The following is a 72,089-nucleotide window of genomic DNA, read 5'->3' as shown; positions in this document are numbered from 1 at the left end:
AAACTTACAACTTCAAAGCGTTCTAGCGTCCCCAAGTATCCAAAGATCTATGAGGACATAGAATTTCTGCATGCTAGTAATAAGAAGTTAGAAATACTAAAGAACATATTCTCATTCTTAAATGTTGAGTGAGAAATAACCGCACCATAATGAGAGAACGCGTGTTTGAGAAGCGATCAATAAGTATTTCGCCTCGACTTCTGCCTCACCAAAAAGGGTTTTATGAAATTGCACTCAAAGGACGTACTTTTATGATTCTCATATGTGTGCAGGTAGGAATGAAGAGAGAAATCCTGCAACACGTTGAATGGTGGGAAGGACAACTTCCGAAATATTTTAAAAACCCACATCTTTTAACATTTTGAAAAACCATTTTTCTGACGATCTCTAAGAAAGGAAATCAACCACTATTATCGAGGATGAGATTACTTACTCACCTTCACATCTGATTGCAATGATGATAACACCACTCTCACATCATCCAATAGAAACGTCTTCCGCTCCTCTTTTTTATCTTCTTGGTCTTCGTCTTCGGCTTCAACTATTGATGATAAACTATTGAACTTTGTAATTCCTTGACAATTTGTAACTCTCTTTCTCATAATCCTTGTCGCTTGAAACTTCTTAATATATTTTTCCTTCCCCACGGCTTATTAAATAAATAAAAACCAAAAATAATAAAAAATTCTCTTGTCATCATTTTTTTTCCTTTTTTTTCCTTTTTTTTTTTTCGTTTTACCTTCTTTTTTTTTTTACTTTTTTTTAGAGATAAGTGAAATAAAATACAAAACAAAGTGAAAATAAAAACAAACCATAGCCGTGGGAAAAATACTTTACCGCTTGATTCTTCACAACTTGTATCGTCTCGAAATCATAAACTTCAATAATTCTCACCTTTTGCTTTTCTTTGCTCTTGTAAATAAGTCTTCAACTTGGATATAAAATTACACTCCTTATATGTTGCTTTACTTGGATATGAAATTTACTCTTTTCTTGTTCCGTTGCTTGTAAACCTTGAATGTTTTCAACTTTCCTTGTAGATTTTGATGTTGCTCCCTTGTTGATGATGATGGTGTTTCTATGGATCCTTTGTTGTTGAGAGAGAGAATGGTGCTAACTACAAATCGAACTACAAGAAGGAGGCTTTCATCTATAGACGTCACCCTCATGATTGAAAAAATTAGCACTCAAGAGATCAAAGAGTAGTGCTTCTATTGGTGGGAGGTTGGGTAGCTCACCATTGTACCCGGAATTAATGTACGGTGACACACACTCAAAAGAAAGCTCTTTAGTTATTTATAAAGAAATCTGGTCGGTGCCTCGCATGATATAAATAGGGTAGTCTCCAGTAATGATTGATCGGAAACTCTAATAATGCATTTCTCCCTGCTCCTAATTTGCATCACTGGCATGATTAAATCCATTATTTAACACTCTAACAAGCAAGAAATCCGAACATAGTTCCCTAACACTTCCAAGTTCAATTATGTCGGTCAGAATTCTCTATGTAAACATACCTAGAAGTATGCTAGTGACTCTAAAATCTCTACAAGTTGGAGGTTTTATGCAAATTTTTTTTTTAATATGCTTAACCACTCCCCCACACTTAAACCTTACATTGTCCTTAATGTAATTGAATCGTCCAAGTAAAGTCAAGGTGGGAAATCCTAGTATGATATGTAACAAGAAAAAAAAATAAACAAAACAAAAAGAAAATAAAAATTAAAAAGGATAAGAAATACAAAACCTATGGGTTGCCCCCCATTAAGCGCTTGTTTTAAAGTCGACGGCCCGACTTAGCTCTTGCTTCACATTACTCCTCCAGGGGGAGCACATCTCGAAGTCCAATCACGTCCGCATGCTCCGTTGGAAAGTTTACATAATATGGCTTCAACCTATGGATGTTGACTTTTAAAGGTTGTCCTGTTTTGTCGCTAACAATTTCAACTGCACCATAATCATAAACATTAGTAACAACAAATGGTCCCACCCAACGGGACTTAAGCTTACCCGGAAATGAACATAGACGAGTATTAAATAAAAGAACCTTTTTCCCCACAACAAAACTTTTCCGAGAAATCATCTTGTCATGAAAAAGCTTGGTCTTTTCCTTGTAAATCCGGGCACTCTCGTAAGCATCATTACATATCTCCTCTAGCTCATGTAGTTGTAACTTTATTTGCTTACCCGCTTCATCATACTCCATGTTGCATTTCTTTATCGCCCAATAAGCCTTATGTTCAAGTTCAACCGGAAGATGACAAGCTTTACCATAAACCAACCGATATGGAGACATTCCCATTGGTGTCTTGTACGCTGTTCTATACGCCCAAAGTGCATCATTGAGCTTAAAGCTCCAATCTTTCCTTGTTTTATTCATCGTTTTATCAAGAATGGATTTGATTTCGCGGTTTGAAATTTCCGCTTGTCCACTAGTTTGTGGATGGTAAGGCGTACTAATCTTGTGTGTATGTTGTACTTCTTGTGGAGAGCGTGGAAAGCCTTCTTGAAATGTGAGCCTCCATCGCTTATCACCATTCTTGGTGTACCATGCCCAGTGAATATGTTTTCTCTTACAAAATCACAAACAACTTGAGAATCATTAGTTTTGGTGGCTCTAGCTTATACCCATTTCGAAACATAATCTACGACAAGAAGTATGTAAAAGTTTCCATTCGAATTGACAAAAGGGCCCATAAAATCAATACCCCACACATCAAAAATCTCAACGGCGAGAATTGGTGTGAGTGGCATTTGATTTTGAGCACCTAGATTGCCCGTTCGTTGACATATATCACACGATTTACAAAAAACATGTGGATCTTCAAACAAGGTGGGCCAATAAAAGCCACTCTCGAGAACTTTGAGAGCGGTACGTTTAGAACCAAAATGGCCACCACAAGAAAGAGTGTGACAAAAAGAGAGAATAGATTGAAATTCAGAATTAGGCACGCACCTTCGTATCATTTGATCCACGCCATATTTCCATAAGTATGGTTCATCCCACACATATTGCTTAGCTATCTTCTTAAGTTTCATCTTTTGGAAGTTAGACATTGTATTAGGTACCTTCCTTGTCACCAACTAATTCACTATATCCGCGTACCAAGGTGTAGAATTTTCCAAGGAGAAAAGTTGTTCGTCCGGAAAGCGGTCTTGTAATGGAAGTTCTTCTTGAGACATAACAAGTCTACTGAGATGATCCGCAACCGTATTCTCCACACCTTTCTTGTCTCGAATTTCTATGACGAACTCTTGTAGCAATAGGATCCATCGGATTATCCTTGGCTTAGCTTTTTTCTTCTTTATTAAGTATTTAAGTGCGGCATGATCGGAATATACAATAACCTTTGTGCCCACCAAGTATGATCGAAACTTTTCCAATGCAAAAACTATAGCCAATAAATCCTTCTCCGTGGTAGAATAGTTGATTTGTCCATCATTAAGGGTCCTTGATGCATAATAGATAACATGGGACAATTTTTCCATTCTTTGACCCAAAACGGATCCAATCGCATAATCACTAGCATCACACATTATTTCAAATGGAAGATTCCAATCCGGTGATTTGATAATTGGCGCACTTGTCAACATTTCCTTCAATTTGTCAAAGGCATCCTTGCATTCCTTGTTGAAGTCAAAAGGTACCTCCTTTTGTAATAACTTGCACATCAGCATGGAGATTTTGGAGAAATCCTTGATAAACCGCCTATAAAAACCTGCATGGCCAAGAAATGAACGGATTTCCCTCACCGAGGTGGGATATTGTAAGTTCCTTATTAAATCTATCTTTGACTGACCAAGTACTATGTCGTGGTTTACCATAAAGCGACATTTCTCCCAATTAAGGACAAGGTTTGTGTCTATGCATCGTTTAAGAACTAGTTCAAGGTTTTCTAAACAACTATCAAAAGAATTGCCATAAACAATAAAGTCATCCATAAATACGTCGATGATGCGCTCCACATAATCCGAGAATATACTTACCATGCATCTTTGGAAAGTAGCCGGTGCATTGCAAAGACCAAACGGCATCCGTCTATATGCAAACGTTCCAAACGTACAAGTGAAGGTGGTTTTCTCTTGGTCCTCCGGTGCAATAACCATTTGATTGTAACCCGAATAACCGTCCAAGAAACAATAATGTGTATGTCCCGCTAACCGCTCCAACATTTGATCAATGAAAGGTAAAGGAAAGTGATCCTTTCGGGTCACGGAATTAAGCTTTCGATAGTCAATGCACACCCTCCAACCGGTTTGAACTCTTGTAAGAACAAGTTCATCGTCTTGATTTCTAACAATCGTAACGTCGGACTTCTTTAGCACCACTTGTACCGGACTAACCCACTTGCTATCGGAAATTGGATAGATCACCCCCGCACTTAGAAATTTGAGTATTTCTTTCTTCACAACCTCCATCATGGTAGGATTAAGCCTACGTTGAGCATCATGTACCAGCTTCACGTTCTCTTCCATTAGAATTCTATGCATGCACACGGATGAACTAATGCCTTTGATGTCCGCAATTGTCCACCCAATAGCAGTTTTGTGCTCTTTCAAAATTCTAAGCAAACGGTCTTCTTGTACCGGTGTGAGGTTCATTGCAATAATCACCGGAAGCTCATCTTCATCTCCCAATAAAGCATACTTCAAATGGTCCAAAAGTGGCTTCAATTCTAGCTTAGGCGCCTTCACAATAGATTGTACAAGTAATTCATCATCCACGGGTAAAGAAATATATGAAACATTACCCTTTTTAGCTTCTTGCAATGCCGTCAAGGCACCACACATCTCCACCAATTCCTTAGAGATTTCAACATCCAAGTTAGACAAGCCGTGGACGTCCAATTCAATGCTCTTTTGCAACACCACATCAAGTTCGTCCTTTTGACTCAATTCCGCCATTTGTTGCGCTAACGAACTAAACACATCAATGGAGTAAGCGGAATGCACATCACTTGGGTAGCGCATGGCTTCAAATATGTTTAAGTGTATTATCTCCTTATCGAATTCCATAGTAAATGCAACCTTATCAACGTCAATCTTCGTCTTTGCGGTCTTCATAAATGGCCTCCCAAGAAGTAAAGAAGTAGATGACCGATTCTCACTGTTGTCCATATCCACCACAAAGAAATCAACCTGAAAAATAAGCTCATTTACTTGCACTATCACGTCTTCTACAAGTCCCTTAGGATATATATTAGACTTGTTTGCTAATTGGATAATCACTCTTGTCTCCTAGACAGTACTCCTGCTAGTATAGAGCAACAACGTCTTCAGGATGCAACAACGTTTTCCCTGGCTATATAGGAGAGATATGACGTTCCAACAAGATCATATCTCTCAATTATCAGATAATTAATGCTCCTAGACAACATGCCTGCTAGTATAGAGCCATCAGTTAATTATCTATAATCGTTAACTGAATATTCAACAATATTCTACGATTCTTCGTAATATGTCATCACTTAAATTTGTGGTTCTTCCCAGCAGAATTCCACGGGTTAGTGATAAATATTCAACGAATGGGCATCTGAGCAGCTCTCGAGTAAGCCCCGACTAAAATGGTGCAAGTGTACTCAACAATAATGCACAAACGAGCACCTGAATGCGCAAACGAGCATTCCAAAACACGAAGGAATGATGAAACTATGCAAAATAGGAAGAAAATAATAAATAATAAAATATTAATCGAGGCGCTGGGGGACTGGGACCAATTTTATATTTTATCATATTTTTGTTATTTTCTCCGATCTCATGAAAATCCCTTCATTTGAGCAAATCTCCTTCGTCTCAAGGAAACTCCCCAGTCTCATGGTGTTTCCTTTTACCAAAGAAATAATAAAATTTAGGAAAGGTGTTGTGGGACCAAACCCACTAGCCGGGCGGCGATGCCTTAGCAATGGCCGGTCCCACACCTCATGACTCCTTATTATTTTATTATTTCCCTCATCCCATGAAAATTCTCTGATTTCATGATATTTCCCTAAATTCATGAAAATTATGTAAAATTAGGGAGAAAACGCACGGGACCCGGGCTCATTGGCCAGCCGGCCATGCCCTAGCCGTGGCCGGTCCCACATGCCCTTGTTTCATTATTTTAATATTATTAGTTTCCCTCATCTCATGGAAACTCCTCCACTTCAAGGAAACTCCCTAGTTTCAGCAAACTCCTTGAATTCATGAAATCTCCCTCAAGTTATAAAAATAATATAAAATTAGAGAAACCCGTGGGACCGGGCCCTAGCGTGTCGGTCCCACACGTCCCTTATTTTATTATTATTTTTTTTTATGTTTTCCTCATCTCATGGAAACTCCTTGATCTCAACAAATTCCTTGGTTTCAAGAACTCTTGGATTTTATGATATTTCTCTAAAATCATGAAAATATTATAAATTAGGAAAAGTGCTTTGGGACCGGGCTCTTTGTCCGACCGGCCATGCCTTAGCCATATACGGTCCCACACTTCATGATTCCTTCATTATTTTATTATTTGCTCCTTCATCTCATGAAATTTTCCTAGTTTCAGCAAAAATCCCTGATTTGTTCATATTTTCTCAAAATGTTGCTCAAATGCGTATCAGAAAATATTGAAACTCTCGGGACTGAGACACAAACATTATGGTGACACAGGCATGTCTCCTTGACCGACCAAGGGAGGCCCTGAGGCTTGCAAAGAGCCGGTCCCACGTGTTTTAACAATTTTGACCTAATTTGCTCAATTGCTCATATTGGATCCAAACTCTTCTCAAACAACTTGGAGTTTGCTCGAACGACCACCAGATGGTCCCACGACCACCAAGGGCCGATTTTATGCCCTCTTGGTCGGTTCCTCATCTCTCCATAATCAGGTTCTACTACCTGATGCTCACACGAGCACTATTTTAATAAATGATTAAACCAGCATTTAATCATCTTTTCACCAACGGGTCTTCCAGAGACTTGGGTATTTTGCTCACTTGAGCATCTGGGCTCTACATGTTCGGTTCATCATCCCATGTAACCGGTCCCTTCTTCATTTCATGAATGATTTTCAATAAATCATCAATTCAACAGTTGATCATAATTAGGGTTTTGAATCCAAGGTTCATAATTTCAGATTCAAACGCTAATATTTTTATGTTGATCCCATGATCAACACCCTAATTAATTATACTCGGCTCAACTGCCAGTATTATAAATTAATATTTATCTTGGTCCTGGTACCAATGATTCCTCAAACGAGCAACATTTGCTCACACCAAAGAATATTGGTTCAACTGTCAATATTCAATAATTCATTAAATGAGCAACATTTTCTCATACGAGCAACATTTGCTCAAACGAGCGACATTCGCTCAAATGAACAATATCTGTTCGGTTAAAAATATTGGTTCAACTATCACTATTCAATAATTCATCAGATGAGCAATATTTGCTCAGACTAAGGAATATTGGTTCAACTATCAATATTCAACGATTCAGTAGCACAGTTTGCTCAGGTTATCAACATTTATTCGACAATGATATTTTTTGTCTCAGCAGACATGTTCAATTCATGAGTCTCAGAATATTTGCAAATTATGTTCAACTCAGCAATACAAGGACTCATCGTTCCATAAATTTAGCAGCTGACTAACTAAATACACGTCTGTCTTGCAGACTCCACGTTCACGAGATGTCAATCATGTCACATGGGGGGATATTAACTAGGGTTTCGGTCTGGCGGTCTACGGCACGTGTGTTCATACACACGATGAGAATGTGATCAAGTCGTGCAATCAGTTGAAGGAGTTAGCAAAGTAGTGGGTGGAAAGTTAACCAAGTATCCGCACGATGAGCAACTGGTTTCAACATGATTCTCCAATTCCCCACTCTTTGACTCCCGCAACTGTCACACTTCATGGGATCATGGTGTTTTCAATTCACCAATATAAAATTCTCTGAATCCTGATTGAAAAAGACAAGAATTTCTCGAAAAGTTCACACAGACAATATTTCGTCTACACGAACTCATCGTCTGAGCAATCACTCTCAATTGAGTAAAATTTAATCATTCAGAACTTTCTTACGCAGAATATACAATACACCTATAATCTTGATCACCATTGATCTCACATATTTCTCAGCTTCCCTCCTACAGATCATCCCATCCTCTCTTGTGACCGAATTGACTCTGGAACGACCATTGGCTTGGTTTAGGACGGAGTCCTACATATTGATCTCTCGAACTTAAAGCATTCCCTTCTTGCAGTGCATCTGTGTGAGGTTGAGCATTTGCTCGGTTCAAGGAGTCTCCACACAGTCATCTCCTCAATTCCGTAAAAACCAGCAAATCGTTTTTCCCCATCTACAACAATATAACCCCTCTAATATTCCACTGCCGCACACCCCTGAAGATATGACTATTAAGTACAAGTTCAAAAGAACTCTCCCCCATTTGATGTCATTCCCGAAAGAACAACAAGAGCGACCTTAATTTCAAAAGAAAAGAAGGATTTTGAAACAAAAATGACACTAACAAGACAAAAACAACTCTACAGAAACTGAACTGGAGTAAACCTACTGGAGTTTTAAACTAAATTTCCTAAAATATAGAGATAAGCATAGGGGCAAGAGTTATAGAAACGTTTTAATGAACCAAAACAACACCAATAGACTACCGCAAGTGTTGAAACGTAGCAGTGTCTAATGGTTTGGTAAGAATATCAGCCAATTGTTGTACGGAAGGCACAAATTCCATACTTATGATACCATTTTCATAGAGATCACGAATAAAATGGTACCTTATGTCAATGTGCTTTGTTCTTGAGTGCTCAACGGGATTCTCAGTGATTCGAATCGCACTAGAGTTATCACAAAAGATCTTCATTATTCCAGTATCAACTCCATAATCATCTAGCATCTGTTTCATCCATAGGAGTTGAGTACATCATGATCCAGCAGCAATATATTCTGCCTCACATGTAGACAGGGATTGAGAATTTTGCTTCTTGCTATGCCAAGCTACAAGATTTAGTCCTACATAGAATAAATCCCTTGATGTACTTTTTCTGTCTTCTACACATCCTGCCCAATCAGCATCTGAATAAGTAGATAGATCAGTGTTAGTATCAAAACTGTAAGATAAACCATACCCGACGGTGTAATTAATATATTGAATGATCCTTTTTGCAGCTGCAAGATGAGATTCCTTTGGATTTTCCTGAAACCTGGCACAACAACCAACACTGAAAGAAATATCAGGTCTAATGGTTGTAAGATACAAAAGGCTACCAATAATAGATCGATACAACTTTTGATCCACTTTTGCTCCTTTCTCATCTCTATATAGTTTACCAGTAATGGGCATAGGTGTCAATTTTGGGGAAGACTTTTCCAGACTGAACCTTGTCACGAGGTCTCGAGCATACTTCTCTTGGGGTAAGTAAATTCCATCCTTATGTTTTTGAATTTGTAATCCTAAGAAGAATTTTAATTCACCAACATTGCTCATTTCAAATTCCTTAGCAAGAGAGACTTGGAAGTCTTTTGCAAATTTTTCAGAAGTTGATCCATAGATGGTATCATATACATAGATGTGAGCAATAATCACATCTTTCCCACTATATTTGGTAAACAAAGTTTTATCAGCTCCGCCTCTTGAAAAACCTTTTCTAATGAGAGAAGTGGTAAGTTTTTCAAACCAGGCTCTAGGTGCTTGTTTCAATCCATACAATGCCTTTTTGAGTTTTAGCACATGATATGGGAAATCAAAGTTTTCAAACCCCTTAGGTTGAGCGACATAGACTTCCTCCTTTAAAATTCCGTTTAGAAATGCAGATTTTATATCCATTTGAAACAACTTAACCTTAAGAAAACAAGCATGAGCTAACAAAATACTAATGGACTCAAGGTGTGCCACAAGAGCAAAGGTCTCGTCAAAATCAATCCCTTCAATCTGTGAATATCCTTGAGAGACAAGTCTAGCTTGGTTTCTGATAACCGTGCCAAATTCATCGGACTTATTCTTGAATATCCATTTGGTACCAACAATATTGATATTGGAGGGACAAGGTACAAGTTCCCACACATCTTGTCTTTGAAATTGATTTAACTCTTCATGCATTGCATTCACCAAAAAGGGATCGTTCAGAGCTTCATCAATATTCCTTGGTTCTACTTGTGAAAGATAACAACCAAAATTGCACATATTTTGAAATTGTCCTCTTGTTTTAGCTGTAGAATATCTTCCTCCAATAATACTGTTGGGATCATGATTCCTTTGAACCCAGAGATGTCGTGGAGGGACACGTTCTTGTTCGTCAAGAATGTCTTGATCAGTGCTCTTCTCCTCGTCACTAGAAATGTCAGGTTCAGTAACTGTTGGGATAAACTCAACTGATTCTGGAATTTCTTTGACTTTCTCAATTGTCTCGGTTGGAGGAAATTCAGCAGGAGGATTATCATGACGAAAGTTACTAATGTCGTCGATGATAACATTAGCAGATTCCATCATGACTTGTGTTCTGAGATTAAACACTCAAAAACCACGACTATCAGAAGCATAGCCAAGAAATATACCTTCATCACTTTTGGTGTCGAATTTCCCTTTTTGTTCTCGATCTTTCAGAATATAACACTTACTTCCAAACACCCTGAGATAGTGTAGGTTGGGTTTCCTTCCATACCACAACTCATAAGGAGTGTTAAGGTTTTTAGACCGTAAATACACACGGTTGATCAAGTAACATGCTATAAGGACAACTTATCCCCAAAATCTTAATGGTAAGTTTTTGTTTTGGAGCATTACCCTGTCCATTTCCTGAATATTCCTATTCTTTCTTTCAGCAACTCCATTATCTTGAGGAGTGATAGGTGGTGAGTATTGTTGAATGATCCCCAGTTCATCACAGAATTCAAATACCTTGGTGTCTTTGAATTCAGTTCCACGATCGCTTCTAATTTTCTCTAGTTTGTGACCTTGTTCGTTCTGGATCCTTTTAACAATAATCTTGAATTAACCAAGAGTTTCATTCTTATGAGATAGAAATGCAACCCAAGTGAATATGGTGTAATCTTCTACCATAACTAAAGCATACTTCTTACCAGCAACAGTGGGTTGTTGAATTGGTCCGAAGAGATCCATATGAATTAAATCAAGTGGAGCTTTAGTGAGAGTATCTCGAGATGATTTGTGGTGAACTTTCGTTTGCTTACCCTTTTGACAGGCACCACATACACCTTCAATCTTTGCATTTCTTTTGGGAATGCCTCTAACAAGTTCTTTGTTAATGATCTTAGTTAGAAGACGATAATTGATGTGACCAAAACGCTCATGCCAAAGATGTGTAGATTCCACCTTAGTCAAATTGCAACGGTTTCTAAACTGAGTATCAAGTAGATAACAGTTGTTTTTACCACGAGTTCCTTGAAAAATTACTTTCCCAGTTTTGTCTACAATGTCACATCCATTTTCATTGAAGACAACTCGATGGCCTTTATCACAAATTTGACTAATAGAAGGAAGATTAGCAGTCATACCTTTTACGTATACTACATCATGGATTTCTGGAACACCGGGCAGTTTGACCGTTCCCTTCTTGATGATGTAGCAACAACTCCCATCTCCAAACGTTATAGGACCTCCTTCATAGTCAATAGATGAAAAAAACCATGTGAGATCACCTGTCATATGTCTACTACATCCACTATCAAGAAACCATTGAAAAGGAGACGTAGATCTTAAAGCAAAGGCACCCATACTATTAGTACTTCTCTGTTTAGAGTTTCCTGATAGTTTTGTATGTCCTTTTAGAGTATCAAAAAGTTGTTTAGTTTTCTTACAAAGATTTCTTGCAACATTCAGACTCTTTTGAAACGACATACAAACTTGTTGAAGGTGATTGGAAGAATCACAACAACAATACGGGCCAAAACCTTGAAATTTGTCTGAGTAGTTCCTAGTCATATCAGTTTTCACAACAACCGGTCATTGATTACTATCTGATTTACGACTATTCTTTAAAGAAGAACAACTGGAGTTTCTCAGATTCACTAAAGGACTATTACCAGATATCAAATCCTTAAGAGTTGCAATTTCTGCAACAAGACTAGAGTTGATCCGGATTTGTTCATCCAACCCTTTTTGAAGAGTAACCAGTTTATCAGACTTTTTTCTACGGTTGGTTTTTAAACCGGTTGAAGCGCCAATTGAGACTTTATGGTCCATATAGTCAGATCGCTACAAACACAGAATTTTGAGGTCTTGAACGTGTTTTCCTTTCTGGTACCAATTGAAAACGCGGGGGTCTAACAACACCACCCAATATTTTGCTTAGCAATTTGTATGGACAAACTCGAATATACTTTTAAGAGAATCAACAAAACTTAATCAATTAAAAGTATATCAACGAGGTTATATCTCTCTCTTGATTTTATTTACTCAAGCAGGAACTGCGAGTTCTAATCAAATGCAAGGAATAACTTGGATGGTACCAAAGACCAATATCCAAGGATCAATCAATATCAATCGACAACCAGAGGTCGGATTTCCAATTGATTGATTCAAATGCACAACCTGTATTATTTCAATTATAAAGATAAAACAACATAATGCGGAAAATGGAATAACACAGACACCAGAAATTTTGTTAATGAGGAAACCGCAAATGCAGAAAAACCCCAGGACCTAGTCCAGATTGAACGCACATTGTATTAAGCCGTTACAAACACAAGCCTACTTCAAGCTAACTTCGGACTGGACTGTAGTTGAAACCCAATAAATCTCTCACTTATCCAAGGTACAGTTATGCTCCTACGCCTCTGATCCCAGCAGGATAATGCGCACTTGATTCCCTTAGATGATCTCACCCACAACTAAGAGTTGTTACGATCCAAAATCGCAGGCTTTGACAATAAACAAATCTGTCTCACATAAACAAGTCTATCAAAGGATCAATTTATCTCTCACAGATAAACCCTAAAGGTTTTGTTTTATCTTTTGATAATAATCAAGGTGAATAGGAACCAATTGATAATCCAGTCTTATATTCCCGAAGAACAGCCTAGAGTTATCAATCACCTCACAACAATCTTAATCGTATGGTAGCGAAACAAGATGTTGTGGAATCACAAACGATGAGATGAAGATGTTTGTGATTACTTTTTATATCTTTCCTATCGGAGATATCAATCTCAAGCCAAGCAATCTGATTGTACTCGTACGATAGATGCAAGATCAGATCACACAACTACTATAAAAGTAGTATCGGCCTGGCTTCACAATCCCAATGAAGTATTTAAGTCGTTAACATGTTTTTAAAATAAGAAAATCAAAGGTTAAAGGAGAATCGACTCTCGTATGCAAACTAGTATCACATGTAAGGTGTGGGGATTAGTTTTGCACAATACCAGATGTCTCCTTTATATAGTCTTTTAAATCAGGGTTTGCAATCAATTTTAGCTTAGTAATAAAGCATTCAATATTCACCATTATATGAAAACCTGATTTAGATTCAAGCTAATATTTATCAACCGTTAGATCGAAAACTTAGCTTTTTACACACACTTGACAATGCACGCTTCTAGGTTTGTTAACCGTACCCAAACGTATGCACTTGTTGGTTCAATAATAGTTAACCAAGAGGTTATCCATATGAGCATTTCATATCAACCATGTTATTCTTCACCATAACTAGTTCAAATGACTTCAAATGAACTAGTTAGAGAGTTGTTCAATTGCAAGGAAATCTTATGTACTACACAAGACACAATTGAAGCAAAGATGATTTGATTCACTTGAATCGGTTCATGAACTTTTATAGCCACGGTTTGCAAACTGCATTCCTTAGTATTTTTATGTTTAAGTTCAGAAATCATCTTCAGATATATAACCTTCTTAAGTTCGCAGACTAGGTTTGCGGACTTAAGCAACCGGGCAGAGTTTACAAACTCCAGCAGAAAATCTCGGCGAAATACCTTCCGCCGGTTCGCGAACTGGGTTCGCAGACTGAGTTCGCGGACTGGTACTCACGCAACTAGTTTGTCAACTCCAGTAGAATTTCTCTGGATGAGAAGTTCGGCAGTTCGCGGACTTGGCAACAAGCCATTCTTCCGGTTTCTCTTGATCAACAAAGTTCGCAAACTTTGGTTCAAGGAATATGACTTATACATAAATGTGTTTCCACAACAATGTTTATGTACATCATTGGTTATGTAATCTAAACTCTCATTTCAATCAATGAAACATCTTAGAGGACGGTATATAGTTGTTACACCATTTCTCGTCAAAGCAATTTTCAAAGTGATTGAAACATATCATGACTTTCTTCACTAGGCAAAGATAAACTTGATCGAATCGAAAAGCTTACCAACACATATTTCGAGATATGGATAGGTGAGGTATACTCGGATCGAAATACCAAATGTGTATAATCCAAGCCTATATATATAGCATACGACTTCTTGTCTCAAAGAGTAGGAGATAGAGTAGATAGACTTTTGAGTGATAGATAAGTTCAAGTCTTTACATACCTTTTTGTCTAGAAGTTCCACCAGTTCCTTGAGTAGTTCTTCTGCTTGTATGATGAATTGCCATGAAATCCTTGAGCTAAACTACACTTTTTATCCTAGTCCGAGACTTAGATATAGTAGACTATAAATCAAGACTTATAGTTTTGATCACTAACATTGACAAGCATGCTTGAGATAGCAACGCATGCGAGGTTGACCGAGCAATGCTCTAACAGTGTTCCAAGTCATGTTTGAAGACAAAGAAGTCAACAGATCTCACCCTTGAACATCTAAACAAGCTAGACATACCTAACAACCAAGTAAATCCCCCTTTACCTTTTCTCTTCTCATTTCCAAAATCAGAAAATTTTATCCTCTCAAACCATCGACACCACCACTCTATTTATCAACTGCCAAGACCATACACCACCGATCTCTCCATCCCACTCCTATACTATTCGTACGCCACCCTTACCTCCTCTGTTCTCTCTATGTCAATCATCCAGTTTCTTCATCTTTACCTACTCTTCCGTAGCCATTTGTGTGAAAGTGAAGAAATAGGTTGAAAGTCATTGGGGGTTGGAATTAAAACCTATGGTCTAATTTCATATCTGAAACTCCCTCAAGTGCAGCATGCTATGTGACGTCGATGGAGTTGTTGAAGGAAGTGGAGTGTATCTCAGTTGTATTTGGTGAGTGCTTGACATCTCAAACCCTAAATTTCAGTTGTAACTGTTGACAGATCAAAACCTAATTTTAGGTGAATTTGATGTATAAATAGGGGTTGTCTTTGTGTATTAGGGTATCCAAGTGATAAGGATCATAAATAGAAAGTCATTTTGTAACCTATCTTCTCAAAAACTCTTCTTGGTAGAAATCAGTTGAACAAAGAAATTTACATGAATGATTTTATCCATCTTTGAATTTCATATGTCTCCTGTTTTTGCTATGTTATAAGTTTACAAGATAGGGCTTATATGAAGTCCTTAATGTACTGTTAGATTATTCATGTTGGTGTTGTTGTTATTGTTATGTGCTTAAATGATTAAGGATAGATTTAATCTTGTGCTACAATCTATAAATTTCACCTAGAATGTTAAGCATCCTAGGTAGTTAGAATACTTATAATTTGTAGCATCAACTCATGCTTAATCGTCTATTATTAATCTGTGATTAGTTTTGCTATAATAAGACAACTAATGCTAGGGATTAACACCGTAGTTGACGCTAAATTATCCATCTGAAGAGAACCTTCTATATGCGGCAGACTTGAATATCCACCGATGTATATTATAAGGGCAAGAATAGTTTCATTAGCTGAAATTCCTTGGGTATGTTATATGGCGGAATTGATAGCTCTAGTGCCCTCTTATCAAGTGCTTAACCCTTCATTTCAATTACATTTCTATTCTTTAGTTCAGTTCTCATTTCAAAGCATCTCGTCATATCGAAAAATACCCTCGTTTAAATTAGTATTAGTAAGCTTTGATTTCAGCTTCACATCAACCTATTCTCTGTAGGTTCGACCTGTATTTTCCCTATTCTACATAGTAGACGTTGTGCACTTGCAGTTTAATATTGTAGGCATCTTTTAGTCCTACCAACCATCGATGGCGGCTGTCCGTTCCGGTAAACGATAGGTGGATGTACGAACCAAGGTTTTCGTACCGTGAATGAAACGGTAATGATCCCCGAGAGCAGATGGGTATGATCCCCATAGGAAATTTTGTTCTTAACCATCAATGGAGGATGTCCGTGCCGATAAACGATATGTGGGTGTACGAACGAAGGTTTTCATACCGTGAACTCATGGTTTCTCTGTGGATATATTAATACGTGAATAGTGTTGAATCATTGATGAATGACTTGTTGACAATTATTTAGGTATTGTAAACTCATGGTTTATTGGTGACAATATTAATTTGTGAATCGTGTGTTAAAATCTAGATTGAATAATTTGTTGGAAATATAATCGGTGTAATGAATTCATGTGGGAAATCTAATTGTATGAATTGTTGAAAACATTATTGGTATTATAAACTCGAGTGTTGAAATCTAATTTGATAAGTTATCGACAAAAATATTGGTATTATGAACTCATTATTGGACAAGTGGATTGGATGATTTGGTGAAAATAATACTTGTCTGGTAATCTTGTTGGTTGAAAATATATATCATTGATTCATCGAAATTATGTCGTATTCTCATGTTTTTTTCGATATTTGATTCATTGATATTGTAATGCATGTTTTGAGATTGGGAATGCATTCTACTGAGCTGTCATCTCACTCCAATTGACATTCCTTGCAGATTTATTGAAGTTGGAAGTGGAACTAAGAAGTTAGCTTATTATTGATTGTCTTGTATTGCTTGAAATGTAATTTGAAATAATATGTTTGTTGAAAATGTTGTTACAGATGATTAGTGTATTCATATGTTTAAACTCATGTTAGAAAGGTTAATTACGTTTGTTATAATAAATAAATTAGAATAGTTACATGCATATGTCTCTTTTCGACCCGTAACGCTTCGAGTTCTGATCTCCATACGGATTTGACCCTGGTCCGGAACTCGGGTTGTTACAGATACTTCATGACTAAAAGAGAACATATCAACTTTGTTTCGAAGATTTCACATAGTCGAAACTTAGTGTATTCATCAAGGAGTTTATAAAGATACAAGAAAACTCCTACAATATTCCACAGACGCACTCCCCACAAATACTTGGCAATTAAGCACAAGTTTAATTAAGAACTCTTCCCCATAAAATGCCATTCCCAAAAGAACAACAAGAGCGACCTTACTTTTACGAGAAAAGAAGGATTTCTTTGGACATTAACAAATCACATGAAACATGAATTTTTATCCAGTAAACTCGAGTAAATTAACCACTAGAGAACCTTAATGATTAATTTAATCGGAAACGCTCAACATAAGAAAACTTACAGATCCATACAGTACTTTCACATAGAAGTGGATCAGGGAAAGATCAATACTATGGAATATTCAAAAGTTCATTCTATCTTTTATCAATATTTTCATAAAGACATAATAGACTTAACTTTTGTCATATGAGATAATCATAGTTCACGGACGTAAACACACATATCCCATAAATTTTTTGCAATATATAAAACCATAAAGATTAATACTGCAAAATCATCTTCTAAATAACTTAGAATTTAAATAAATAAATCTAAAACATCGCAAGATGAAAATCGTTGGATATAGCTATGTGTAAACAAAAAATATGCTATTGCAAACCCTAGTTATCCTTTTTAAAACACAAGAATAAATTCTCATAAGAAGTTTCCTAGACATTAAGGTTCTTGAAAATTCTTTGTCGTCAACAGACATTGGAACCTAAGGTTCATGAAGAAAGGAGTCAATTCCAACGAACCTTCTAGACTGATGTTGAACCAGAGCCTTCTTAATTTCAAGAGTTCTTAAAAAAAAAGCCTTTATTTGTTGAATCTCCATCCTTGTCTATTTCAACTCTTCAAGAACACCAGGAAACTTCTGAAGATTTGAGGGGTTAGCCCTTGGTTTTTTCATATTCTTCTTTTTTATCTTTAAAGTTGTAGAGGAATGAGATTTATCTTTTTCCTTCATCATTGATGGCTTAACAATCATATTAACATGTTTTCCATCAGAAAATATGATGCCTGGAGTCTCTATCAAAATATGGAACTGTTAAGAAACACACAAAAACTAACTCCACAAGAAATCTCATCATAAATAGAGTTTTAGAGAAGGAAAAAGGAATGTGGGGTTACCGAACCTAAATACAGAGTAAGTAGGATTCGTGTACCAACAACTCATAACCCTAAAGAAGGTAGAATTGTTGAACTTAACCCTCTTTTAATAATCAAAATATGGTAAATCTTTTCAACATCAATTATGAAAAGATCAACAGAATTCCAGGAAAACAAAAAGATAAGTAAACAAAATTTCTTTTCCTAAAAACCCGATTGTGCACAAATCTTGTCTCTTTTAAATTCGGGCGCAGGAGACAAGAAGCACCTTCAGCACAATTAAGTTGTGTTGGCGTGAATAATAATCTGTCCACCATACAATTCTTGAACGAAATTCTTAATACCCTTTTTCATATATTGTTTAGACCTTGTTCTTTTCTGTAGAGGTCTATCTTTTTCTTTAGAAATTAACTTCTTTGGAGATAAGTTGAATCTACACAGCTGAGATGAATTCTACTCCTAAACAAATTTGAGCTTGTTTGCTAATCGATTTTCTCTCCTTTCAAGTTTGTTGACATATTTTATTTTATGTTTGTACTTGAAACACTTAGAGAGTTCATGACCCTTAAAAGTACAATAAGAGCATGTCAATGTGGAGGACGGTTCAGACACTATAGCTGAGCATGCTGCTAAACAAATTGTGGTACCTGAAACATGTGAGTTAGAATTTTCAGTAGACATGGAAAAATCCATTTTATCCTCCAAAGTGGTTGAAGAAGTTTCTCCATGAAGAATATCAAGATTGGTGTACGTATTGCTACAATTATCAAAATCAATATTTTTACCAAGGAGTGCAACACTTGACTTTTCATCTTCATTTGAATCATAGTGATCAATCATTTCATCAAGACCTTTTTTCCCAGTGTATTTTCTACGATTTCGACACGCATTTGCAAAATGACCAAAAAATTTACATTAAAAGCACTGTGGCATATCTCATCATCAGTATCGACGGTGTCTCTGTTTTGAGGAGGGACACGGTCATGAGGCTTAACTGATGACTTGGGTTTATCTCTGATGAACCTTTTACTTCTCTTCAAAAGATCATCTCTAAACTGTGTTGTGATCAGTGAGACTGAGTTGTCAAGATCTTCATCTGATGAATCAGTCTCAATAGGATCAACTACAGAGTTGCCAACACTTTAATTTTTTCAAGTAATTTAGTATTTTTTTGTTCTTTGAAAGCAATATCCTTTCCAAATTTGGATGTATTCTCATGATCAAAGATCTTTAACTTCCCAACAAGAGTATTTCTGGAAAGTGTATCAAGGTTATTTCCTTTAACGATGGCATGTTTCTTAGAACCGTGTCTAGCTGGTAACGATCTGAGAGTTTTCATCACAGTGTCCTTTTCAAGAACAGTTTTCCCCAATGCAAAGGATGCATTAAAATTTCAGACACTTTGTGACTAAACTCATCAAATGAATCATCATCATCAACCATACGAAGGTTTTCCCAACCAGAATTTAGGTTTTGAAGCCTAGCTTCCTTTTCAGAGGTATTCCCTTCAAATACGGTTTCTAAGATATCCCAAGCATATTTAGACCGAGTGCACGTAGTCACATGGTGCTGAAGATATGGGGTAATAGAATGTATGATAGCATTTAAGTTGTCAGAAAAAATTTTTTGCAGCGAGAAACTCGTCAGGCTCATATATACCAATATCCTTTGCAACCGTTACACCATCTACTGTAACCATTGGAGGATTATAGCCATTAACAACATAAAACCATAATTGAAAATCACGTGCTTGAAGAGGGAACGCAAAGAAATTTTCCAACATAAGTAATTCGAGCCATCGAAGACTGGCGGTACGTTTATAGAGATAACGCTTCTGTCCATAGAGTCAGATTGCTACAAACACATACTTATGAGGTCTTAAAAGTGTTTGCCTGCTCTGATACCAATTGAAAAAGCGGGGATCTAACAACCACACCCAATATTTAGTTCTGCAATCTGTATGGACTAACTCCAATATAATTCTAAGAGAATCAACTAGACAGTCAGACTCAATCAAGGAAAAACATCCAAGAGCTATATCTATGTTTCTCAATGTAATCAGCAGATCAAACAGATATAATCCACGAGCCTGATTATTATGAGAAACAACTTGAACGGTTCCAAAGACCAATGCTCAAGTATCAATCAATTTCAATCAACAACCAAAGGTTGGATTTACCAATTGATTGAACTACGCACAACCTCTGATATTTCAATTATATAAACAAATATAATGCGGAAAATAAATAACACAGACACCAGAAGTTTTGTTAACGAGGAAAACGAAACTGCAGAAAACCCCCGGGACCTAGTCCATATTTGAACACCACACTGTATTAAGACGCTACAGACACTAGCCTAATATAAGTTAACTTCAGACTGAAATGTAGTTGAGCCCTAACCAAGTCTCACACCGATTAAGGTACAGTCACACTCCTTACACCTCAGAATCCCAGCAGGACTCTACGCACTTGATTCCCTTAGCTAATCTCACCCAGAATTAAGAGTTTCTACGACCCAAAGTTGAAGACTTGATAAAGAAATATGTCACCCACAAAAAATTCTATTCTGATAGATAAATATGTCTCCTACTGATATACCTACGAAGGTTTTGTTCCGTCCTTTGATAATCGAGGTGAACATTAAACAATTGATAATCCGGTCTTATATTCCCGAAGAACAACATAGAAATATCAATCACCTCACAATAACATAACTATATGGTAGTAAAACAAGTTATTATGGAATCACAAATAATGAGACGAAGAGCTTTGTGATTTTTTTTTCGAAAATACGAGGGTACCAAAATATACCTCAATCTAAAACTTTTCCTACCTATAAGTCCTTTCTCTGAAAGTGATTGTCTATGGACTGAGTCGAGACAATACAACTAATCGCTTCACACTTCGTGTGATCGTCTATGGATACGAGATCGAGATAATACAACAACGAAGTATGTTTACTTGATAAAAAGGTTCGGACTTAACCAAACACAATAGGATTACTTATCAAGCAAATAGGAATTAACGTTTGTGTATTTTACTTCTAATTATAATAAAAACAATTATGATTACGGAAATAGAAAAGTAAAAGACACAGCAAGGTTTTGTTAACGAGGAAATCTCCCCCGGGACCTTGTCCAGAATTGAATATTATCGGGATTAAGACGCAATAAAATATCAAACCAACTTCGTATAGTTGAGACCAAGCAACTAAACCTATAGTTCACCTAGTTCCGTCCGTATTCCCACGCCTCCGACCTGTAATAAGTCACGTACTTGGAACAATTCCTTTGGTTCGTATTCCAAACAGTAAATGAACAAAAAATTTGTTTGGTAGAAACTCTCTTCAACCAAGTGATATGAGTTCGACAAAGGCTCTTCTGTTTATCTCAATAAACTCCTTTGTCGGTTTCTAAGATCTATCTTATTTTCAACTACCAAAGTAATTGTTAAGATTTTGCAATTAATACTTTTAATCACAAAGAAATATATTGATGTCGATCTACATAAATAATCAATCTAATCTATCAAAAGGATAAACCGATTATAGTTGGATCCTCTATACCCAAACAAGTATTGTGCACACCAAAGATTATGAACCCCAAATCAGAAATCTTCAATATCTTCTTTGTCTTCAAATATTCTTAGATATTCAATAAACACCTGCACACAACAACTTGAATCTCTTGTGATCAATCACGCACAGAAGGAGTCTGTTAACAATGGATTATCATAAGACGTCTTTAGATCTACAAACAGTCTAAAGATCCCTGTCGAAACTTTGATCTAGTTTGAGTGAATCTTATATCAGAAGAGAAGATTCTCAAGCATAAACAAACTAGGTGCAATAAAAGTTCAACCACCGTTAGTCAATCAAACCAATCGAAAACAAAAGATAAACCGCAATTATCTAGTTTCCCACCAACGGTACTAATAGAGCTTCTCAATCCCAAAGAAGACTTTAAACTGATCGGCCGTAAGAGATTTCGCTTAATTAGGTTATTCTCCTCCCCGAATAGGCGGCTTCAGCAATAACAACACAACCGAGGAAGTTTGCTGTCACGAAGGATTAGTTTGCTAGAACTGCAAACTTTCATATTTATAGAAAAGCAAGTTTGGACACCAAGGAATTTCCAAAACCGAAAATATTCTCAAGATATGCATTAAAGCCCAGATTCGGTTTCCATAATTCCTGGAAATGCTCTGTCCAAAATAATGATCGAAAATCTCTTTGGAAAATCTCCAACTACTAAATGCACATTACTAATTCTCATTTTACTAAAATAAAATTACAAACCTTAAATAAAATATTCTTCACTTATTTATGTTTCGATCCTCGGATTTTCTTCCTTTAGCTATTAAGGAATAACTTTGAAAAATTAAAGATAAGCTTTACTGCACATGTTCAAAGTATGTCGACATCCTTACTTTGTAAGTCCTTGCCACACTTCCAAACAAGTTTAGAATTGGTTCATCTAACTTTCAAGAACTATGTGATTGATCAAGAAGACTCAATCACAAATCATGGGTTTCACGGTTCTACCAAAACAAGTTCCGGTTCTACCTCAATGTGAGTATTGTGCATAGTCACACTAGCTTTCCAAAATTCGGTTAACTAGGTACTAGGATCGGTTCCCCACATATATATGGTATCTAACTTGTACTTGCTGCACATGTCCATAGGATCGATTCCCCTTTGCCTAAAAACGTGTTGCACATGTCTATAGGATCGGTTCCCCTTTCTGCTATAAACTTTTTGCACCTCATACAAGGATCGATTCCCCTTTGTGATGTGTTGTATCTCTTACTAGGATCGGTTCCCCTTTACCCAGAGTCGGTCATACACAAAATCACAAACTCAATCATACCATCTAAGGTGATTACTTAAGATCGGTTTCACTAATAAAACTCATACCAATACAAAAGTCAGGCCTTTGTGACTAGTTTTACCAAGAACATAAACAAGTCATGAGCGGTTACACTAATCACACATATTGGTTGTGGAATGAATAACAATACCAATAATGCCTGGCGATTTCCTTTTCGATTCACAAAACAAGTTCATGAATTTACTTCCTTAAAACACATGTAGAACATTGTTTCCTATGATGAAATCCTCACCTCATACCCATACGTAATCACAATAGCATTTAAAAAATTATGTCGATGTCTTATCTACAAATTTATTGGTTAAGCAATAAACCTCCTATTGTATTCCTTAATACTATGTATAACTAGAGTATTCATGCTTCGCAGTTTTGTTTTCAATATGCACAACTTGAAAGATACGTTAGGGAATGAAACAGTTCAAATAAAATATCACTAACCTCAAGTGGAAGGATGATGTTGTCATTGTATCTCCTTGCTTCTTCACTTCTTCAAGTCTTCGCAATACTTGTAATGCCTCATATCCTAATACTTTCAAGCTAACCTATACGTGGTTGACTCTAGTACATAATCAAGCTACTGTTTAAATGAGTTCTGATTCACGAAAATATGACAACCAAACTTGACATACCAATGCTTGGTGGGTTCAACAGAGCTATGCTCTAACAATCTCCCCCTTTGTCAACTTTAGTGACAAAACTCATACATCATATGGATAAACAAATTACAAGAATTCATTACACATACGCTTGATTCCCGAATTCAACAGCACAATAACCTGTATACATTCAATCCTTAAATGCCGTTGTTGACATTATAACAACAAAGATAATACTCCCCTTAAAGGTAAGATAGGTAGATTTTATCAATCCGCACGTGTTTTTTATTCCCTTTGTAATGATATGTTACTCCCCTTTAGTCTATGCTTTCACTCTTTCGTTAGATAAACGTTTAAGCACCAATGTCCTTTCCCTTAGTGATACCAATCAATATAAATCAATATAGTATCACTTGTTTACTCCACATATTTCTCCCCCTTTTTGTCAAAAAATGACAAAGAAACAAAAAAATAAAGGACAAACCGAAAAGGATCTTACAAATCTCAAAATAGACTTGCAACCTATAGAGTTAAGCACGAGGGTTTCACACACCATTTTTCATAACCAATATCAAAACTGAAACTACAAAGTAATTATGTTTTGATATGTTACCAAGGAAACAATTGCCCGAAGCAATTTTCTCTAATAGTTTAGTAAACCAAAAATCAACTAAGCACCTTAGTTCCTTTGCTAAACCGATTATACAAATACAATCACTTATTCGATAAGACCAAAATAAAGATAACTCTATTTTTCTCATCAGGCTCTAATTATCCATATAACTTAGATCTTTAGCTTTTAAACAAGACAAGTACTAGGTTAGTTAACTAGCATTTCTTGTTAGGGCATTCGATTAGACTTGAATAACCGAAACCTCCACTTTGATAAGTCTAACTAAGATCAGAATTAACTTAGTTTATCTTATCCGGAATCGAATTGAACTAAACAATTCATCCCGTAAACCTTTTCTTTCGTTAATCCATAAACAATTCATAAAAACCAAAATAAATCAACTTGCATAATTATTCACCTCAACCGGAAGCAATTGAAACAACATAGACATTAAAGCACCGCAATTGCACCGAAATTTTGTAAGCCTAAACGATTGATACCACACAATAAAGCAAGATAACAATAGTTTTTCTTAACCGGAAACAATTGAATCACACACACGTCCATACACAAATAATGGAATAAAACATCAATTCTACCGGAATTTTGTTAAGCAAAAGCAATAAATATATGAAATAAAATCAGGCTTTTCTTAAACAGGAAAACAATTAATTAACAAGATTGTTACCTCAAATTTCGCATCCTCTTCTCCATATGTTTGCATCTTCTTCCAGGGAGAATTGATATCGAAATATCATTATGTTGTCATCCTTATGCAAAACAAAAGAATAAAAACAACCAACCTTTACCAGACAAAGGTTGAAAATCGGTTTTAACAATTGCAAGAAAAAGTTGAAAACTGTCGAAACACATATACTTTTATGCTAAACCAAAACCGATTCAACATATTGTGACTTTTTCACATATTTTTTCTATCATAACCCCTCATGATCCTTTGATAAAGCCTACCAACATGGGCTAGAACTTAATCCTGCTAAATCAAAAAGTCACCCAAACCATAAGGGTTCACAACATTATGAGATCGAATATCAAGGTAGTAAAACCGAAATCAAACATCCCATAAACATACATAGCAATAATATAAAGCATTCAAGCACAGGCTATGTAAATCAAAAACTATCATAAGAAAAATTATAAATCAAATAATTTTATTCATAATAAGATAGTTTTATTCATAATATACCTAATACAATCATTGAAAGAAATAAAAAATTGATGTCTATTTTCTCATTTTTGAAACTCTAATTTCAACCTTTTAGAGTTTCCTTCAATGTTGAAGCCGGATCAGAAGATTTTACCGATTCCAATCATCTTCTATGATTACTAGTCTTGATTCAAGACTAACAACATTGTCATTGACTTCCTTAACTTCCTTTCGCAAATCCCTTTCCATGTTCCTTACTTCACATAGAATTAGATCTAATTTTAGTGAAAGATTCTTGAGAAGATTATCTTTGAGAGAAGAGATCTCTTCATTAAGAACATCTTGTTGAAGTTCTGGAGATGAATCAGAATCGCCATCAGAAACTCGGGACGAAGTTTCTTGTTAGGAAATAATATAATCCAGACCTTTTCGGTTTTGCGGGAGTTGCAACTAGAGGTAGACATTCTGTCGAATCTCTATGAAAATGAAATAAAAGGTCTTCCCTCTTATAAGTTCTAGAACTTTTTCTCAAAAATCTTTGAGAATATCATTTCAATTAAATTCTTAACCGAAAAATCAATTTTAGAAATATTTTTATCCAAATTTTTACATCTATATCCTTATTGTATACTTTTAAGGTTAACAAGTAAGGATCCATGATAACCAGTTAGGTTTTCACTTTTTGGTTGTTGAATTTTCTTCCCTTAAAGATTTCAACATTCTACATAGTTGAGGAGACATTACGTTTGAACTTTTAGGTTCAACTTTTAATCTTGGTGTAAGATTATGATGTTCTAAGAACTTATTCTCCTTTTAGAAGAGATCTTTGATCTACACTTAGATCTTGATATTTCGGTTTTATACAGTTTGTTTCTCTCTTTGTTTAGAATCAAGACATTGCCTTTGATAATGCCCTCTTTGCTTGCACAGGAAGGAAACACCAGAAGTATTACGTTTTCTGGATTTAGATTCCACAAATATATTTAGCATTACCTCCTTGTCTCTTGATACATTCATACTAGGTAATGACTTTTCAAAGCAATTGAGTCTATCTCTCAGTTTCTGATTTTTTGTTTTTAACTTCCGTATTTCATCTTGACAACATTTAATATCGAGAATGAGTTTGGAAACTTGTGCCATTTCGGAGCATTGAGTAACCTCGATTTTCTTCAGTCGCTTGTTAAATTTTTCTTTATCATTCAGAAAACTTTGTTTGAGTTGATCAAGCGATGATTTTATTTCAATGATGTCAGATTCAAGAAGGTGAGTTCTATTATCTTTACATGGAAATATTTCTTTGAAAATCGAAGGGGTAAACTCTTCTTGAGTATCTAGAGTTGGAAGAATTTCAGAGTCATAGACTTCTGCAATGGTTGCAACATGATCTATCTCATCAACTTGATAATTCTCATTAGGACAATAATCAAATGTGGTAGTGTAAGCATTTCTTTTCCACTGTGTGTCCTTAGTTGGACAATCTGGAGAAATATGACTGAACCCTCTATACTTGTAGCATTGGGGAATAATATCATCATCATCCCAGGTGTCTTCACGTTTATGTGAAGGAACATGTTTTCCTTTTGACCCAGGTGATTCTTTTTTTCGATGTCTCAAAAGTTTCTTGAATCGTTGAGTAATAAGAGACAAATGATGATTTAGTTCAGCTTCATTTTTAGCAGTTCGATCTTCCTGATCTTCGAAATTTTCCGAATATTGAGTCGAAACCCTTTTTATGGCTTTGTAGGCCAGATTGTCTTTTTTTTTAAACAAATTTTCCTGATCAAATATCTTCAGTTTTCCAACTAGGGAACTTCTAGATAGAGACGAAAGATCATTAGCTTCAATGATTGCATGCTTTTTAGAATCGTATCTAGATGGCAACGATCTGAGAATTTTGCATACTATATCTTTTTCATAAATAGTCTTTCCAAGAGAGAAAGAAGCACTGATTATCTCAGTGAATCTAATATGAAACTCTTCAAAAGTATCGTTGTCATCCATTCAAAGATTTTCCCAATCGGACATAAGAGTTTGAAGTCTAGCTTATTTCTATGATGTGTTTCCTTCGAATACAATCTGAAGATTATCCCAAGCTTCTTTCGAAGTTTGAAAAGTTGACACATAATGTTATAAATCACGACTAACAGCATGTATAATAGCATTCAAACCATCTGAATTCTGCTTAGCAAAAGCCTTTTCTTCGTTTGAAAAATACACTAAGCGTTTAAACTCAGTTTCTGAATTTTCTACCCTTGGGTAATTATAACCATCAACGACTAATAGCCATTTATTAAAGTCTCGTGATTGAAGAAAATATCTCATAGAAGATTTCCATCATAGATACTTTTTTCCGTCAAATCTTGGCGGTACGTTAATTGAAGTCGATTCATGAGAACTCGAGTTCATTCCTATAGGTTAGATCGCACCAAACACAGATTGTTAGATCTTTTCGTGTTTGCCTGTTCTGATACCAATTGAAAAGACGAGGGTTCCCAAATATGCCTCAAATTAAAAACTTTTCCTACCTATAAGTCCTTTCTCCGAAAGTGATTGTCTATGGACTGAGTCGAGACAATACAACTAATCGGTTCACACTTCGTGTGATCGTCTATGGATACGAGATCGAGACAATACAACAACGAAGTATGTTTACTTGATAAAAAGATTAAGACTTAACCAAACACAATATGATTACTTATCAAGTAAATAGGAATTAACGTTTGTGTATTTTACTTCTAATTATAATAAAAACAATTATAATTGCAGAAATAGAAAAGTAAAAGACACAATAAGATTTTGTTAGCGAGGAAACCGCAAATGCAGAAAAACCCCGGGACATTTTCCATAATTTAATACTCTTAGTATTAAGATGCAATACAAAATCAAACCAACTTCGTATAGTTGAGACCAAGCAACTAAACCTATAGTTCACCTAGTTCCGCATGTATTCCCATGCCTCCTACCTGTAATAAGTCACGTACTTGGAACAATTCCTTTGGTTCGTATTCCAAATAGTAAAGGAACAACAAATCTGTTTGGTAGCAACTCTCTTCAACCAAGTAATATGAGTTCGACAAAGGCTCTTCTGTTTATCTCAATAAACTCCTTCGCCAGGTTCTAAGATCTATCTTATTTTCAACTACCAATGTAATTGTTAAGATTTTTCAATCAATACTTTTAATCACAAAGAATTGTATTGATGCCGATCTACACAACTAATCAATCTAATCTATCACAAGGATAAATCGATTATAGTTGGATCCTCTATACCGGAATAAGTATTGTGCACACCAAAGATTATGAACCCCAAATCAGAAATCTTCAATATCTTCTTTGTCTTCAAATCTTCTTAGATCTTCAATAAACACCTACACACAATAACTTGAATCTCTTGTGATCAATCACACACAGAACAGTCTGTTAACAATGGATTATCACAAGACGTTTTTAGATCTACGAACAGTCTAAAGATCCCTGTCGAAACTTCGATCTAGTTTGAGTGAATCTTATATCAGAAGAGAAGATTCTCAAGCATAAACAAACTAGGTGCAATCAAAGTTCAACTACCGTTAGTCAATCAAATCAATCGAAAACAAAAGATAAACCGTAATTATCTAGTTTCCCACCAACGGTACTAATAGAGATTCTCAATCCCAAAGAAGACTTTAAATTGAGCGGCCGTAAGAGATTTCGCCTAATTAGGTTATTCTCCTCCCCGAATAGGCGGCTTCACCAGTAACAACACAACCGAGGAAGTTTGCTGTCACGAAGGATTAGTTTGCTAGAACTGCAAACTTTCATATTTATAGACAAGGAAGTTTTGACACCAAAGAATTTCCAAAACCGAAAATAATCTAAAGATATGCATTAAAGCCCAGATTCGGTTTCCATAATTCCTGGAAATGCTCTGTCCAAAATAATGACCGAAAATCTCTTTGGAAAATCTCCAACTAGTAAATGCACATTACTAATTTCCATTTTCCTAAAATAAAATTAAAAACCTTAAATAAAAGATTCTTAACTTATTTATGTTTCGATCCTGGGATTTTCTTCCTTTAGCTATTAAGGAATAACTTTGAAAAATTAAAGATAAGCTTTATTGCACATGTTCAAAGTATGTCGACATCCTTACTTTGTAAGTCCTCTTTCATAATTACAACCTTGAAACCGATTTGTCATACTTCCAAACAAGTTTAGAATTGGTTCATCTGACTTTCAAGAACTATGTGATTGATCAAGAACACTCAATCACAAATCATGGTTTTCACGGTTCTACCAAAACAAGTTTCGGTTCTACCTCCATGTGAGTAATGTGCATAGTCACACTAGCTTTCCAAAATTCGGTTGATTAGGTACTAGGATCGGTTCCCCACATATATATGGTATCTAACTTGTACTTGTTGCACATGTCCATAGGATCGGTTCCCCTTTACCTAAAAACGTGTTGCACCTGTCCATAGGATCGCTTTCCCTTTCTGCTATAAACTTGCTGCACCTCATACAAGGATCGATTCCCCTTTGTAATGTATTGCACCTCTTACTAGGATGAGTTCCCCTTTACCCAGAGTCCGTCATGCACAAAATCACAAACTCGGTCATACAATCTCAGGTGATTACTTAAGATCGGTTTCACTAATAAAAGTCATACCAATAGAAAAGTCAGGCCTTTGTGAATAGTTTTACCAAGAACATAAACAAGTCATGAGCGGTTATACTAATCACACATATTGGTTGTTCACAAGATATGCAATGAATAACAATACCAATAATGCCTGGAAATTTCCTTTTCGATTCAAAAAACAAGTTCATGAATTTACTTCCTTAAAACAAATGTAGAACATTGTTTCCTAGGATGAAATCCTCACATCATACCCATACATAATCACAATAGCATTTAAATGATTATGTCGATGTCTTATCAACAAAGTTTAATGGTTAAGCAATAAACCTCGTACTGTATTCCTTAATACTATGTCTAACAAGAGTGTTCATGCTTCGCAGTTTTGTTTTCAATATGCACGACTTGAAAGATACATTAGGGAATGAAACAATTCAAGTCAAATATCACTAACCTCAAGTAGAAGGATGATGTTTTCGTTGTACCTCCTTGCTTCTTCACTTCTTAAAGTCTTCACAATACTTGTAATGTCTCATATCCTACTACTTTCAAGCTAACCTATACGAAGTTGAATCTAGTACATAATCAAGCGACTCCTAAAATGAGTTTTGATTCACCAAAATATGACAACCAAACTTGACATACCAACGCTTGGTGGTTCAACCGATCTATGATCTAACATTTTTTTATCTTACCTATCGGAGATAAATCTCGATCCAATCTTAGAAAAGATAATACTCAATATAATAGAACAAGTAAGATCAGAACACGCAACTACAGAGAAAATAGTTGGGCCTGGCTTCAGAATCCCAATGAAGTCTTTAAGTCGTTAACCTATAATGGTTTTAAGAAAATCATAGGTTAAAGGAGAATCGACTCTAGTATGGAACTAGTATCACACATGAGATGTGGGGATTAGGTTTCCCAATTGCTAGAATTCTCTCTTATATAGTATTCAAAATAGGGTTTGGTAGCTTTGAAACAAAGCAATCAATATTCAACGTTACATGAAAACCTGATTTAAGATTCATGATAAGTTTACTTAAAACCAAAGCAATATCTCTCCACCATTAGATGGTCTTAGCTTGTTATACACAAATTAAATATACCTTCATTTAAATATGGGTAACCGTACCTAAACGTGTATATGGAGTTGTCTCAATAACAGTTAACCGAAGTTAGCCATATGAGCATTTTTCTATTAACCATATTCATCTAACACTTATAGATCAAATGATAATCAAATGAATCTAACTATGTTACTCATAGAGTTTTTCAATTGTTTATATTCTCATAGAAGTATACAAGACACAATTGAAACAAAATCGGATTTGATTTAAGAGAATCAATTCTTGAAAATTTAGCCATGGTTTGCAAAGATTGCATTCCTTAATATATAAATGTGTTTGCTCATGAATATGAAATCATACTTAACCAATTTTAGAACTTAAACCAACTCAGTTTGTAAACGGGTATGCAAACTTAAGTTCCGGACATTGGTCTTGTCCGACAATTCGCAAACGAGTATACATACTATCGTACCGGATCACAACTCAAGTGAAACCGTTTTCAAACGGGTATGCAAACTTGGTTCCCGGACCTGAATCACACTACAACAGTTTGCATACTGGTATGCATACTGTGTTATATCCAGACAATGGTTATTTGTTCTAAACTTCCATTTCAATCATTGAAACATCATTAGAAGACGAAAATAGTTGTCTCACACAAACTATTAGCTTATAAGTAACTTTCAAGTTATTCAATGATCATTATGAAACATTCCGAGTCTACATCAAATGGCTGTCTCACACAAATCATGTAAGATGTTTCAAGGCAATTTTCACATGATCATATTTTGACTAATTGTTTAGTTTCCAACAAATAACTAAACTCGTCAAGAATAATGATGAACATAGTTAAAGCAAAAATCTTTCCAACACACATTTCGAGAAAGATATAAGCGAGTTAAACTCAGCTCGAAATATCAAATGTGCATAATATAAAGTCTATGTATCTATATGACTTAGTCGCAATAGGAGATAAAATAGAATAGACTTCTGAGTGATAGATAAGTTTTAGTCTCCACATACCTTTTTGTTGATGAAGTTCCTCCAAGATCTCCTCAGTATATCTTCGTCTTCAATCGATGAATGTCGTGAGGTCTAAACCTCAACTACACATTCTATCCTAATCCGAGACATAACTATAAGTAGACTAGAAATCAAGAATTATAGGTTTGATCACCTAAACTTGACAAACAAGCTTGAGATAGACAACGCTTGGGAGTTAGGCCGAGCTGTTCTCTAACACTTATGATTGTGATTCAAACTTAAAGTCTTAAGTTTTTATGAAAATGATTACGCTTATGGTTCAATCGGCTAACTGTTTATGAACAATGTCTTTGTACACGGTTCAATTATGGTTCATCCTAAACGTAGTGTATATCTTGATATGTCAATAACATTTCAAAGATTCATCTAACAGTGGATATTGTTTGCTTGGTTATAAAGCTATCTTAACTTAAACCTAAAGCAACCTTTGCTTTGAAAGTCTATAAAAGGGGAACCTTGGGATCTTTGAATCCCGATACTATTTTTGTGTGTCCTAGTTGTAAACTAGAATCGTCCTCTTCCTAAATCCCTTTTAGGGTTTAGCAACTACAAAGACTTCATAGGGATTCGTGAATCCAGGTCCGGATATTGTGTATCTTTATAACTTGAGTATCCTGATCTTGATCGATTGTTGAGACTTCTCTATTAATCAAGATAGATATAAATCACAAAGTTCTCTTCATCCCAGACTTTGTTGATTTTAAAATTTTAATACTTGTGAGGTGAATGATAACCTTGGATTCTCTTCGAGAAGGATAAGTCCGGATGTTGAGGTTTGCTAGACTTTGTCTATTGCTATCAATTTCCAGTCTCACCTTTTTTACGGTCAAAAAGGAAATCACATATATAGGATTATATGTACGTGGGAGGCAAATTGGTTTAAAGTTTTCAATTGCGCGGAGTCCTAGGATTCAAGAGGCGCAAGGAGCGCGACTGTAACTGAATTGCTGTGAGGGTTTAATTCGGTCTCAACTGCATTCCAGTCCGAAATTAATTGGTAGTTAACTAGTGTCTATATCGGCTTAATACAGTTTGGTGTTCAGTCTGGACTACGTCCGGGATTTTTATGCATTTGTGGTTTCCTTATTAACAAAATTTCTGGTGTATGTGTTATTTCTTTTCCGCGTTATATTGTTTATCTTTATAATTGAAATATCACATGTAGTATGTTAATCAATCAAAGTAGATACATCCATCCTTCTTTGTTGGATACGAATTGATTGATACTTGGATATTGATCTTTGGAACCGTCCAAGTACTCTCACATGCAAATCTGGTTAACGAACATGTCTTTGTAAACTTTCTGATTATGGGAGAAAGAGATATAACTTTAAATATTATTCATTGATTGAGATTTATTAAGTTGAAATCTCGGAATTGTATGTAAGTTTGTCCATACATGTTTCCTAAGAAAAAGTCGGTGGTGTATTTTGGTACCCCTACATTTTCAGTATCAATTAACGCAGAGATGGTATATGTATTGAGAAATCCTGGAATTCAGAGAGTATATCCATTAACATTTTCTATAAGAGAACTTAAATATATTTCCATATCATATTCGATAGGGGAAGGTGTGTTTTTCTCAGACTGACCATTATCTGCATGCTCATACTATTGTTCTAGTTGAACGGCTTCAACCATAAATAATAATTATTTTGAGCAAATATGGTCTGATCTGTAAACATCATCACAGTTGTAGCAGAGACCATGGTCTCTTCTTTGTTTTACTTGTTCAGGGGTGAGTCTCTCGATAGGAGGGGTGTGTGGGTTATTTCTTGTAGGTTGAGTTGGTAGTTTGAACTGGTGGAGTAGTGGTTAATTCTTTGGGGGGGGGGGAGTTGGGTGATGTGATGGTTTAAAGGAAGAAAAAGAGTTTGAGAATGACCTAGTAGTAGGTTTGTGAGAGTTTTACTGGAGCAAGAAGGTTTGTTCTTGTATTTTAGCAAGGGAAAACGCGCAACAGTGTGGATAGACGAAACATAAGCACTGAGTGTTGTATTCCCTCCTTGAGACACCAATAAAACATCCACAAAGTAAATTTGTGGTAATGTTGGATGTAAAGTGAGTAAAAGTGATTTTGCATACTCAAACTATTCGAGATAATCAACTGGCATTTTATAAGATAACTTATTAAAGTTATCCACTATATTATCACCACCAGGATTCTCAAATCGAAGACAAGTATGTTATGCCAACTCAAACATGAAACAATAGATTTATATGATTGTAAGTTTAGGAGTCTTCTATCAGCCTTAGCATCAAGATGCATAGCCGCCATGGTGACTCGTTAGGTCTCGTCTCTGATATTGAGAAGTAGGAATTAATGATTCCACTTTTGAATCCATTCCCTAGGATCATCGTCATTGAATCTCGTAAAATCGAGTTTAGGCATGCGTTGGTGGGTATTTAAGTCTCGACCCCCATGAGAAAAATTGAAATCAGATCCCTCTGCATCATTGGAGACTCTAAAATGTGAAGTTGTTGCTTCGTCTTGAAATTTCCGCCTCGAAAAGAAAAAATTTAACTGGTTGTCGAGATTATCTTTAGTTAATACATTAAGACCGAGATTATCCAACTTGTCGCTAAGATAAGCGATCTGTGTATCGAATTTATTTCCCTAAGTCTTTTCAAGTTGGTGGCCCGGTTTCCCCATGATTAATCAGGAAAAAAAAACTCTGGTGCCAATTATTATTTTCCCACAAGAATCAAACAACAGGAAGAAGATAGACAACTCTCAAACCTCAAGATTTGAGTCCTCTTGTTCAATTTAATATATCCTGGGATCAAAGTTATAATTGAAATTTTGGATTAACAATATTCATGTCGATTAATAGACTTCTCTTACACATTTATAACATGAAAAACCCTATCTCTAAAAGGAACACTTATAAATCGACATCTGGCAACATCTCACATGATGAATTACCTACTCTCATTATTACTAATGACTATCTAGTTGACTACTAACAACTTAAATGATAAAGGCACCCACTCTACTAACTGAACGGAAAACCGATATAAGACAGTTTGGTTAGGTTCGACGAGGTTATTTTTATTATTCTTAGTCGAGTTCATTTTTTTTTATTTATTTATATCCGAATTCAATGCGCTATTCATATATAAAAACATAGAGGTTCGACTAGGATTTTTTTCATAGCCAAATCTCGAATTCGATTAATTTTTTTCCTAGCGAATTCGATGGGTTGTTCAATTTTTAAAAGCAGCATAAAGGTTCTGCTACAAAAAAAAATTATCGCCGAATTAAGTGGTTATTTATTTTTTATTACCAACATAGAGGTTCAGCTAGGTTTTTTTTCCTAGCCGAACTTAGTTTTTAATTTTATATTCTAGTCTAATTCAATGAGTTGAACAACATAGAGGTTTAGCTGTGTTTTAATTTTTGCTTCCTAGACGAACCTCGAGTTCGACTAGATTTGTTCTTTTCTCCTTGCCGAACCAATACAAAGAAATATAAAAAAATAACAAAAAACAATCTTCTTTTAGAAAGATATAAAAATTAAATAAAAATAAAAAGTAATTAAAAAAATAATAAATAGGAAAATATTGCAGTGGAAAATATAGAGAAGATAAAGAGGCGGAGAGAGGTTTCTATTGATCATGGTAAACTGTGTTACATAAATATATTCCTTTATATATAAGTAGGAAGAAGACCCTAGACATTATATTGGGCCGCACATCCATGGGCTACAAGCCCTACAACAGTCCCCCTTGTGCGATCCAGTAGAACTTTATATGCAGTGCTTCACATTTACTGCTTCCAATATAGTTCTTCAAATATCGTCCTCTCCTTGATGACTTGTGCCTAAATCAATTGCCTCATTAAAACTTTGACAAGGAAAACCCAGTGGGATAAAACCTTGACGAAGGGAAAAGAGTACAACGTGACAGATGCAAGTAAAGGTGATCTGTTGCAGATGATCACTTTGCTCCATTGAAGTTGACTAGTTGTGTCACAACTCTCAAGGAAGAAAATCCTCGTGGGAAATACAATAGCCTTAGCGGAGAAATTACATTTCCGGCGTTTGTTGCTGTCTCATTAAAAACCTTTCCAAGTAACAAAACCCTGTGGTAAAAAGCAACCTCGGTGAAGGAAAATAGTTCAACACACCATTAGATGCTCCCCTGATGTCAGACAATTTTCATTAGTCTAATGCATTCAAAAGGAGTTTATAACACTTTACTTTGGTGACTTTAATGTTTATAAGACCATGTTGTTGATTCTGGAAGTTACGTTGCTTAACAGAATATCGCGTTTCTTTTCTTTGATTCAGATGTTTTCAGTAATATCAGCGCGATCTTTATGTCTTCAACATTCAACATACTTGATGTTTTTAGTGTTGTATCGCTAAAAACCTTGTCGAGTAACAAAACCCTTTGGGAAAACTATTCTCGATCGAAGGAAAAAAGAGTACAACACAACTTCAATTTCGAAGTAAAATATGTCGACATCATATCCTTCGATCCTCCCCCTGATGTCGGCATCTCCCCCTGATTACTTTCAGAGTTGTTCCAAACAGTTCCTTTAGTCATGTACTTTTCGAAATTGAATATCGGTAATGACTTAGAAAATAGTCTACCATATCTCCCCATGATTACTTTCTTTGGAGAATAGATTATTGTTCCTTCATAATCAATAAATTTTGGATTGCACTTTCATTAGCATTCCTTTTTATGTCTTTGCATGGATAAAACAAGTTTATGTTAATGGTTAATTTTAACTACATGATTACATTCACTATACCATTCTAATGACGTTGCGTTGGCGCTGAGTTGTATCTAGCTAAAAAGTTCTCTGAGGATGCAAAATTTGATCGAGTACATTATTATACTAAGTACAACATGCGTCTATTGTACTTATATATGGGAATTTCATCTCCCAACACATCTTCTCCATCTTCCTTTAGACGAAATGGTCACTTACTTACATTTGAACCTCGATTAATCATGGGGGTGCTATCAGGATGCATGTATTTATTAAATTTCCTGACAACTTTATACATATGCAAACTGGTGGAATAATGTACCACAAGCTCCGTATTCGGTCGAGCTTTTCCAAGATTTTTCATCTCAAATTCAGATTTCAAATAGATTTTAAGGTCTCTTATTACATCAAGAGTACCCATCATGTCTGTACCATAGACATAGATAGATACAATTCTAAATCAGGAACTTTCTTGTGAATACGCAAGAAAAAATAACTTACTTGTCTATCCCCTCCAAATCAAATAGCCACCTAAACGGGTATACCACATCCGCCTGATTGCTTCTATCTATAAGTGAGCGTTCTATCTAACTGTAAACGCACTCTATGGTTTAGAGACACTTGATTTGGGTAAAAAAAAAGGCTATCAAGTACTTTTGTAAATATCTTCTATATCTTGATTCTTTCAGAGATAAGTAACAACCACATACATATGTTGTATTTCAAGTCCTTTTGAAATTACCAAGCTAACTGAGTAGCGGAACACTATGAATTTCATTACAAGAGAACAATTCCAGGGCATTGTGAGAAATCTCTCGCCACAAGGCGAGTCTTTATATTTTAAGACTGCTTTCTTCTCATTATGCTTTGTGACAAATTGATCATGTATGTCCAATAGGCTTTACACTTGGTTGGTTAGCACTACCATACCAAATACCTATAAATTTATCAAAGAACCAAGTTCTACCTGGATTGTATAGGCCAAATATGCTCTTCGTTGAAATTAAGAAACAAGGAGCTTGGTTTGATCTCATATTGCTCTATTTCTTTAAGCAAGTATATATGTTTATGAAATTAATCATCAATATGCTCGCATGATCTTTCCATTGACTCTTGCACATTCTCATAATCCACTTGGGATGTCATTGTTCTCTGGAATCATTAAACTTCGGAGCGTCCTCCAATTTGATTCATGGACATATTCAGAGACAATCTTATGAGATGATTTCTTATGATATAAATAAGTTGTGCCTTCCTCACCTACTTCATTTCTAGGTGAGGATTGATCGAACCAAGTGGTCTCTCCAACTTCCTTTATGGAGCCACGGCCTCAAACACACTTCCACTAAGTGTAGTTTCAACACCTTAGTCTATGGTGTGTATCCTTATTGAGGATTTGTAACCTTGCAAGTAGGTTTGCTGCTGGTATGTGTGATCTCATCACTTTAGCGACATCAATGTACATTCTGAAAATCGATTATTCTTTTCACTTTACATTTACATTTGTGGAGTACAAGAATCAATATGAGACAGAGTGGGAACACACCACGAAAAATTCCTATTGTTCCCTTAGAAAATCCTGTTTCATATCTCCCCTAGCAATGGGAAGATTGTCTCATCAAAGTGACAATCCACCAATATAGTGGTTAAGAGATCGTATGTCAAAGGTTTCAAAATGCGGATAATTATTGGGAATTCATATCCAACATAATTACTTAATCGTTTTGATGACCAACTATAGTATGGTGCGGAGTCTTATTGGCACATATATAGCACAACCAAAATGCATAAGAATACAAATGTCAGGCTTATAACCAGTTACCAACTGGTACACGAAAATGGTTGACTAATTGTGGGTTCTAAAACTAATAAGTAAATATGTGTATAATATTGCATATCCCCCAAGTATTTATAGGAAGGTTGTTACACATAACATATCCTTAGAAACCATCTATAACCTTTGATGGTATCCTCTGCGAGACCATGGGATGTAGGATGCTCTACAATGATCCTATTAAACTTGCAATGTCCATCAAGTCCTTTCGATGTAAAATATCTAGCATTAACAAGGTTGGTGAAACTTTAAATTGTTTAATATGTGCTAGAATTGTTTTGAAAACGCATAATTTCTTGTGAATAATAACTAATTCAACACTTCGAATTATCCACCAGAGCCATAAATCACTTGAATGGACCGCATTCTGTGTAGATATGTCCACAACTATCACTTTGTTTCTTTTGAAAAAATGAGTTGTTTACCATTTGCATCTTAGAATGGTCTTAATCCTGTTTACTAAAGAAAGATTTTGTAAAATGAGTGACATGCTTTATTACTTTAAAATCATAATGGGAGGGGGTTGTGAATCTAGTACTTTAGAGAACACTTATTGAGAGATATACCGTTACTTCGCATTTTGTCAATCTTTTACCCGTTGTCTCGTCCACTCAAACACAGTGATGTACGTATGAGTCCTTTCAAAACGAAATATCATGTCACAACCAAAGTGCCTTTATGGTTATGTCAAAGTCTGTATGAGTCAATTTCCAACATTTCATCGCCGGAGTCAATATGGATTCAATATTCCAAATTAATACTATATATTTCACTATATTGACTAATTAGTTTCTCTAAAGTATGTTTCCTTCCAAATACATTAGAGACTATAAAAGATGCAATCAGTTACATTCTCATCACAATCAGGTTCCACATGTTATCCATTTGCATGAGTTTCTTTGGAATTTAACAAGGTGTGATTATCTCTCGGTACATACAGAGATTTTGTGACGTTTGTGTTCTCTTGAAAACAAACTTTTGAGCAGTGTTGCACTCGATGATCCAATCCTCGTAGTCACATTATAAGGAAATAGTTCAACAACCAGTATAAATTCCCGAAGCTGGTGGGAGGGAAACCACTATCTGTTAGTCATTGGGTCTTGAGATATTAAATAAGTGGTGTGGCATTATTAGTAACAAAAGTGAGATTCAACTCAAGTACTTCAGAGTGAATATATGTTACGTTTCAGGGGGGATGATATATTTTTCATCCGAATATATCTCAAGTGCTATAAAGAATTTATGTCTCGTGGAAATCATGTATTTTTCATTCCATAAGCGCATACATTGGATCTAGTTCAAATAAATAGTCAATTGGCCAGGAAAAGTTCTTCTTGTCATTAAAGTTGATGTCTAAATTATGACCTTCTCATGGAAATTGGTTGCTACTATGGTACCCGCATTGCATTTCTTGTACCAATACCAATAAGAAGATTCATTCCCAGCTCTTTGGTGGGAGCTAGAATTACATCTTAGCTTCATCCCATGTTCAGTTGATACCTGTACTTTGGTGTCATTACTATCGGGAAAAAAAATACATCTTTGTCTCATGATATATATGTCCCTTTTCACATGCTTTATATGAGTCGGTACGTCTAACCCTCATACTTCGGGTTCTTTCCATTTTCAATTTTTGCTACATTTATCTTAATTTGAAAATTTTCTTTATCTCAACAGGCCAAGAGAATCTCACTACACATGTCAACTACTTACTTTTGGTTGAATATATTACTAAAGATAGTTCTCTTACTGTCATACTTCAACATATACTGGTTCGTTAGTATCATGGATGAAGTAGAGAAATGGAAATTTTCTGACTCATATCATCTTTTATGAGTTCTTCCACAAAAATTGGAATACATGTGATTTTATTTGAACATATGTTTTGAAACTACTGACAGATTAATAGTCGAGCAAGTGGATTACATTCCACTGAACATTCAAATTTTGGGAAGAAAATATCAAGTACGCAATAATGGTGTTCAAATACTTCTATACCCCAAATAAATATATTTGAATCGAGTTGGTACAACCAGTAGGACAAAAGACATCATTCAACTATAGCCGATATCAAATTCAAAAGAAAAAAATAACATTAAGACCAACATTCTTAATGATCAAGATCAACACTCATAATTTAAATTGACCGTTTACGGACTTATCTTGAAAGAACAGAACTAGGCATGTTTTAAAAAATAATAATAAGCCCAACAGGTATTCAATGTAAAAACCCACATCAGTTACATACCTCATACATTGATTCCCGTGGTATATACAGAGAGAACCAGAACAACTTCAATCACGCACAGATGAAAAAAACTGAAAGGGACATAACAGAGAACCGGATCAGAATGGACCGGACCGGGTTGGACCGGACCTGGTTGGGCGGACCGGGTTGAACCGGACCAGATATTTTCCTTCCTCCCCACGAACAAACATGATTTCCGAATAGAGGTTCCCTATAAGAAGATTCTTGTTCCTCCTCGAACATATGAGAACGGAAACCACTTTTCCATTCTCCTCTTTTCCTCTTTTTATCCACAGAAAATTCCCGACGGTCACAATTGTGACATAATCAATCACATAATCAATCACATGCATAAATAAACATATACAAATATATATCATAAAATGCAATCAGTCAATTGATCATGGGAACTGCATAAGGTATATTTTATTTATCTTGGATTTACCAAAAATCAAAAATCGGGAGAAATAAAATAAAAAAAAGTATGAGAGAAAATAGATTCAACTTAGCTGATTTGGTTCCATCGATTTCAAATTATCTTAATGATAAATTGCATAACTGTGTTGATCTAATCTTAGCTCTATGATATAGCTTCGATAACGTATTGCAGTGGGAAATATAGAGAAGATGAAGAGACGGAGAGAGATTTCTATTGATAAGGGTAAACTGTGTTACATAACTTATATATAAGTAGGAAGAAGACCCTAAACACTGTATTGGGCCGCACATCCATGAACTACAAGTCCTACAACAGAAAATCAATATTTACTTAATTAATGGATAATTTTGCCATTTTCTAACTTTTAAAACACTCTTTATAAGTGTAAGGCCGATGGCCTAAGCACCTCATGGTCCCACAAAAAGTGATCATGTCCGTAAAACCGTTCATACTTTTGACCACTTAATGCGGTGCAGGAGCCAAGCCATAATATGGCATGTATATACAAGAACTGTTTTTTGGGACTACTCAAAAATAGAGGGGGACCACTTTGTGATAGGAATGTTTATCATATATTTATAAGGGGTGTCCTAAAATGTGGAAATGACTAACCTACCCTTCACCTATATATATAATCACCTCCTCCCATCACCACCACCTATATATATATATAACCACCTCCTCCCATCACCACCGCCGCTCACCACCTCAAATCACCACCACCGCCACCTCTATATGTAGCTTAATTTAAATCATTAACAAACCCAAAATCAAAATCAAAATTATAACAAACTCATTATTTTTCATTCGTTTTCCGTTGAAAAAAAATGAGAAGTAATCATCAAAATGAGTTGAAAATGGAAGTTACAGAGAGAAGTTCGGCTAGGAATTATGTGAAATTTTTTGTCGAACTAGCCGAACTCAACTTTAATGGAGGTTTTTGTTTTCAGAGAAAAATCGGTTAGGACGAAAAACAAATGTCCAAGCCGAACTTATAGTTCGGTTACGTCGCAAAAAGTTCTGTTACGCCACAAAAAGTTCGGTTACATTGCAATTTTTTTCTCCTAACCGAACTTTTCTCTGAAAAACCTGCATATTGAGTTCGGTTACGTCGCAATTTTTTTTCCTAGACGAACTCCTAGTTCGGTTATGTCGCAATTTTCTTCTCCTAACCGAACTTTTCTCTGAAAAAAAAACTCCATTAAAGCTGAGTTCGGCTACTTGTGTTTTCAGAAATATTAGCCGAACTACACTTACAGATGAGTTCGGCTACCTGTTCTTCAGATGTCGTGGCCGAACATTTTTAACCAAATCGAAATCAATTTTTAAATTGTTCATTTTTAGGAATGTTTTGGCCAATTCAAACACCATTAACTAAATTTGAAGTATCCGTGAGTACCCAAAACATCATATTCTTGTTGTGGCTCTTAAAGAAAAAGATCTTAACTTTTTTTCTTCCAAAACCCTCATCTTCATTATCATCTTCATCTTCTTCTTCTCCTCTCAATACTTCTTTTGAAAAAAAATCAACTTATTAATTTAATCTCACTAATCATTGATTAACTCACTAATAATTACACTAATTTAATTACCAAGGACAAATTTGGTATTAAAAAAGAACTTAGATAAGGGATGACTCATTATTACTTCTAATATCCACCCAAAAAAATGGAGAGTAGTCCCCCACCATTTTTAAGTAGTCCCACAAAACGGTTCATATGCAATTGCCACCTAAACCAGCGGGCTCTCAAGCCTATTTATCGGTGAAATGGGCTTTGAAGCCCATTTTTCTCAAGCCCAATAAACCTTTGTGTGCCACCGTAATTCCTTTTTTTTACTACTTCTATTTCTACTTTCATGAAATTAAATGGTTGAATGTTGTTTTGTATACCGTTGCCGTGAAGAATGAAAGCTGACAGTATAATATGGTCGGTACATATTACCTGCAAAATTTTCAAATAATAAATAACCTTAGTTGGAGCTTTCTAATTCTGAAAAGAGAACCAAAAGTGGCTCTTACCGGGAATAGTTCTTAATGGTTATGGGTTAGCTACAGTTGTTTGTATCAAGCAGCACCCTAAAGGTTGTGAGTTAGTCGTTACTGAATATTAACCAGACCTCTGGCATTCACTTTGGGCATTGGTTCGTAATTGCAAGAGTTGGTCGGGGCTGTCGTGAGTTGGTCGATGAATGTTGCAGCCGAAATGAACATTGTCGGTGACTGTCTTCTCAGATGGGTCTCACTATGTTTTTAGCTCGCCGCTTTCTATGCTCACGCGTACACAAAATAGTTTGGTAGTCATACCTGAAGTTTGCTAGTTGTCTGTCTGTGCATTTGTCCCATACCAACATCGTTCTGTTCCAAGAAGCGTCTTCGCAGTCTTTTCAGCAAACATTGATGCTCTTCGAGCTTCTTTACACTCTTTTTAGCATATATAGATGCTCTTCTCCTTTGTTGGGTGGCTTTTTGGCTTGCGCTTCTATCACAGACTGTTTGTGCAAAACCCTTCTCGTTGTAACTAGGGAACCCATTAGAAGATATCTTCACTGAAGTATCATGGCCCAACACTTGACATTCACTTTTAACATGCTGACCCATTATTGCAGGAGGTGCTTGGAGTTTCTGTGAGTTAGTCGATGGATGTTGCAGCAGAAATGAATGTTGTCGGCGTCTGTCTTTCAAGATGTATGCCTCAGCTTCTGTGTCTAGTCGTTTTCTCCGTTCACGCCAGCAAAAATTCTTTTGCAATCTTTGTTGTTCGGAGGTCATATTTGAAGTTTGCCGATTTTCACATCCACGCATATTGCCTCCATGCGAATTAGCCATCAACAGACATTGCTCTCTGCAACTCTTTTCAGCAGACATATATGCTCTCTGTTGATCATTGTTTCTGCACGAAAACCCCTTATTATAACTAGAACATACTTTAGAGGACTTTCTTATGGAGGTATTACCCTCTTGCAGGCTACCGAGTTTGAAACTCGTGAGTTTCTTGATTCCTAACAACCGATCAGAAACTAAAGTATTCCCCTCTGGTAGAATACTGAGTTCAAAACTCGCAAGCTTTCTTATCCTTAACGACCGATCCTCAGCTGAATTGGCGGACATATCACCAAGAACTTGATGTATTCCAGAGGATACTGCAACAGATTTATTCACCAAAACTGCTTCTGACTGTTTCTCTGCATTGTCTAGTAAGCTATGAGTTTCTTTCTCCTCTGGTTCATCATTATCGTTCTTACTGACATAATTCACAGCCATCATAAGGGTATCAAAATTACTTGAATCAACCATTGACGAACTTTTAAACTTCTTTACTGCCTTTTTTTGTATGGCATAGTTTTGAGGAGGTTTCTCTCTAAATCTCTTTCTCAAAAAGTTTGGAACAGCCAGTTTATTCTCTTTTGGATTATCAGGTACCAATATATCTTCTGTAGGCACCTCAGATACCCTTACCAGCTCATGAGAATCAATTAATTCTATCGCAGCAACAAGAACTTCGATGGGATAAAGTGACCCATTTCTTTTAGCAGAAGCACCTAAGCTTCCATTACAGGAGTTGTCCATCATACCTGAAATTTCATCACGACTCCTATTTGATGATGATATCTCTACCGAACCCTCACTTGCCCCAGTATCTGACACAGTACTTTCATCACATGCATCCTGCTTTCTTGAATTCTCAAAGCAATCAATAATCTCTACTACTGCAGGAACACAGTCGGCCCGGTTTCCCCGCCATTTAACTTCGGTATACACATCAGCAGGGTTACAGATGGCACTGCACAGCCAAAAGCACCATAAGCATAATAAAATGGATGAAAAAAGACAATTAAGACCGTACACATCCATATTTCCATATTGATCTCTTAAATAGCCTATACATAAGAGAGGTAAGATCCTAAGTGAAAGGAAGCACCACCGTGCATTAGAGATTCAGTGTATTACACAAGGTTAGCGTCTGTTTAATCATAATAATCAATGGCGAGGAAAATTATGGTGACTCATGTATCAGAGGATTTATCTAGTATTCCACTTCCTGATCAGTTTAAAGCTCTTCAAAGTTACAATCTAATAATTTTGGCTGATCTCTAGATAATTCCTCAAAATACTCTAATGTTCCCCATATCTTGGGTGCAGATCTTTCAATCGAGCTAGAACGCCAAAACTAGAAGCCACTATGTCAGTATCAGCAATATAAGTTTGTATACTATACTTTTGGTTGAAATCCTTCATCTTCACCATTGAATGTTCTTCAGGCATAACACAGTCATTTTGGGCACCCTGAATGTCGGTCTAATCTCTGACATCATGTTTATGGGAGGAAGTAGTCAAGTTTATGTGATCCATTTCTTTTTCTGTCACTAAGACAAGATTATGAGTCAAGTGAGAACTGATGGGCATTTTTAGTATTCTTTTGCAAACTAGGTTGCTAAGAAGTTCAAAAACCCTTCATGTACTGTTCAATCATCGAAACTTAGTGAAGCCAGGTCTCAGATTCCTGAGTTGAGAGTCTGTAATCAGCCCAAACTACTAAAATAGGTGCTAACTAGTTGTATGAATGTTAGCCGTCACTTAGTTGTCGAGCGATGCAAAATTAACATGAAATAAACTTAGTTGATAACCAATTATTCGCCATATGCGGACGAGCATATAATCACACAAAATAAAAATCAACATATAAACACAACGAACAACAATGATGTAAAGCAGGTGGCAAACTTAAGAAAGCAGTTGCAAAAGGGTCAAGATAAAATGTCTCTAAAAATTCCACTGCATTCCCAATGTAAACAAGTAACACATTTACCAACCCGTACTCTGAGTGGAACGGAACACATTGACTGGGATAATGTTGGTACCAGCATAAACAACACATAAAGCATCATAAGCATAAGCAAATAAATTTGTGAATTCCAGCTTCTTAATTTACCTTTTTGGACTCTTTGAGAATGTTGTTGTTGGTACCAACTTAACTTTTGGCCTATAAGAACTCTCACCAGTCATATTCCTCCATTTGTCCTGTCCAAAACATTAACATCACAGAAATGAGAATTAGAGAGATTCAAAAGCAATGACCAATTTTCAGGAAATACGAAATCCAGTAGATTAAAATTTGATGGAGTTGAGAATGATAGAGTTTACCTTTAAATCAACATTGGTACGGGAAACAAGAAAAGGACCAAATTCAGGATCTGACACAATGTTTTTCCATTTCCCTGCTCCATGTTTGTTAACACCAGATTTTAGGGCTGCCTCTTCTGGTAATGTCCATTTCAGTTTCCTTCTGGGTGTTATAGGGTCTACCATTGTGAACCTATTGTATAATGATCAAATTTGGTCAGCCCTGTCTTTCTTCTCTTCAGAAAGTTTTAGGGTTCATAAGAGATATTGGTCGCTTGTTTTGTCTGCTAATAATTGGGGAGGGGGAAGACGATACTGTTTTCAGTTTTCTATCCCTTTCTCATCGGAGTTTTGGATGTCAACGTTTGTTACAGGTGTACGGTAGGATTCGTTGGGTACATGTACTTGTGATATGGGATGACCTAGTTATTTGGTTTGGAGCACCCACAGTTATAGAGTTGGAATGGTACCTACTACGACATTTTAAGGTAACCCGTTATAGGACGGCATGGTTTATTAGAGGGGCGGCATTCTAATAGGACAAGAAGGGTCATTACATGATCATTCAAGGTGTCCCTTATCAAAAAAACTGGAAGTGACAAATTAACCCTCATAATTGATAACCTAGTTTAGTGATGATAATCAAGTTTAATGTTAATGATTAATTTCACTTATATTAACTCAAAATCAAAACAAAATCATATTTTAGAGTTTAAAATTTTTTTTGGAGATGGTAGAGAAGTTTTAACCCAAGGTGAAGGTCAATCTCAATCAATTGAAAACATTAACCAACAAAGTGAAAACCCAATGCCTGAAAATGACCAGGTATACTTCTAAATTAGTCTCAACTAGCTTTTTTTTGCTCAAATACGTTAAAAAATTCAATTTCTTACATTTTCAGAGCTAATTACGGTTGGCATTTTGCTCGTAACCAACCGTAATTCATAGTTACGATGAACTACCAACCGTAACTGGTTAAATTTGGGGAAAACCAAATTGTAAAACCAGTTACGGTTGGTAACTAAATGCTCGATACGAACCGTAGCTCAGTTACGGTTGGTAACCAAATGCGCGATACCAACCGTAACTGAGTTACGGTTGGTAACCCAATGCTCGATACCAACCGTAACTGAAGAAAATTCTCAGATATAAGAACATACGGTTGGTAATTGAACTATTACCAACTGTAACAACATGAAATTCTCCAGTTACGGTTCGTAATAGAGTTAAAATCAACCGTAACTCACATAAACTCAGAAATTTCAATTTCAATTTTCACCTAAAACCCTAATTTCTGCTAGAAATTAAACTTAAATCGAACAAAATAAACTAAACCCTAACTGGGTTTTTTCATAACATACCTCATATAAGTCATTATACTTGATTAATTTTCGAATCAATGATTAATCGAAGACGATGAAATTTTGAGTTTTAATGGAGGTTACGGTTGATGGGAGGAGAAGAGAAGAAGAAAGAAAACAGATTTTCAATATAGCTTTGATTTACATTAAAACATAGGGAGGGTAATCTAGACAATTTACAAAACCATTTGGACACCTCCTAACCAACTAGAGGGACACTATTATCACACTGCCGCCCCTCTAATAAACCATGCCGCCCCTATAACAAGATACATTTTTAGCAAGCAGGGCTCATGGATATGGAACGGACCATGACACCAAAACATGGAAAACTGATACTTTGGAATGTTTGTTTGATGCTGTGACTGTTAGACAGATTACTTATATTTGAGTTCCTTTAGTTGGTGAAGACAAACTTAGGTGGAAGCCTAGCAGGAATGTCGAGTTTATTGTTAACATGACATATATAGCTACTCTAGATGAAAATCTTTAATCTAAACCTTTGAAGAATTTGACCAATGTAAATTAGACTCTTTCTTGGAAATGTAATCTCCAACCTAATATTAAGTACTTTTTGTGGAAATGTATACATAGATGGCTGCCTACTATGGATAAACTTTCTAGGTTAAACAATTACGAGAATAATTTGTGTACTTTGTGTGGTAAAAACCATGTTTCTCTACAACATCTTCTTGTGGATTGTGAGGTCTCAAATAGAATTTGGTAGTTGTCTTATCCATCTAATTTAAATGTTAATCCTCACTTTAACTTCTATAATTGGATAAGCTCTTATTTTGAATGCTCAAACATTATTTATGATATGTCTGTTTTGGAAAAATAAAAGCTTTGTTATGTGGCACATCTGGAAGAATAGATGTAAGAAAGTATTTGAATATATTCAGGTAAATGAAGAAGCAGTGGCCAGACAGTTCATAAGCAATAATAATGACTGAAACCATACATTGCAATATGCAAACAATGGTAGCCAACAGTCGTTTCAATTAGGGGTCAATCTTTCATGGATTCCTCCCAATCCCACTATTTTGAAAATAAATTTGATGCCTCATTTATTGGTTGTACAATACCTTATGAAATCGGACTAACAACAAGAGATCACGCAAGTATTTGCACTGGAGCAAAAGGATGTTTAAGGAAAACAACAGATTATTTAGCCGGGGCAGCAGCCTTTTTAGAGGACGCTATCCGGGCAAGAGACAAAAGACTCCCAAGAGTGGTCTTTGAAGGTGATTATCAAAACGTCATCAATTGGTTCAGAATACTGGTCAAGGGTTCATTTCCAATCATAAGACATTCGCTTTAACTAATTGAAAAACACGGGGTACCAAAATACACCACCAACTTTTTCGTTTGTACCTATAAGACAAACTAATGCAATTACAAGTAGACTAACTTAATGATCCTTGAACAATATGTATACACGATTTATCTTGGTTGTACAATCAGTAGTTTAGATCAAATATCTGTGAACATGATTGAGTACAATAACTCTTGGACGATCTCAAAAATCAATATCCAAGACAACCTAGTATGTATTGTAACAGTACGTGAACCAAATTCCAATAATAAAAATTCTTGTAGTCTTTATTTCAAGATACGAATTCTCAAGAAAAGGTCTTTTAGGTTCTATATAGTTTTAGTTAAAAACTATCTAGGTTGTTTATCAAATCGCTTGATTTTACTTTAATCATATCAAACACAAATATAATGTGGAAGTAAAAAGTAAATCACGACACGGATAAACTTTTCTGACGAGGAAAACTTCACCTGCTGAAAAACCCCGGGACCTCGTCTAGTTTGAACAACGAGTCGTATTAAATCGCCACAGACACTAGGCTACTATTAGACTTCGAATTGGGAATGTAGTTGAGACCGATCCACCCTCTAAGAAATTAAGTTAGGCCGTGCTCCTTAAGTCTCTTGAACCTCCTATAACTCTACGCACTTGATTCCCTTAGCTGACGTCCTTTACAACCTAAGAGTTGCTTCAGCCGCAATGAAATTTTTTTGGGTTTTGAATCCACAAAACACCGATTTTGATTTCCCTTTTGATGTACATCAAGGTTTTGGAAATCTTATGTTTATTTTGAATAATTACAAGGTGAAAGTAATTATTATACTCTTCAAAGCTGGAAGAGAAACCTAATTATTCTACAACAAGAACAGCTAGAATGAATCAAGAGATATCTTGTTAAAACTTCTTAAAAAAGTTATGAGACACCTTAATTGAAGTTTTCTTTCTAAGTCAGAATTCGACCAGCTAGTGTTGGTATACGTTCGTGAACTGAAATCTATCAAACCTAGGGTTTATGATCAACAATCCTTGAATGACCTTATATAGTCCGGCCTAAAACAAGAAATGGTCATTCCAGATTTGCTTCGGTCAGAAAGTAGAGGATAATGGTTGGTTTTGGGGAGGGAAGCGAAGAGATTGTTGAGACCAAGATAATTGATTCTGGAAGAGTAGCGGTATGACGACTTGTATCAGAAAGTGGAAAGCTAACAGATGGAAAAATAACAAATATTTTCTGAGAGGAAGGGTAGCCGTTAATTATTGCAAACCTTCGTTTGGTAGCCAGCGGCATGAAAGCATGGTCGGCATGGATTTAACATGGTTAGGCATGGCCAAGATAGGATTTTGGCATAGTTTAGGTGCGGCCAAAAAACTAGGGTTTTGGCATTGTTTTGGCGCGACCAAAATTTGGGCCATGCGTTAGCTGGTAATCTTGGACGGCTAAGATCTGCATCTTATATGGAAAGGTGGCCATCGATTGTTGCAACTCTTCGTTTTGGAAGCCAACGTCGTGAAGGAAAGGCTGGCATGGTTTCGGCACAGTGGTGTGGTTGGCATGATTGGCATGTCTTGTCGCGGAGATGTGGCTGGCACGGCATGCTATTGGCACATGTGGCATGGTTGGCATGCCTTGGCGTGGAGATGTGGCCGGCACGACATGCCATTGGCACATGAGGAATGGTTGGCATGCCTTGGCGTGGATATGTGGCTGGCACGGTATGCCATTGGCACATGTGACATGGTTGGCATGTATTGGCGTGGAGGTGTGGCTGGAACGACATGTCATTGGCACATGTGGCATGGTTGGCATGCCTTGGCGCGGAGAGGTTGCACGGCATGCCATTGGCACATGTGGTGTGACATGGTTAGCATACCTTGGGTGGCGAACTTGGACGGTTGAGATCTGCATCTCAGATGGAAGGGTGGCCGTTGATTGTTGCAACCCTTCGTTTTGGAAGCCAGTGGCATGTAGAGGGGCCGACATGGCTTTGGCATTCAAACGTGGCCAAGCTAGGATTTTGGCATAGTTAGGCGTGGCCAAAAACTAGGGTTTGGTATTAGTTTTGGGCGCAACCAAAATTAGGGCTTGGCGTTGGGCCAAAGGTTACCACGCGTTAGCTGGAGACCTTGGACGGCTAAGATCTGCGTCTCAGATAGAAGGGTGGCCGTTGATCGTTGCAACCCTTTGTTTTGGCAGCCAGCGGCATGTAGCGGGGCCGGCATGGCTTTGGAATGGAAATGTGGCCAAGCTATGATTTTGGCATAATTAGGCGCGGCCAAAATTAGGGATTGGCGTTAGGCCAAAGGTTACCACGCGTTAGCTTGCGACCTTGGACGGCTAAGATCTGCATCTCAGACGGAAGGGTGGCCGTTGATTGTTGCAACCCTTCGTTTTGGCACCCATCGGCATATAGCGGGGCTGACATTGCTTTTGGCATGGAATCGTGGCTGGCATGGTTGGCATGCCTTGGTGCATAGACGTGGCTGGCATGGTTGGAGTGCCTTGGCGCGGAGATGTGGCTGGCACGGGATGCCATTGGCACATGTGGCATGAGAATTATGGTTTGTCATAGATGATGTCAGTCAATGCTAAGGGTTCTTCCGTGGAACATGACACATGTATTTAGAAAAGGTACCCTGGTAATTCCTACGTAGGAATGCTGATTGATTCAATAAATGCACTAATGGTCACAGTGACGTCATGTCAGATGTGCGGTTTTACGATTTTAACCCTAAGCTAAAAACCACCATCAACACCTGGTCAAGCTACTTCAGGTAAAAATAAAAACTATGCATCTTATTTTGATGATAGAAAATTTTATGATAACTTTTCACATCATAATCGTTTTTCCTCATGACTTTGGAAAAAGAGAGTCAACGGTAATCTACGGTCGTTTGATGAGCTCAAGGCTCATACTTGTGCTAATTAATCACAAGGTTGGAATCTCACTCACAAAAATCCTGGTTGAGTGAGATATAGTCAGGTATACTTGATGGCAAAGTGTTTTCTGATTCTCTAAACTATTTTCTTATCGTCTTTAGCTGGAGTATCAATCACAAACATTTTTCATAGGTACTTTTTTGTTTTGTTTGTTTTATTCTTTTTGGGCCATGTTGTATTCGTATGTATACACGGGTTTCCATCACGAGTCAACTATTTAAACCCTAATATCCCTTCCTCAATAAACCCTTAAATACTTACCTATTGAGTTACAAAAGTCACGTACGCACATTCTAGGTTGGTTTCTGGGTTATCAAGAATGTCTTCTTCTTCATCTTGCTATGGTGATTTTGCAAGAGGATTCCTTGACAAAGATTTTGTTGTTGAGTCCAAGAAGAAAATAACCCTTGTAGATGAAGATCATCCTAATGCTTCATGTTATTTTGCCTATGTTCATGAGGATGCTGAAAAGGATGATATGATTTCTGTTGAAGTTGTTCATGACTTTCTTAAGTACTTTGGGGAAGCAAAACAAGAACTCATTGTGACTCTGAAAAATCTTGATGCATTGAAAACTGAGTTGAAAAAGGTTATTGTTGACATTGGTCTCATAAAGTCTTACATCAATGATCTTCGCAAATAGAATCACCTCTCTAATGCTGCAATGAATGTTGTTGTTCACAAGATCAAAGACCTTATGACTCGTGAGGATCCTGAACCGTCCATATGATCTTATTTCGTGTTCGGCATAGCGATGGAGTATTTTTTCTTTGGATTGTTTCTTTTTGTTGCCTAGTATGTCTTCTTTTTGGTTTAGTTGGAAGAATAACTAGTTCTTGAATAACAATGATTTTGACTACATATAGATATTATTTTTCATCTTCTTGTTCTTTTTTAGGTTTATTGGTTTAAATTCTAAAAATATTTGGAGGATGATGTTTTTGCAGTATTAATCCTTGTGATTTGTTATATTGCAATTTGTTATGGGATAATGGTGTTTACGTCCGTGAACTATGTTTGTCCCATACTCTTTCAAAAGTAAAGTCGTTTGTGATCGGTATTCACATACTGGTAAAAGAATGGATAGACTTTTGACAAATACAAAAGTTAAGCCTATATTGTCAAACATTTGATGGAAGATAGGTTAAAATATTTTGTTTTCAAGGATTATGTCTATTAATATCGTTATGCAAATAGTGATTGAAGATAGAATGAATCCTTGTGTATTCTGCAGTATTGATCATCCCTGATCCATATTTTTATGTATTATTGTGAGGCTCCGTAATGCATCTTATGTTGAGCACTAAAAAACCAAGTTGATTTATTAGCTTAGTTGGTGTTCCGTGAGATATGTTATGTCGAGCATATTAAACTAAATTAATCATCTTGTTTGGTTATTTAGTTATTGCTCCTTAAGTTTTCTTATGTTGAGAAAAACAAATGACAATTAAATTGATTACTTTTGTGATTAGTTTGGTTGTGTATTCTGATTAGGTTAATTATGGGTTCTCTTGTAGTTAGTCTAGTTGAGTATTTTCGTGTCTCCATAAGTTCTCTTATGTTGAGCACAATCAATTGAATTGATAACTTTTTGTGTTTAATTTGATTGCGTATTCCGATTAAATTAATCATGGGTTTACTTGTGATTAATTTGATTGAGTTTCTTGGATATAGAAAATCATTCTCATGGTTTTTGGTGTCCAATAAAATCCTTCTTTTCTTTTGAAATTAAGGTCGCTCTTGTTGTTCTTTCGGGAATGACATCAAATGGGGGAGAGTTCTTTTGAACTTGTACTTGATGGTCATATCTTGAGAGGTGTGCGGTTGTGGAATATTAGAGGGGTTATCTTGTATCTTTAAACTCCTTGATGAATGCATTTAGCTTCGGATTTATGATTGCATCTAATTAGTTGGTATGTATTTTTTCCTTTTGTCATGAAATGTCTCTCTCGGAAATTTCATTATGATCCCGTTCTTATACCTTTGCCAATTTTATTGACAAAAAGGGGGAAAATTAATATGTAGGTCATGATAGACACATTTTTGTGTCTAATTTGATCTCAATACTATATTGTTGGCACTCGATTTTGTACTAATTTCGTTATTTTATGTCTTTGTAGGAAATTTTAGAGAAATAAGCCCTTGCGGCGAAATAGGCTCAAAAAGTAGTGTTTTACACCCCGGAGAAATGCACCGTAGGCACCCCAGAAATGCACCGGAAGCGTCCCAGAAATGTGCCGGAGGAATCCAGAAAAATTACTATTTCCACCCAAAATTACTATTCGCACCCCAACACTTTGGATAAGGGGCGACCACTGGATAAGGGGCGACCTTCTTCCAAAATTCAAAATTTGTTTTGGCGGGAAATTTTTTACTCTCTGGCAGAATTTTCGATTGATTTGTGATGGTGTTCTAGGGAGATTCAATGGCTGAAATTTGGTAGGATGTTGTGATTTAGCCTAAGGAAGATATTGTGGGTATCGAATCTGATCGAATTTGTCTGGAAAACCTGTTTGATCCCACGAGTTGAAAACAGGGGCGTATTGCATGGGAGAATATTCTCCATTAAACTCGAGAAGATTTGAGACATTTTTCTCGCTCCAATTAGTTTATACCATCCTGTTTAACCGAAACAGATATGGTAAGAGGTTTAAATTCGAGAAAATACTCTTGTGGTGTGATTATTCCCCGTATCTGCATGGAGAGTAAAACCGAATATATTTGATTGATTGATGAGATTTTGGATGATTGCGAGTATATATAAGGTCTTGGGGCATCAATGAGAGGGGGTCGAGAGTTGGGAGGAGAGAAGGAACGCTGCAGATCGAGAACCATGATTTCTCTCTGCTGCTGTTGCTGCCATTGATGAAGATGAAGAACATGAAGAACGGACGAGCGGAAGCAGTCGTTTATCAACAGTGAAACGACTCGCAAGCCTGGGTCGCAGCACAGTCTAAACAGTAGCAGCACTTGTCATTTATCGTTCATTCTGAGACGCTTTTTGTGCGTCGCAGATTACAGTTTACACCATTTTCTCTTCTTCTCATCATTTGTAAACCACTTTTTGAGCAATAAATAATTATTTTGAGAGCATTTATACTGTGATGAGCTAATTCCCTCGTAACCAAGTCAATGGAGGAAGCTATTCACGCAACATAAATGGGTAACTATTTCATTTAATTATATAATTCACCTAATCCTGCTTTTGCGGAGTTTTAAATTGTTTGAATGATTGTCTTAATTATTTGTTATTCAGTTTGATAGGTTATGCTTGGTTTAATCTCTTGATAATCTATGCTTAAGGTTTACAAATAATGTTTGAGAATTTGTATGATTGATAGTGAATTAAAGATAAAAGAGGACTTAAGAATTGAATAGAGTTTTGAAATATTTATCATAATTTTGTGTAGTAGTGGAATCTAGTGTCTTGGTTACCTCTCGCCCAAATTGTTAATATTTTGTATAATTATTTATTAATTCTAAAAAAAATTATCCTTCACAAGTCCGAGAGTTTGAACCTCATTACTACAACCACGAAAAATCTATAATCATTTTGGCGCCGCCGACGCGGATTTGTTCTTAGGTAGAATTTTTTTTAGGTTTATTATTATTTTTTTTAGAATTGTTTGTTCCTTTTTACGTTTCTTTTTGTCTTTATTTTGCAGGTTCAAAGTGAAAACTAAGGACTTGGAGAGGAAAAAGCTTAAAGCGAAAAGAGAAGAAAAAAAAGGACAATTTTAGGATTTAATTTTTAATTTTTAATTCTTTTGAGTGTGTGAGGAAAACTGTCATTTTTTTTTTAATTTTGGACTTTAAACAATTGGACTTTATTTTATTTTTTTTAACCCTACGGAAGGGTATTATTATTAAAAAAAAAAAATTTATTATATAAACTGTGTGCAGGGAAGGACGACGATTACTATATCGTCTCGGCCCCTCGGGTTCGCACACGGCATAGGAGTCGTGGCCCGAGTCGACGACAACGGTTCATCCCCCGTCTGGTACGGGAGGTAAGTCCATCGAAACACTCGCGAATCTCCTGTAAGCGAGTTACTGTATTCCTTAAGGTGATTCATTGATTGAGGACGAATTTGGACTGTTTTTAAATTCCTAGTAAAGGGCAAGGCCTGGCCAATACAAGATAAGGGTTCGGATTTCATCACCGCTCCCTTCTTGCCCGCCTTAGGAAAACGAAACCTAACGCGAACCCAAGCTTAAAATTTGGAATAGAACGAGACCGATAGGGTAAGGAGCTTAATAGGAAACTCGTTCGAAAAATATTGGTTGCTCTTTAAGCACACTCCAAAGTTCGTGATGGTTTCTGTGAGTTGAATGCGTGACTGCGCCGCCTTGTGATAGCGGTGAGGCCTTGGGTATCAAAGCTCCACTGAGCTTCCCTCGCCTCAATTCAACTTACTTTGACTCGGATTGATTCCAGAGGGGTTTGCTCAAATTGCAACGAATTCCCTTTCGAAAGATAGAAGCTGGTCTAGAAACAATCTAAGTGGAGCCATCATGCTTTTTGTTTGCTATAAATCTCTAGGTTTGCTTTGGTGGAGTCGAGTCGGCCTTGTTTGTGATTGTATAGAATCTCTGTGTAGTTTATATTTCTTCGGTGATGAATCCTTTTGAGGAGACGCCACCTGCGATGACGTTGCGAGAATATATGTCTAGAAATTATCGTTATCAAGAGACGTCTTCGGAAATGACTCTTGGTGAATATATGCGTGAGCAGCGATATATGGATACTCCAACTTTTATTGAGGAATCACCTCTAACGATCTATGAGAAATATTATAAACATAGACCATGTAGTTTGGAACAAAGATTGAGAATTCTTGAATTTCAAAAATTGTATCATGATGATGAGGATAGTGATGATGAAGAATCTGAAATATGTAGACAGAGTAATCAGGAATTTGTTTCTCCAATTGAGCCTTATAATGATAATGTTATTTCTAGTTCAAATCCAAATAATTTTAATAATTATTCACCTATTCAAAAGGAAGAGGATTTGACTAGAGATACCACAGTTTTAGACGAGGATTACGAAGCCGATAATGGTCTAGAGGAACGAGTTTATTCTGAGAATATTGTTTTAGAGTCTAGCGATTTAGAAACATTAGTCTTAGAAGAAGAACATGAACTCGTAGAGATTTTAAATATGAGTAAAGATGCACCACCTGATAATAACTTAGAAGAATCAATTGACCATTTTCAAGAATCTAATGATCCAGAAATTAGGGAGATTGTGACTAGTCTAGCTAGAGACACTGAAAACTCTAAGTTTGGGGGTGATTATCACCTTCCTAGTGCCTTACCTTTAACTCTTAGAAAGGTCCCTCACTTGGGACTTGACATATGTGCCTCAACCATTTTACAAGATTACCTTCATGCTCGTTTTCCCGAACCTAATGATGTCCAGGAAGAAGTTCAGTCGTTAGAAACCCATCCTATGGTTGATGTGGTTTGCCCAGGATATGATCCCCAGATTGACTTTGTTTTCCCACCAAATAGTTTTCTTCCAACTGTGGGAACGTTTATATTCCAAATGTGTCGAATATTAAGTTGTGAGACTAAACCTAAATGCCTTAGGAAATTAGAATCGATACATTTGCTTAAGAATGACCACTATTCTCACTATGGTCAATTTTGTAAGTCATATCTGATTGACTTAGAGGATCCGCAATTATTTAGGTTATTACTTTGTGATTCCAAGTTCTTATTTGAGTTTTTCCAGACTCTAGGACCTAATAATTTGGATCCAACCTATGAAGAAACGCAACCAATGAAAATATTCTATTTAGACCCTTTCATAGAACCTGAACCTGAACCACAATTAGCGATAGTTATCATGAAACTAGGTAAGGGCATGCTAGTGTTGTTCATTTCGTTGGTTCACTGTAGTTTCCTTTTGTCAGCTATTTTTGGTTTTAAAGACCCACAGTTATTCCGGCTACTGTTATACGGTTCGAGTTGACTAAACCTTTCCTACGTCTGGCTGAAGACTTTAAACTTAGCACTACTTGGGAGGTAACCCAATCTCATGCAACACGGTAATATCCTTCCTTAACTCTTTCGCTTCAAATGGTAACAGTTTCTCCTTGTTCATGCTTTTAGTTTCATCTTTAGAACATTGAGGACAATGTTAGATTTATGTTTGGGGGTATGGGAGAAACTTTTTAGTTGCAATTAATAAACTCCAGAGCATAGAAATTTACGCCTATTAAGGATAGCACTAACCAATCTAAGTGGATGGAAACATTTTTGTTTTAGGAGCTGAGGAGCCAATCTGACTAGATGGAAACATTTATAGAGTCTATTCATAAAAGCACAGAGCTCAGGTGTTAGAAATAACATGATAGTTTCGCCATATCTCGTCGAGTCCTTTTCACTTTCTATTTTTAGTTTTCTTTTATTTCAAGTGATTTGGTGGGGCACACGATTCAAGTTGTTACCTTTGTTAGGGTGAAATAGAGTGACTGAGTTACCAAAAAAAAAAAGAGGCCGGACCAGTTAGACCAATCGGAATAAGTATTAACACTTGGATGACAATATGCGTGTGTTCTCCCTGTTTCCGTCGCCTAAGCAAGCGTGGAATGCAGGACCCCTGGGAACTATCGTGTAATCTGCTGACAAGAAGCATGCGCTTGGATCCAAAAGATCTATTCATGCCGTTAAGTTAAAAAAAAAATGGTTATTGTTATGTATAGTCAACTGCTGGTTCCCTTGTATTTGCCAGTTTGTTGATCTAGATTTAAGTTATTGACCACTGGTTCCCTTGTATATGCCAGTGTGTTAATATTAGTCAGACCGGTATCTCAGTCATTTAGGTTAGGTTCATCTTGGCAGAGGCCTTCAGACAGATATGGGAAACACCGTTCACTTTTCAACCATCTACATTTTTCTTTTTCCATCTTCTTAATCTTTTCATGTGATTAGTCTGACTCCGAGTATGATGTCCATCGTGAAACTATCTTAGTAGAGATCTGTCACTTATATGAATTTTAGTATGCTTGAGTGCAAACTCGTGTACAGCAATTGGAATTTCGCATCAGGGTTCTTCCTCTTAGAGTCAATAATTGTATGCCAACCAAGGAGGTTCTTTAGTGCTTTCCAAGGTTCTGCGTAGATAGCTAGGGTCTGGAGTATTGGTTTTTGTGGGTACACCTCTGATAAACCCATCCGAGATTAACTCGGTCACTTCTCTAGAATAAATTTGCTCGAGGACTAGCAAATAATAAGTTTGGGGGTGTGATAGACACATTTTTGTGTCTAATTTGATCTCAATACTATATTGTTGGCACTCGATTTTGTACTAATTTCGTTATTTTATGTCTTTGTAGGAAATTTTAGAGAAATAAGCCCTTGCGGCGAAATAGGCTCAAAAAGTAGTGTTTTACACTCCGGAGAAATGCACCGTAGGAACCCCAGAAATGCACCGGAAGCGTCCCAGAAATGTGCCGGAGGAATCCAGAAAAATTACTATTTCCACCCAAAATTACTATTCGCACCCCAACACTTTGGATAAGGGGCGACCTTCTTCCAAAATTCAAAATTTGTTTTGGCGGGAAATGTTTTTACTCTCTGGCAGAATTTTCGATTGATTTGTGATGGTTTTCTAGGGAGATTCAATGGCTGAAATTTGGTAGGATGTTGTGATTTAGCCTAAGGAAGATATTGTGGGTATCGAATCTGATCGAATTTGTCTGGAAAACCTGTTTGATCCCACGAGTTGAAAACAGGGGCGTATTGCATGGGAGAATATTCTCCATTAAACTCGAGAAGATTTGGGACATTTTTCTCGCTCCAATTAGTTTATACCATCCTGTTTAACCGAAACAGATATGGTAAGAGGTTTAAATTCGAGAAAATACTCTTGTGGTGTGATTATTCCCCGTATCTGCATGGAGAGTAAAACCGAATATATTTGATTGATTGATGAGATTTTGGATGATTGTGAATATATATAAGGTCTTGGGGCATCAATGAGAGGGGGTCGAGAGTTGGGAGGAGAGAAGGAACGTTGCAGAATCGAGAACCATGATTTCTCTCTGCTGCTGTTGCTGCCATTGATGAAGATGAAGAACATGAAGAACGGACTAGCGGAAGCAGTCGTTTATCAACAGTGAAACGACTCGCAAGCCTGAGTCGCAGCTTAGTCTAAACAGTAGCAGCACTTGTCATTTATCGTTCATTCTGAGACGCTTTTTGTGCGTCGCAGATTACAGTTTACACCATTTTCTCTTCTTCTCATCATTTGTAAACCACTTTTTGAGAAATAAATAATTATTTTGAGAGCATTTATACTATGATGAGCTAATTCCATCGTAACCAAGGCAATGGAGGAAGCTATTCACGCAACATAAATGGGTAACTATTTCATTTAATTATATAATTCACCTAATCGCTGCTTTTGCGGAGTTTTAAATTGTTTGAATGATTGTCTTAATTATTTGTTATTCAGTTTGATAGGTTATGCTTGGTTTAATCTCTTGATAATATATGCTTAAGGTTTACAAATAATGTTTGAGAATTTGTATGATTGATAGTGAATTAAAGATAAAAGAGGACTTAAGAATTGAATAGAGTTTTGAAATATTTATCATAATTTTGCGTAGTAGTGGAATCTAGTGTCTTGGTTACCTCTCGCCCAAATTGTTAATATTTTGTATAATTATTTATTAAGTCTAAAAAAAATTATCCTTCACAAGTCCGAGAGTTTGAACCTCATTACTACAACCACGAAAAATCTATAATCAGGTCATACTACAAATACATATGGTTTTCGGATCATTATGTAAGGGGGAGTGGTTTCCATGTGAGATGGAGTATTGACTAAGGGGGAGTGATACATATCACCATAGTATTATTGTTAAAGTTGTGATACAATTGAACTTTGACACTGTGTAATAATACTATGACACTGTATAACAATGATCGAGAACGATGCTTTCTCATTGTTATAGCTACGGATCTTCAACAACGGTGATGTTAAACATACAACCTTTGGGATCATTGGAGTACTTGGAAGTGACGAAGATTTCGAGGAATGTTGAAGATTAGACATGTGGAATATGAGATACTAAAGTTTCTTTATCTTTTTTGTATTTCATATGTATTGATAGTTTTGTCACTAAAATTGACAAAGGGGGAGATTGTTAGAGCATTGCTCGGTCAACCTCGCATGCGTTGCTATATCAAGCATGTTTGTCAATGTTAGTGATCAAAACTATAAGTCTTGATTTCTACTCTACTTATAGATAAGTCTCGGACTAGGATAGAAAGTGTAGTTGAGCTCAAGGACTTCATGGAGATTCATCATACAAGCAGAAGAACTACTCAAGGAAACGGTGGAACTTTTAGACAAAAAGGTATGTGAAGACTTGAACTTATCTATCACTCAAAAGTCTATCTACTCTATCTCCTACTCTTTGAGACAAGAAGTCGTATGCTATATATATAGACTTGGATTATACACATTTGGTACTTCGAGCCGAGTATACCTCGCCTATCTATATCTCGAAATATGTGTTGGTAAGCTTTTCGCTTCTATCAAGTTTATATTTACCTAGTGACGAAAGTCATGATATGTTTCAATCACTTTGAAAATTGCTTTGACGAGAAATGGTGTAACAACTATATAACATCCTCTAAGAATATTTCAATGATTAAATGAGAGTTTAAATTACATAACCAATGATGGACATAAGCATTCTTGTGGAAACACAATTATGTATAAGTCTTATTCCTTGAACCAAAGTTTGTGAACTTTGTTGATCAAGAGAAACCGGAAGAATGGCTTGTTGCCAAGTCCGCGAACTCAGTCCGCAAACTTCCGAACTTCTCATCGCGAGAAATTCTGCTGGAGTTGACAAACTAGTTGCGTGAGTACCAGTCCGCGAACCGACGGAAGGTCTTTTGCCGATATTTTCTGCTGGAGTTTGTAAACTCTGTCGGTTGCTTAAGACCGCGAACCTAGTCTGCGAACTTAAGAAGGTTATATATCTGAAGATGATTTCTGAACTTAAACTTAAAAATACTAAGGAATGCAGTTTGCAAACTGATAGACGCATTTATGTGTCTAATATATCTCAATTGTATATATTGTTAGTGCTCGATTTTATACTTATTTAGTTATTTTATGTCTTTGTAGGTGTTTTTGGAGAAATAAGCTTTTGCGGGAAAATTGGCTCGAAAAGTGGTATTTGCGCTCGTGGGAGAAAATCACTAAAGACACCTCTTATTTGGATAAGGGGCACTCAATTACTAAGGGACACCCACTTGTTATTTACACCCCAGGATACCCAGTGTTAAAGGCACCCGACAGTTGGTTAAGGGGAACCTTTCTTCATCATTTAAAATACTTAGATTATGGAGGGAAAGTTGATTCTCGTCTGCAACAATTTCACGATCGATTTTTGGGTAGACTTTACCAGAGATCCATGGGATTTGGTTAGTAATAGTATGTCATGATGAAACAGGCTTGGCACTCGGGTTTAAAGTCGAAAGAAAAGTCACGTAGTTTCTATACAGGGAGAGTTACGGGATTTGTTTGAAGGAAGAATATCTCGGTCTGATTAAGTTGCGTGTGAAGAATATGTGCTGTTGATTTGATTCTATCTTTGGGAAGAGTCCAGGAAAAAGCAAAGTAGCCGCGTAGGAGGAAAAAGAGGAGTTTTCATCAGTTGGATTCAAACATGGAAGAATATCTTATTTACGGAAACATGGGAGTAATCTTGGTCCTGTTCGACTTAATATGGAAGTTATATGCATTATCAACCGAGGATTTTTCTTGTGGAGGCATAATAGGAGAGTTTGAATGAATCTGCAAACGCGTATGAGAAAAGAAAGGGAGATATTGACGTGACTTGGAGTAAAAAAAAAATAGAAGAAATCTCGAGTATTTCGGGAGATTTATTAAGCTGCCGTCTATAAAAGGAGAGGGGATAATTCATATAAGGGGACGAAACCTTAGGAGAAGTTTAGAGGAGAATAGAGAGCTCCAGAAATCGAGTTGCAGGAAAAATACAATATTCTGCTGCTGCTGCTGAAGAGGAAGAACACGAAGAACATTGACGCACAAGCAACTGTCGCAGCAAACTATCGTTGTTTTAAAGCAGTACCTATGTGTCGTTCATCACAGCGGTTGCATTAGGTCTTTAGTTACCATTTCTCCCTGTAACAGTGATTCTGCAACACCAGCAAACTGTTGCGAATCGTCTGTATTATCACTTTTCATCTTTTTGATCATCTTTTGAGCCATAAACAATTATTTTGAGATCATGATTAATATGAGGAGCTAAAACCCATTGCTGAGGCGATAGAGGAAGCTATTTTTCCAACAAAAAGCGGTACAATATATTTTATTTAATTTATTGCAATTATTTTTATGATTATTTGCCTTGAACTATTATTGAATATGATTTTTATTTGAATGATTGTGATCTATTTTGATGGAGTATACTTAGTTTATAGACTCTTGATGCTTCATATTTGGTATTTACAATTATTACTTTTGAAAATCTATTAGTTGCAATATTTTAGAATCAAATTAAAAGAGAAAATTGCATGAATATAAATATTTGGACCAAATCACTTTGAATTTGGAAAATAGTGGAATCTTAGCCTCAGTGTTCTTTTAATATTGATACCAACTTTGTCGGTGTTTGTTATAATTATTAGCGAGTTTTCTATTTAGTTTTGAATTTAAGTCTAAAGTTATCCTTCACAAGTTCGAGAATTTAATCACTTTTTACCACTATCTACAAATCACATCAATTTTTGGCGCCGCTGCCGGGGACTTGATTTTAGGGTTTTAGATTTATTTTATTTTTATTTTTCTTATTTTTGTTCTTTTTATGTTTTTGGGTATTTATCTTGTGTCTACAGGTTCTGGATCATAAAGAGATTGGTGATTTCATAAAGACTTGGAGCTAAAGATTAAAGAAAAAAGAACAGAAAAGAAGACAATTTTATTTTAGATAATTTTAGTTTAGGATTTGTTTATTTTCTTTTAGAAAAAAAAACTGTATTAGGGTTTATTATTTTTGTAATTTTTCTTTTCTTTTTGGACTTTTGGACTTTGGGACATTATTATTTTTTATTACCCTACAGAAGGGTACTTTAAATATAAAATGTTTGCAGAGAAGGAGGACAATTACGATATTGTCTCTGCACCTTGGGTTCGTACACTTGACATCGGAGTCAATGGCCTGATTCGACTACAACCGATTCATCCCCCGTCTGGTACGTGAGGTAAGTTTGTCGAAACACTCGCGAATCCCCTGTCAGCGAGTCATTGGACTCCTTCGTATGCATATATGTTGAGGACTGAATACAAACATTTATTTTTCTAGTAAAGGGCAAGGCCTGTCCATACAAGATAAGGGTTCGGATTTCTTCACCGTTCTCTTCTTGCCCGCTTTAGGAACACGTAACCTACGCGAATCTAAGCCTAAAATTTTGACTAGAACGAGACCGATAGGGTAACGAGCTTAACAGGAAAGTCATTCGAAAAATATTGGTTACTCTTTTAAGCATACTTCGAAGTTCTTGATGGTTTATGTAAGTTGAATGAGTGACTGCGCCGCCTTGTAATATCGGTGAGGCCTTAGGTATCAAAGTTCCACCGAGCTTCCCTCGCCTATATTCAACTTACTTTAACTCGGATTGATTCCAGAGGGGTTTGCTTAAATTGTAACGAATTCCCGTTCGAAGGATTAGAAGCTGGTCTAGAAACAATCTAAGTGGAGCCATCATGCTTTTTGTTTGCTAGAAATCAATAGGTTTGATTTGGTTGAGTCGACCTTGATATGTGTTTCCTTACCCTTCCAATTTAGAAAATTCTACTGTATGCCTGAACGTAAAAGAGACGCACTAGGTAGATTTGTTAAAGAGAAACCTAGTAGTTCTAAGCGTCTCGATTACCTTAATCTAGAGAGTACGACTTTTGAAGAGTCTGTTTTTGAACGTCCTTTGACTGAGGAGAGAATCCCTGTTGCTCTGATAGCGCCAAAAATGGAAACTTTGAAAGCTTTGTTGAATCCAACTAGGACTACTCGTCCCTCATGTATCAGGTTAGCTGAGACGGAAGCAACTTATGAACTTAAATCTGGGACCTTACAGCTGCTCCCAATATTTTTAGGGAAATAAAATGAAAACCCCTATTTCCATGTTAGGGACTTTGAGGAAATTTGTAGTACCCTCAGGATTAGAAACCTAGATGATGATGCTTTGAAACTTAGGTTATTCCCCTTTTCCCTGAAAGATAAAGCTAAATCGTGGCTATATAGTTTGGCTTCCGGGTCAATCGAAACGTATGAACAACTTACATCTGCCTTTTTGAACAAGTTTTTCCCTAGGCACAAAACATCGTCTATTAGGACGCAAATCTGCACGTTTTCTCAACAGGAAGGAGAAACTTTGTATAGGTATTTGGAAAGGTTCAATGATTTATTAACCCAATGTCCTCATCATGGTTTAGAGAAGGTTAGGTTAGTTCAGATCCTTTATGAGGGTTTAGATTATCCCACCACAACCACAATAGAATCTATGTGTACTGGTGGATTTGAGAACCAAACAGTTGATGACGCGATGACATATTTGCATGAAGTCGCCGAAAAGACCCAACAATGGGAAAGTAGTAGGGGACCCCAGAAAACAATTCTTCTCGGCAGAGGAAACGTTAATAGGGTAGAAGGAGGCTATGAATTAGATGCCAAAATTGCTGCTATAGCGAAAAGGTTAGAATCTTTAGAAGTGGGTAACACTAGTGGTAGATTGGAGCCTTTTTGGGAAGGCCAGCATAATGAAGATCAAGCCAATGCTCTATATAATAACACTATGTTTGATAATCGTCAGAAGTTTGACCCATATTCAGAAACCTATAATCCTGGTTGGAGAAACCATCCGAACTTTTCATGGTCTAAGGGCCAGAGTCAGGGTCAGTCTAATAATTCTAATGCTCCCCAAGGTTTTGGCTACACTAGGAATACATCAGGCCCAGAAAATAAAACGACTAGCTTAGAGGAATCTATTAAGATGTTAGCAAAAACTCAGGAAATGTTAGCACAGATCCATGTTAGTTTTCAACAGGAAACCAAGCAGAATTTTCAAACTAATGCTCAGAGCCTTGCTAAGTTAGAACTTCAATTCAGCCAAATATCTAAGACCTTAAGTGAGAGAGATAATGGTAGGTTCCCTAGTCATACTAATCCCAATCCTAGAGGAGTTCATGAAGTAGGTACAAAAACATCGAATCAATTGAATGCTATTAGAACCCTTAGGAGTGGTAGAATAGTAGACAATCATGTAACCATGCTCGATAGTGAACATATTGTAGTTCACCCCTCAGGACCACTAGCTAAGGAAACTGATAAATTTTCTGATGATGCCAACTCAGTTCCTGAGAGGTCTGATTCTGTGCCTAGATCCCCATTTCCTCAGCTATTAGTACCAACAAAAAAGGAATCGAACTTTAATGACATATTGGAGGTTTTTAAGCAAGTTACCATAAACCTTCCTTTATTAGATGCAATTAGGAAAATTTCTGCTTATGCCAAGTTCCTTAAGGATATGTGTACGCGAAATGGAAAATTTGGCGTCTATAAGAAAGCCTTTTTAGCTAGTCACGTAAGTTCAATTATTCAAAACACTACAACTCCAAAGTACAAAGACCCAGGTTCCCCAACCATTGCTTGTACAATAGGTAAACGCCGGGTAGAAAAAGCTTTACTTGACTTATGAGCCAGTGGGAACCTACTTCCGTACCATGTGTACTTACAGCTAGGACTTGGTGAAATGAAACCTACTCAGATAACACTACAATTAGCTGATAGGTCTGTTAAAATTCCTCGAGGTGTTATTGAGGATGTCCTTATTGAGGTCGATAAGTTTATCTATCTAGTGGATTTCGTGGTACTAGATACTCAACCTGTCCCTGACCCAGAGAACCAGATACCTGAGATTTTAGGTCGCCCGTTTTTAGATACGTCGAATGCGATCATTAACTGTCGAAATGGTGTGATGAATTTATCTTTTGGTAATATGACTATAGAGATGAACATTTTTAATGTCAGTAAGCTACCTTATGAGCTAGATGACACATGTGTTGAAGACGTGAACATAATATAACCCTTAGTTCATAAGTCATTACCAAACATTTTATTTGAAGACTCATTAGAAAGTTGTCTATCCCATTTTGGTTTAGATTTTGATGACGATAGCACTATTGAACAAGTGAATGGTCTATTAGATTCTACCCCTGTGTTAGACACTGATAGATGGAAAGCTAGGTTCGAACCGTTACCAGTTTCTGAGACTACCCCAATTCCTTCTTTAGAAGAGCCCCCAAAGTTGGACCTTAAACCACTACCCAATACTCTAAAGTATGCATTTTTAGGCCCATCTGAGACTTTACCTGTGATTGTAGCTTCCGATTTGGATAATAACAATAAGGAAGCTTTAGGGTGGACTATAACAGACATTAAGGGTATAAGTCATACTGTGTGTATGCATCAGATTCATTTAGAGGAAGACTCCAAACCTTCTAGGGAGATGCAACGTCGACTGAACCCTAACATGAAAGAGGTAGTTCGAAAAGAGGTGCTTAAGTTGTTAGATACGCATATTATTTACCCAATTTCAGACAGTAAGTGGGTCAATCCTGTTCAGGTTGTCCCCAAGAAATCAGGTATCACTGTAGTCCAGAATGATAATAATGAATTAATCCCAACCCGAGTGACCACGGGATGGCATGTGTGTATTGACTATAGGAAATTGAACAAGGTCACAAGGAAGGATCACTTTCCCCTTCCTTTTATCGACCAAATGCTAGAGCGATTAGCTGGACATAGTCACTATTGCTTCTTAGATGGCTACTTCGGTTATAATCAGATCGTTATTGCCCCAGAAGACCAAGAGAAAACCACTTTTACCTTTCCCTTTGGTACCTTTGCGTATAGACGCATGCCTTTCGGGCTATGTAATGCCCCTGCGACTTTTCAGCGTTGTATGTTGAGCATATTTTCTGATATGGTAGAACGGTTCTTAGAGGTCTTTATGGATGATTTTTCAGTGTTTGGTTCATCTTTTTATGAGTGCTTGCATCATTTGACATTAGTGTTGACTAGGTGTAAGGAAAAGAATTTAGTGCTTAATTGGGAAAAATGCCATTTCATGGTTGAATCAGGAATTGTCTTAGGGCACATCGTTTCTTCAAAGGGTATAGAGGTAGACAAAGCCAAAATTGACCTTATTAAGACTCTACAGGTCCCAAAAACCGTAAAAGATATTAGGTCATTCTTAGGGCATGCAGGTTTTTACCGTCGATTCATTAAGGATTTTAGCTTGATTTCTAGACCTCTTTGCAATTTGCTTGCAAAATGTTAAGTTTGTCTTTGATGATGCTTGCTTAAAGGCTTTTGATAAGCTTAAAACTTTACTCACTACTGCCCCGATAGTCCAGGCACCTAACTGGAACCTACCCTTTGAAATTATGTGTGATGCTTCAGATTATGCTATAGGCGTTGTGCTAGGTCAGCGAGAAAACAAATTACTCCATGTGATTTACTATGCTAGCAAAACTCTGAATGATGCCCAAATGAACTATACAACTACCGAGAAGGAATTGCTAGCCATCGTGTTTGCCTTGGATAAGTTTAGATCCTATTTATTAGGTTCTAAGATCGTAATCTATACTGATCATGCTGCTTTGAAATACCTTTTGTCTAAGAAGGATACCAAACCTAGATTGATTAGATGGATCCTTTTGTTACAAGAATTTTGTCCAGACATTAGAGACAAAAAGGGTGCAGAGAATGTGTAGCAGACCACTTGTCTAGGCTAGTTGTTAGTTCCCCTAATAATTCCCTTCCTATAAGGGATAGTTTTCCTGATGAACAATTGTTCTCTGTTTCCCAATCACCTTGGTATGCAAATATAGTGAATTATCTTGTTACTGGTCGAATGCCTCAACATTGGGGTAAGCAAGATCGTTCTAGGTTTTTAGCCGAGGTTAAGCATTTCTTTTGGGACGATCCTTATCTGTTTAAGTATTGTCCGGACCAGATTATTAGGAGATGTGTATCTGAGAGTGACCAGTCTAGTTATCTCCTTTTGTCATGAACATGCATGTGGGGGTCATTTTAGTGCTAAGAAGACTGCTGCTAAGATTTTGCAGTGTGGATTTTACTGGCCTTCGTTGTTTAAAGATTCCCATAGTCATTGTGTTTCTTGTGAGCGTTGCCAGAAGTTAGGAACCATTTCCCGTAGAAATATGATGCCTTTGAACCCTATTTTAGTGATTGAGGTCTTTTATGTTTGGGGCATTGATTTTATGGGTCCATTTCCTATTTCGTTTGGTTATCTTTACATACTTGTCGCTGTAGACTATGTGTCTAAGTGGGTTGAGGTGGTTCCGTGTAAAACAAATGACCACAGGGTCTTAGTCCAGTTTTTGAAAGAGAATATACTTACACGTTTTGGTACGCCGCGAGATATAATTGGTGATGGAGGTTCACACTTTTGTAATAGACCGTTTGCTCTTTTAGTGAAACAATACGGTATTACCCATAAAGTATCAACCCCATATCACCCTCAGACTAGTGGTCAGGTAGAGGTTTCCAATAGGGAAATTAAACGTATTCTAGAGAAAACAGTTAATCCAAATAGGAAAGACTGGTCGCCGAGGCTTACTGATGCCTTATGGGCTTACCGTACTGCGTTTAAGACACCCATTGGAATGTCACCTTATCGTTTAGTGTTTGGCAAGGGATGTCACCTGTATGTTGAGTTAGAGCATCGAGCCTATTGGGCTATTAAGAACTTAAACTTTTCACTTGACAAGGCAGGAGCTCAAAAAAAGCTCCAGCTCAATGAGTTGGACGAGATTCCTAGAGATGCATATGATAGTGCTAAGGAGTATAAGAACAAAATGAAACTTGTGCATGATAGGAATATTTTACGAAAGTCATTTTCTCCAGGTCAAAAAGTTCTTCTATATGACACTCGGTTGCATCTATTCCCCGGGAAGTTGCGCTCTCGATGGACCGGTCCTTTTGTGGTCCGTACTGTTTTTTCTCATGGCGCTGTTGAGATTGAACACCAGATGGTAGTAGTTCTTCGAAGGTTAACGGTCAGCGATTGAATCCCTTTTTAGATCCTTTTCCTACAGGTGATGTTGAGGAGGTCCCTCTGGAGGACCCTGTTTACCTTGATTGACCATCAAGGCGATTTTGTATGTTGTATATTATTTTTTTAGGTTTTTGGTTATACTTCACCCAGGTACTATCTTTCCGACTTCTCTCTTTACTATTTTCTCATGTTACTTATATTTTTGGTACTGTTCTTTAATTAGAAACATTGAGGACAATGTTAGATTTAAGTTTGGGGGTGAGGTAGAACTTTTTGTTAGAACTTTTTGTTACCTTTTCGTTGCAATAAATAAACTCCAGAGCCTAGAAATTTATCCTTATTAAGGATGGCACTACCCAATCTAAGTGGATGGAAACATTTTGGTTGTAGGAGTTGAGGGACCAATCTGATTAGATGGAAACGTCTAAAGAGTCTATTCATAAAAGCACAGAGATCAGATGTTAGAAATAACATGGTAGTTTCGCCATGTCTCATTGAGTCATTTTCATTTTTTTTTAATTTTTTTCTTTTTAAAATATGTTTCTCTAAGCGATTAGGTGGGGCTCACGATTCAAGTTGTTACCATTGCTAGGGTGAAATAGAGTGATTGAGATAGACAACAACAAAAGGAGAAAAAAAAAGGTTGAAAAAAAAAATTGAGACCAGACCATCAAACCAACTGGAATAAATTCAATAAAGTCGACCACTACAACCCTTGTATATGCTAGTTGTGTTGACCTAGAGTTAGGATTATCGACCACTGGTACCCTTGTATATGCAAGTGTGTTGATATTAGTCAGACCGATATCTCAATCCATTAGGATAAGTTCATTATGGCAGTGGCCTTCAGACATATATGAGAAACACCGTTCATCTTAGTCAACATCAAAACCATCTATGTTTTTCTATATCCATCTTCTTAAAATCTATCCATATGATTTGTTTGATTCTGAGTTTGGATTCGACTATCTGAGTAGAGCTCTGTCACTTCATATGAATTTTAGTATGCTTGAGTTGCGAACTCGTGTACAACAATTGGAATTTTGCATCAGGGTACTTCCTCCTGTAGTCAATAAGTATGCCAACCAAGAAGATTCTTTAGTGCCTTCCAAGGTTCCGTGTAGATATCTAGGGTCTGGAGTATAAAGGTTTTGTGGGTATACCTATGGTAAGCCCTCTAGAGACAACACTCCGCCACTAGGGCCACCTAGGGGTTTAAAGGCTTATTGCATACGCTAAATGCAATCGATGATGCCTGCGACAGTGAGTTAGGATTTTATTTTACTTGATTTGCTCGAGGACTAGCAAATAATAAGTTTGGGGGTATTTGATAGACGCATTTATGTGTCAAATATATCTCAATTGTATATATTGTTAGTGCTCGATTTTATACTTATTTGGTTATTTATATCTTTGTAGGTGTTTTTGGAGAAATAAGCTTTTGCGGGAAAATTGGCCCGAAAAGTGGTATTTGCGCTCGTGGGAGAAAATCACTAAAGACACCTCTTATTTGGATAACGGGCAATCAATTACTAAGGGACACCCACTTGTTATTTACACCCCAGGATACCCAGTGTTAAAGGCATCCGACAGTTGGTTAAGGGGAACCTTTCTTCATCGTTTAAAATACTTAAATTATGGCGGGAAAGTTGATTCTCGTCTGCAACAATTTCCCGATCGATTTTTGGGTATATTTTAGCAGAGATCCATGGGATTTGGTTAGTAATAGTATGTCATGATGAAACAGGCT

General features: G+C 36.5%; 1 protein-coding gene and 1 pseudogene across 4 annotated transcripts; both read right to left on the bottom strand.

Moving 5' to 3' along the window:
* Positions 1 to 40,856: 40,856 nt before the first annotated feature.
* LOC113345318 lies at positions 40,857 to 46,893 on the bottom strand. Of its 4 annotated transcripts, none has more exons than XM_026589106.1 (5): positions 46,612 to 46,893; positions 46,400 to 46,488; positions 43,774 to 45,250; positions 43,360 to 43,411; positions 40,857 to 41,311 (listed from the first exon to the last, which is right to left on the bottom strand). In XM_026589106.1, exons 1-5 carry the CDS (start codon positions 46,774 to 46,776, stop codon positions 41,241 to 41,243), a joined length of 1,854 nt encoding a protein of 617 aa, XP_026444891.1. In that variant the 5' UTR covers positions 46,777 to 46,893; the 3' UTR covers positions 40,857 to 41,240. The 4 variants fall into 4 exon arrangements, 3 of the variants coding, with proteins under 3 accessions (XP_026444891.1, XP_026444892.1, XP_026444890.1); XM_026589107.1 differs by lacking the exon at positions 40,857 to 41,311 and adding an exon at positions 41,503 to 41,774; XM_026589105.1 differs by lacking the exon at positions 40,857 to 41,311 and having other exon boundaries at positions 43,069 to 43,411.
* An 18,695-nt stretch (positions 46,894 to 65,588) lies between these two features.
* Positions 65,589 to 65,688, bottom strand: LOC113345624 (annotated as a pseudogene).
* Between the last annotated feature and the right edge of the window lie 6,401 nt (positions 65,689 to 72,089).

This window comes from Papaver somniferum, unplaced genomic scaffold (genome assembly GCF_003573695.1).
Source record: "Papaver somniferum cultivar HN1 unplaced genomic scaffold, ASM357369v1 unplaced-scaffold_81, whole genome shotgun sequence".
NCBI classification, from domain to species: domain Eukaryota; kingdom Viridiplantae; phylum Streptophyta; class Magnoliopsida; order Ranunculales; family Papaveraceae; genus Papaver; species Papaver somniferum.
The sequence above is the reverse complement of the archived record's forward strand: the minus strand, read 5'-3'. Positions and strand labels throughout refer to the sequence as shown.

Bases quoted from the DNA above. Each gene is read 5' to 3' on its own strand.
- LOC113345318 (XM_026589105.1), bottom strand. From the start codon at position 46,776: ATGGTAGACCCTATAACACCCAGAAGGAAACTGAAATGGACATTACCA. The intron at 45,251-46,399 runs GTAAATTAAGAA...TTGGCTGTGCAG, and splicing joins TTCTCAAAGAGTCCAAAAAG to TGCCATCTGTAACCCTGCTG. The intron at 43,412-43,773 runs GTATGACTACCA...AAAATTTTGCAG, and splicing joins AGACAACTAGCAAACTTCAG to GTAATATGTACCGACCATAT.